At 47.8% G+C, this 66,444-nt stretch overlaps 2 protein-coding genes across 2 annotated transcripts; one reads left to right on the top strand and one right to left on the bottom strand.

Annotated features, from left to right (window-relative positions):
* The first annotated feature begins 7,359 nt into the window (after positions 1–7,359).
* Positions 7,360–26,569, top strand: Strip1 (striatin interacting protein 1). The gene is made up of 21 exons (XM_077109884.1): positions 7,360–7,546; positions 10,961–11,030; positions 11,765–11,839; positions 12,117–12,251; positions 12,353–12,473; positions 13,257–13,325; positions 14,323–14,429; positions 14,539–14,666; positions 16,164–16,346; positions 16,706–16,923; positions 17,933–17,998; positions 18,107–18,170; positions 19,391–19,462; positions 19,893–19,967; positions 20,158–20,255; positions 21,595–21,721; positions 21,954–22,054; positions 22,842–22,908; positions 23,382–23,486; positions 24,135–24,339; positions 25,644–26,569. The coding sequence occupies exons 1-21, from the start codon at positions 7,367–7,369 to the stop codon at positions 25,889–25,891; spliced, it is 2,514 nt and encodes an 837-aa protein (XP_076965999.1). The 5' UTR covers positions 7,360–7,366; the 3' UTR covers positions 25,892–26,569.
* A 5,775-nt stretch (positions 26,570–32,344) lies between these two features.
* Alx3 (ALX homeobox 3) lies at positions 32,345–42,011 on the bottom strand. The gene is made up of 4 exons (XM_077110115.1): positions 41,735–42,011; positions 35,987–36,303; positions 33,032–33,160; positions 32,345–32,653 (listed from the first exon to the last, which is right to left on the bottom strand). The coding sequence occupies exons 1-4, from the start codon at positions 42,009–42,011 to the stop codon at positions 32,345–32,347; spliced, it is 1,032 nt and encodes a 343-aa protein (XP_076966230.1).
* Positions 42,012–66,444: the final 24,433 nt, after the last annotated feature.

Genomic DNA, 66,444 nt, shown 5'->3' with positions numbered 1-66,444 from the left:
TAATAAAAACCTAGATCTGGTCATTTTTGTATTGGATTGCATGGGATTTACTGCTTTCATCTAAGAAGTCTTTTGACATTGGTCATTCTCCTGAGAATCTCATAGTTTGGAAGAAATGTTAATTTATAGTCCACCAGGCGATCAGCACACTGGTTTCATTAAAGAGGTTCGTGGCATAGAAGTTAACTAGTGAGATCAAAATAAAACACACAGACTCAATTACCTTTTTCTATGACCAGGTCCGAGACGGCTCTCACCTCTCTGGCTCTCACCTCGAACCACCCGGTGGGGGCAGCAAGGCTTACTCAGGGCTAGCAGGAGAGAGAGAGAGAGAGAGCACGCCAGGGAGAGGCCTTTTATTGGGGAACAAGAAATTCAGGGGAAAATTCCATCCAATGAAGGTCTAGGGGGGCAGCATTCCAAGGTCAGGGTCAGTGATTGGCCTCAGGGTCAGTGGTCAGTCACACCCCCACACGGACAGGCTCTCGCACCTGGAGAGGGTGGGGATAGCTGCGACACAGTTTGGCCAGAACACCTCACACCCAATCAGGGAGGTGCCCAATCACGTGCGAGAATGGCTTCCCACACTATAGTGTGTATTACTGGATATGAGAAGGCACAGTGGCAGAGGACAGAAAGACAAGAGGAAAGAGCAACCCAGGGGCTTTAGATTTATCCATTAATCTAAAGAAAGATTTTTTAAGCACCTAGTGTGTGGGACTCTAGGGGAAATTACACAAGAGTTGTATCACAGGGGCTTTCTGAGAATTGAGCCTGGGTTGTGGAGCAGCCAACATGAAGCACTGGAGAGACAAAGAGTATTTCAGAACATAGTAAAAGGTAACAGTAACAGGTAATAACTTAGTACTTCTAAAATTCTAATGGGCATCTCAGCTCGACATGTCTGATGGTTTTCCATTAACTTAGAATGATATTCAAACTACTTTCCATTCCCTTCAAGGCCTTACATGTTTCTGGCCCCAGAATTGCATGGCTCTTCTGAACTACTATTCTTCTAAGCTCACTCCGTTCCCCATTCTAACCTCAGGGCCTCTGCATATATCTGGTGACTTTCCAGATTCAATGTTCCCACCCTGAATCTTTGCAGAGCTCTCCTTTTCTTGTAAAACTCATACAAAAGCTCACCCTCAGGTCTGCCTTCCCTGGGCAGCCTACCTAATACATAGTCACATAGGCACACTGCCACCTGCCACCTTCTAATTCCTTACACTTCTTTTTTACTTCTTCTGATGAAGTCTCTCTTTTTTTGAAATTATTTTTATTAGTGTATTATAATCATTCCTAATTGTAGGCCAGGCTCGACCTTGGCTTCCCTTTTGGTCCTTGTTGAATCCAGTTTGAGCAACCTGCTAAATGTATAGAGAAAAACCCTTGGCATCTGACCACTGTTGATTTATTAGCACCCAGGCCTGCCCTCAGCAATAATCTTATCAAGTCAATTTAGCCAGAACCCCTTGTCCTTGATGTTTCGCCGTCATAATTTTCTATCCACCAACCTTCTCCCCACTCCATTATAAATGCCCATTTATCTTGGTTGGAATAGGAGTTGGGTCCAATCTACCTTTCTCACCACCAGACTCAGTTGCAGTGGTTCCTATACTGGTTGCCATGACCCCCGCTGCCCCCACCCCAAATAAAGTCTGCCTTATCATCTTTTTTTTTTAAAAGGCACCTTAAAAAAAAAGGCACCTTATTGCCTTTCTCCACATTATGGGGAGGCTGCCAGCTCCTCGCCAAGGGATCCTTCTTTCTACCCCGGAGGGTGTAAGCCACTGGAGAAAATAAGTCAGAAATAATTAGTGAAGAACAAAAGGCACAGAGTCAGAAAAATAGTTTTAAAGCAGAGCCCCTGATAGATCCAGCCCACACAGGAGCTGGACAATTAAAAAAAATGTCTCTTGTGGTTTGTTTAAGGGGGTACATCAAAGGCAGGGATAAGGTTTCAGGGGTGGAGTCTTGCTTCTTGATGTCTTGCAGTCAGCAGGTTGATTGGCATCTTGGTAGATCACACCCATTCCTAAGAGGTTGTGCTACTATAGCAGGTCACCCCATCTCCGGTGCTGTGTGGGGCCAGACAGAGCTGAGTAGAAATTCACATGTATTTGGGTGATCTTACCCTGTGGGACTGCCACAGGGTAAGATCACCTTTTCAGTAGGCTGCAATGCTGATGTAATCCACGCATAGCCCATGGATGGCTCTCCACACACATTTATTTTTATTGGTCCACCTTATTGCCTTAACAGCATTATGAGTAATTTTTTCTTGGATTGTGGCTCAGATAGGATCAGATTCATGATTGGACCCCTGGGCCCCTCACTCAGGACCCCAAGTGGGCACCACTGAAGCTTTTTGTTTTCATTCCTGATTGACCGGCCCTGGATTCAGTGGTGAGTCAGACTGGTCAACCATTGACCACCCCTCCCAACAAATCTTCACTGAAGCTAATAAGGAGAGGTTTTGATTCTTAAGATTCTGAGTATACTTTCTGAAGCTGGGATGGATGAATGTCAGGCTTCTTGTTGTTCAGAGGTACCGCCTAGGCTGGAGGGTCTTCCTGGCTCTCTTTCCTAATTTGTGTTCATTCCTGACTCCCTGAGGTCACCTTTTTTAGTTGTAGATGGACATAATATCTTTATTTTTATTTATTTATTTTTATGTGGTGCTGAGTATTGAACCCAGGGCCTCATGCATGTGAGGCAAACGCTCTACCACTGAGCTACAACCCCAGCCCTGGAAGTCCTTCTTACTAGCTCTATTGTGATGCCTTTATGTTCTCTTTATTTATCCTACACTGTCCACGGGAACTCATCGGTTCACTGAACAACCTTCTCAGATCCCTACTTCTTTGTTCCCTCTGTCCATCCCTGCCAGACTTTTTCCTTCCCACTCTAGTCCTCCAGTCACTTGAGCTTGAGACCCACCTGCTCTTAAGAGACTCTAGGATCCCAAAGTGGCCAAACAAGTAAAACAACTAATGGGAAACAGACTGAATATTTCATCCACTCAGATGGGCTTTGGAGACCTTCAGACAACTTCTGGATGACTCCTCAGTCCACTCCTCTCCTAATTAAGTCCAAAGTCTTGATGAGATGGGCTTTTTAAAATTTTGGTACCAGGTATAGAACTCTGGGACACTCAACCATTGAGCCATATCCCCAGCCCTATTTTTTTTTGTGTGTGTGTAGTTGTAAATGGACAGCATGCCCTTATTTTATTTGTGTATTTTTTTTTTTTTTTTTTTACGTGGTGCTCAGGGTGGAACCCGGTGCCTCCCACGTCCAAGGAAAGCGCTCTGCCACTGAGCTACAGCCGCAGCCCCTTTAGAGATAGGGTCTCACTGAGTTGTTAAGCACCTCGCTTCTGCTGAGGGTGGCTTTGAACTTGCGACCCTCCTGCCTTCACCTTCCAAGCATGCACCACCGAGCCCTGTAAGACTTCTATTTGCATCTGTCTATATGTTTATGTATGTCTATTTACACATGGTACATCTATGTGATTTTCTCCCACCTCCAGGTGATACTGCCAAAAGCAGCCTGTAAGAGGGTTCTATGTAACTGGTTAAAGAAAAATAAGCTCTTACATAAATCAATCATAAAACTCTCAGAAAAACAGGAACTGACCCAAATGCTTTTTCATTTCATATACTTTGAGTAATCTTTGGTAAATAAATGTATTGTTGGTTTAGTAAAAAAAATAAAGAGAATGAGTTTCCTCTCAGAGTTGTCAGCATTATATATAATGCAGACATATAACTTAGATCCTATCTAGTTTTACTAAGTCAAATACACTCATGTTATTTCTGTTACACAATTCATAAGAAAAGTAAGATGATTGCTGTTTAATGTCTCATGAAAATTTTATGAGTGATCCAAGCATAATTGTTTCGAATGAGTGAATTAAATAAATGTGAGATAAAAGCTTATAAGCAAACTTTTCAACAATGATTATGCTTTATGTCTATTTAAAAGTATTTTCAAAATTGCAATGGTGCACACCTGTAATCCCAGCACCTGGGAGCCTAAGGCAGGAGGATTGTGAATTCAAAGCTAGTCTCAGCAAAAGGAAGATTAGGCAACTCAGTGAGAACTTGTCTCTAAATAAAAAAGAAAATGGGGGACTGGGGTTGTGGCTCAGTTGTAGAGCGCTTGCCTAGCACATGTGAGGCACTGGGTTCAAACCTCAACACCACATTAAAAAATAAATAAAAATAATAATAAATAAAATAAAGGCATTGCTTCCATCTACAACAAAAAAATTAAAATAAAAAATAAAAAAAATAGGGCTGGCAATGTGGCTCAGTGGTCGAGTACCCCTTAGTTCAATCCCTGGTACCAAAAAAAGCATTTTATCAGCCCAACTCAAATCTCTTAGTAACTGAAAGCCTTAAAGTTATGCTAAATTAAATGATAAATATTTATTGAATAACTAGATCATTTCTAAGTAAGACAAAGTATTGAAACATTATTGCTGAACATACATTTGTCTACTTTTGGCTTCTTATTACACAGGAACTCAAAATATTTAGGTCTGTTAAACATTTCTGTGTCACATTAAAAATTGTACTAGAAGAAAGCCCACATTAAGAGAAATTATTAAATGGGTTGTGGTTCAGCGGTACAGCGCTCGCCTAGCATGTGCGAGGCCCTGGGTTCAATCCTAAGTATCACATAAAAATAAATAAATAAAATAAAGGTGTTATGTCCAATTACAACTAAAAAATAAATATTAAAAAAGAAATTACTAAATGGTATATTCATAAATTTTCTACAGAATGCTTGTGTGACAGTTCACAATTGCTTACTTTTCAGTTTTGATTGGAAATTTACAAACTAAAGAATAGAAATTCTAATTTATATATATATATATATGTATGTATATATATATATATATATATATATATATATATATATATATATAATTAAAATGACTAGAAATAATAAAAGAAACAACTTTGTACACAAAGTATGCACAGAAAATAACATGTATTTTTGGTAAGAACAGTTATAAGGTATCTTTGCTAAGGGAAAAAAAGTAATTCTGTAATTTAAAAAAAATGACAGGTTGTTTCAGAGTCAGAAAGTAAGATGAAGGATGAAAACTAAGATTATATAGAAAGTTGGGGAGGGAGAAAAAGGGAGAAAGAATTCTGTGTGGTTAAGCTGTCCAAAATTGAATGAATTTATTATAAGGGTTTTACAATGATTCTTAATATCAAAAATATATTGGTATAAAACTAGAATTTGGTCTTATCTATGTTAAAATTACAGTTTTCTTGCAGTATTGGTCTGGTCTTGAGAAGAGCTGGTAAAAGGTTTTTCTTTATCTTTTAAGGAATCTGACTAGAAAAGCAAGATTATATATTTCATCAACTTAAGTTTCTGGGCTTATTGCTATGACCCATTTTTTAATAAAGTCTGCCTTACCCATCTTTTTTTATTTTTTAGTTGTCAGTGGACCTTTATTTTATTTATTTGCAGTGCTGAGAATCAAACCCAGTGCTTCACACATGCTAGGCAAGCGATCTACCACTGAGTCACAACCCCAAGGCTTCGCACATGCTAGGCCATCTTTAACTAGTGTGATGAATATTTTTTCTTTAATATTTCTCAGTATTTTTGACTCAGGGTCTCACTAAATTGCTTAGGTCCTCACTAAGTTGCTAAGGCTGGCTTTAAGCTTGCAATCCTCTTACCTCAGCCTGCTGAACCACTGGGATTACAGAACAAGCATGAGCCACTGCACCTGGGCTTCACATTTTTAAATTAATTTAATATATCTTTTTTTTTGGTATCAGAGATTAAATCTAGGGAGGCTTAACCACTGAGCCACATCATCAGCCTATTTTATGTTATTTTAACACCAAATCTCCCTAAATTGCTGAGGGCCTCACTAAACTGGTGAGTCTGGCCTTGAATTTGTGCTGCCCTCCTGCCTCAGTCTCCTAGTAATTGGGATGACAGGTGTGCATCATTACACCTGGCTTAATGTATGTTTTTAATTGACACATAATTGCACATATTAATGAAGTAGAGTGTGGCATTTCAATACAAGTATACATTGTGTAATGATCATATCGGTGTAACTGGCATATTTAGCATCTCAAAGATTTATCTGCCCCCCCACCACATTAAGTCCAGTGGTCCTTTACCACTGAGCTGCAATCTCTAGCCCTTTTTATTTTCAGCAAGGTATGCAAAATTGCATGGGCTGACCTTTAATTTAAGATCATCCTGCCTCAATTTTCCAAACCTCTGAGATTACAAGCCTGGGCCAGCCTGCTCCGCTATTATTTCCTTAGCCACTTTGAAATAGTCATTAATTGTCAACCGTGGTTATCCTACTGTACATGAGTAGTTATTATTCACCTACACCCCTGTACCCAGTAACCATAGTCTCTGTTCCTTCTTTTTTTTTTTTTTTTTTAAAGAGAGTGAGAGAGGAGAGAGAGAATTTTTTGATATTTATTTTTTAGTTATCGGCGGACACAACATCTTTGTTTGTATGTGGTGCTGAGAATCGAACCCGGGCCGCACGCATGCCAGGCGAGCGCGCTACCGCTTGAGCCACATCCCCAGCCCCTCTGTTCCTTCTTATTATTTCCCTAATATATATAATTGTTTACTGTCCGGCCCACCAAGCACTGTAAAGTACCATCAGTGTAGAAACTTGACCAGTGTCCCATTCTATCCCACTTGCCGGAGCACAGGAGACATTTATTAAATGCTTACTGAATGCATGATTAGCAGAATGACTAGTTTTTTGTCAAAACTGTATTTATGGGGCTGGGGTTGTGGCTCAGTGGTAGAGCACTCGCCTTGCACATGTGAGACCCTGGGTTCGATCCTCAGCAACCACATAAAAATAAATAAGTGAAATAAAGGTATTGTGTCCAACTACAAGTAAAAAATATTTAAAAAAAAAAAAAAACAACTGTATTTATTCATTGTTTGCATTATCTCGCCCATGTGAATGTAAACTCCATGAAGGCTGGGATCCTATCCTTTTGTTCACTCCAGTATTTCCCATGTCTTCTACAAGGATATGACCCTGATAAGTGCAAAGTGATATTAGAGGGGCAACTAGATTTAAGGAACTAAAGGAGTTGTTATATATAAAATGGCAACTAAATGGAATTGGAAGAAAGGAGGGGAAAACTGAATATAACAAAAAAGGGAGCGCTTTCTGGCAGTTGGAATCTCGGGAAGTGTGTAGAAGCCAAGATGGCTTACAGAGCTTGCCGCCACACTCAATATGGCAACCAGAGAAATTTCCTGGAGGAAATAACGCGAGAATTGCATGACTGCAACTATCCGTGAATTGAGCTGGGGGTGTGGAGCAGCCAAGATGGAGCCGGCAGCCGGTGTTCCTGGCCCGCTGATTGTGAACAACAAGCAGCCCCAGCCACCGCCACCTCCGCCGCCCGCAACCGCGCAGCCTCCACCAGGGGCACCGCGGGCCGGCGGGGGCCTCCTGCCCGGGGGCAAAACCCGAGAGTTCAATCGCAACCAGCGCAAAGACTCGGAGGTCAGGAGCTTGGCGGGGGAGAGGCCAGCACTGAGTGGGCGGCGGCGGGGTCCCGGGCCGTTCCAGGGCCAAGCTGGTCTTGCCAGAGGGCTTGGAGGGTCGGGTCGGGGAGTTGTCACTTTATGGTGAAAGGAGTTTCAAAAGAGGCTGCAGCTCCCGGAGATGGAGGCGTGAAGGCGGGACCCCAGCCGCGATCTCCTCCACTGTGACTGAAGCCACTGGTCGCCCCTCTTGCTTGCCTGGGGCCTGGGGCCTGGGGCGTGGGCGGGGCCTCTGGTCCAGTCCCGTCCTAGGGTGAAGAGCCGCGGGTCTGCCGGTGCCCTGGAGGTCGGCAGCCTCTCCCCCAACCCCTAATTATCTTGGGCCTCTGTTCCTGGGCGTGCGGTGGATCGTGCGTATTGGCAGGAAAGAGACCATAAACAAGGGTTTAGAAATCGCTTAGAAGTCGAACAGGGCCCATTATCACTACTAGAGCTGCGTGGACAGCAGTTGGGAGAGTAGCAGGGGAAATAATCCCGCGTCCCTCCGACTTAACTAATGCAGGCTAAGGAAACGGGCAGACGGTGCCTAGTGTTAGATGTTACCAGTGCGACTGATGCTGAGCCGTTGAAGATCAGAAATACACATTTTAAAACATATGTTAGGGTGCAGAATTCCCTCTTCTAAGTGAGCCCTGCCTCCTCTTATTGAGACACCGCAGTCTGGAGCAGACTATTCACCTCGCCCTAAGTTAAAATTCCTCCCACTTCTTCCCTTTGCAGAATTCGTGAATGAAGACACACTTTGCAGAGTTTTAGGGCTTCTTAATCAGCCTGTTCCCAGAGTACTTACTATGTGGTCCTCTTCACCTGAGTCAACTCCTAGGCTGATCAACAGTCTGGCGTTATTTAATGAGAGGGAGTTCCTCATTGTCCAAGCATGATGTTCCAGCTCATACCAAAGAGTGAGGATACTGTCTTTAGACCTATATAATCAGTTTCTCTCAATCATCTGTTTTTTTGTTGTAAGCCCACTCCTCTAGTAAAATGTGAAAAATGGGCAAGCCCCAAATAACGGAACCTTGAGTTTTAAGTAAATAATTGAAGAAGCAAAGAAGCCAACCATTTATGAGTCTTTCCATGATGGGATGATGGGACATCAATGGTGTCTATTCAGCAGTTTTTCAAGAGTGGAGGATTAGGAAATTGGTGAGGGTGAATCCATCTTCTGATCATTAAGGGATATTTTTGTTGTTGTTTTGTTTTAGGGAGTTAATACCCCAGTCCTTTTTATGTTTTATTTTGAGACAGTGTCTTGCTAAGTTGCTGAAGTTCTTGCTAAGTTGTTGAAGCTGGCCTCAAACTTCTGATCCTCCTGCCTTACTCTTCAGAGTTGCTGGGATTACAGGCATGTGCCACCCCACCAATAGGAGTTATCTGTGGGTGTATGTGGAGCTGGGGATCAAACCCAGGGCCTAGTGATTACTGCTAAGCTACACCTACAACCCTCATTTTAAAAAATAGTTTTACATTTTCATAAGTGGCCATGAATGGTCAGATAAAAATATTCTTTATTGCAATTTATTTATTTAGTGGTGTAGGGGACTGAATTCAGGGCCTTGTTTATGCTAGGTAATTGTTCTGTCACTGACCTGCACTCCTAACCTCTATGATGCATTTTAATTTCTCTTTCTACCCTTTAATATCCACATAGATTCAACACATGGAAGGTCAGTCAAACAGACAGGGAGACCTATCTATTAAATTCATGACTTAGAGTTACTTATAATACACTCTTTCTCTTGTCAGTATTTTGGGAGCCTAATCATATTTGGAGGACAAGGAGGCTAACATTTGATGACCATTTATTTCGTGCCTCATAATTTAAAAAGAATATTTTTAGTTGTAGATGGACATAATAACTTTATTATTAGTAGTAGTATTAGTAGTAGTATTTTTAATTTGGTGCTGAGGATCAAACCCAGTGCCTCACACATGCTAGGCAAGCACTATACCACTGAGCCACAACCCCAGCTCTTGTGCTACATAATTTTAATCAGTCTGTAAAAACATTCAAAGTAGATTTTTATCATCCCCATTTCATAATGAAGAAACTGATGCTCAGTAACTTGTGAAAGTGTACCCTATTGTCTGTGAAAAAGAAGTAGAGGGACTGAGGTTGTGGCTCAGTGGTAGAGTGCTTGCCTTGCACATGTGAGGCACTGGTTCGATCCTCAGCATCACATAAAATAAATAAGTAAAACAAAGGTATTGTGTCTATTCAACTAAAAAAAAAATTAAAAAAAAAAAGAAGTAGAGTTCTTGCTTGTAAGTGGTCTTTGTCTTCCCAAGTAAATTTTTAAACTTTTTATTAAATTTTTAAATTTTTATTTGTTTTTGTGGTAGTGGGGATTGAACACAGGGCTTCCATATGCCAGGCAAGCACTCTACCACTGAGCAACATCCCTGCCCTTTTATTTTATTTTAATATAGGTATCACTAAGTTGCCCAGATTGGCCTAGAATTTGTGATCCTCCTGCCTCAGCCTCCTGAGTAGATGGGATTAACAGGTGTGCACCACTGCACCCAACTTCTTTCTTTTCCTTTTTTCTGCGGTGCTGGGGATTGAACCCAGGGCCTGTATACACTAAACAGTTGCTCTACCACTGAGTGACACCCCCCAGCCCCTGGAGTAAATCTTAATTAAACCTAAGAATTTTACCTGTCTCTTCCTCACTTCATTTTTCTTCTCAGTACAGAGCATCCAAGATGGCATGTTATTAGTGATCACCTGTCTCTAGCATTAAAAAATTGTTTTTGGCATATTCTCTCCTCTGTGTGGGAGAGAAACCAATGTGTTCCATTTTTGCCTTCCCTGTCACTTGCCACAGAAATCTGAGACATGGGCAGGAAAGCTGAGGGTTTCAGTACTCATTTTGTCCAGAACTGTTGATAACCTACTAGCCAGAAAGAAGTGAGGCTTCTGGATTTTTACCACTATATGGAGTGATCATTCCCTGCACAAAGTAGAAGCTTTATGTTTGTTCATTGAACATGTATGTATTTGAATGTAAACCATTCATTCTCTCATTTGTTCCGGCCAGGTACCTTGCTAGACAACTGTGGAATGATTTGGTGAATAAAATGGACAAAATTGCTATTCTCATGGAAAGGCAGACACTAAACAAATACATCAGTATATAATTATAAATTTTGATAAGGGCTCTGAAAACAAAGTATTAGTTGTTCTGAGAAGGTTTAACAGTGAGAATTGGGCTATCCCAGAGATAAAAAATAGTATGATAAACATAAAAAAAGTAGAGGTAGAGGCAGTGATATCCTATAATATAGCAGTGTCTCTTGAAGCATATTTGTTTTTCCTTTGGAAACCACTCAGGATAATCTTTCACGGAAAGCTCCCTCCTTTTATCAACAGGGTTATTCTGAGTCTCCAGATCTGGAGTTTGAATATGCTGACACAGACAAATGGGCTGCGGAGCTCTCAGGTAAAGCATTTTTTACCTGAAAAAGTGCTTCATGTTATTTGGGAGTAATTTTTTCTTATTTAGTCTGTAAGAAAATTAAGAATGAATATAATTTTGGAGTTCATTGTTTTACCTAGTTAGACCTCTCAATGGCATGTATAAAACAAGTATTAATTATTAGATTCAAGCCCTGCATATCTCATAACTTTGAATTGCCCTTTACTTTTATGAAGCATCTATTTGTTGTCAGCCCAGTCCCAGTGTGGGATCGTGATGCTCCTTGAACACATACCCTCGCCCTGATAGTGTTCTCTTAAAGCAATGGGTCATGAGGGATGCTGGTAAATGTGCTTGCATCTGTGCACATATGTTGCTCCATTGTTGCTCATGTGCAAAGTGATCGATGTGAGTTGCTTTTTCAGCCCCCATAATATAGATTCTACTCAGAATGTAGCACTTGGGAGACCTGTGTTTAGGGTGATGGTTAGCCGCTGGCGTGGTGGGATAGATACACATCAGACTGAAGTGCTCAGATTTATACTTCACTGACTTTCTGGTTGTAAGCTATGAGGCAGGTCACCATTCTGTGCATTGTGTACTTCAGACCACTAAGTCATAGAGAATATAGCCCAAGAGTCCCTGTGATTAAGGAACAGAGCTGGGATTGGAAACAAATGCCTTACCCCCCCTGCTTCATATGAGACTTGGTATGGAATGTAGTCGTGGAGCAGCTGATGATGATTTGTTCTTGACAGAGCTTTACAGCTACACAGAAGGGCCAGAATTCCTGATGAATCGGAAGTGCTTTGAGGAAGACTTCCGGATCCATGGTGAGACTTTTTGATTCCCTTCACCTTGCAACAGGAGAGCTGTAGGGTTTATCTTAGTCATATGACTGACCTTAAATCATCCTAGATGTAACATTTAGAGTGGGCCTTATGCACACTTTCTGAGAAATTCAAATTCATAGAGTAGCATTGTGACCATATTCCTTACATAGGGAGTATATTGGTCCTATAGTGATACCAATCCTGAGGAATAACACTGAATTCATTCCATTGTGAGGATTTTTCTGGGCTGAGATATAACTGATCTCTTGCCCTGCAGTGACAGACAAGAAGTGGACTGAGTTGGACACCAACCAGCACCGTACCCATGCCATGAGGCTCCTGGATGGCTTGGAAGTCACTGCCCGGGAGAAGAGACTCAAGGTGGCCCGAGCAATTCTCTATGTTGCCCAAGGTACTGTGTGGACTTCCTCAGGGACCCCTGGTACCTCTGCCAGTGATGTAGCTCAGTCAAATGTGTGGAGTTGCTTGGCAAGCTGTGCCCTGTGTTTTCAGGAACTTTTGGAGAGTGCGGCTCAGAAGCTGAGGTGCAGTTCTGGATGCGCTACAACATCTTTCTGCTCCTGGAGGTGGGCACGTTCAATGCCTTGGTGGAGCTCCTCAACATGGAAATAGAGTGAGCACCTCTGCTTGCAGGGCTTGAGTAGGGAAAGCAAAGAAGGGGAAGGGGGACAGAACTGGCAAACTGACTGACTTTGAGAAGGGTAAATGGGCTACCTGGGGCTGAGTGTCTGGTTCCAGGCTGTTTTGACTAGCAGGGGTTGAATAATGAGGAAGTTGCTCAACCACACCTTAAAGACTAATAAAGATTAATGACAGGTTCCTGCAGCTCCCTAACACTGGAGCTTCCTGCCCAGGCCTAATGCACCAGTCAGACAGCTTCTCATTTTGAACTCCTTTTTGAACTCTTTATTTTCCTTGGACTTTTCCTTTTGGTAGGAGGTCAGATACAAGTCTGACATGTGGGCTCAAGCCTACTTTAGCCTGTCCCTTGTCCACTGAGTAGGTCAACTGCTGTTCATTTAAGGGTAATGCCTTCAGTAATAATAATTAAGAACACTGAATGCTACACGTCCCAGGCATTGTTCAGGATGTCACATGTACTGATTCATGTTAATGACATGGCTACTATTATCACCCCCATGTTATAAATGAAGAAACTGAGGTACAGAGAAGTTGGATACCTTGGCTAAATGTACATAGTAAGTATTAGAGTCAGGATTCAAACCTTGGCTGTCTGGTCCAGGGCCTAAGTTCCTAACCATTGTTCTGTCACCTCTTATGCAGTCTAAGCACACACCATAATATTTGGTTCCCCCATGAGGCAGTTCATTCTTGTGGGGCATCACTTATCACTGCTTTGCTGGCAAAAGTGCTGATTCTTGTATCTCTCCTGCAGCAACAGTGCTGCGTGCAGCAGTGCGGTGAGGAAGCCTGCCATCTCCCTGGCTGACAGCACAGACCTGAGGTGAAGCAAGCAGCAAACCTGGGCACCTTGAGCTTTAGCCAGAGAATGAGCTCAGAGCAGAGTGTGGGAGGGTGTCTTTGGGTTTCCTGACTGTGGGTGCATTCCTTCTGCACACACTAATCTGCAGGTGTGATGGGCTCAGTGTGAGTAGTTAGTCCTGCTAAAGGCTTTACCTATGACGGAGTTCTAGAAAATAGAGGAAATCCATGGTCAAGATACTTAAGAGCCACAGTTAAGTCCAGCCCACACTACTAAGACTTTTTGTGGAGTATTTTACATTTGAATGAAACATAATGTTGCTCCCTGGCCTCCCACCTTCTCATGTGCACAGCTTGATTCCTATCTACACTCATTAGTTCTAGCCACTTCACAATGTTTCATGGCTTCACAGGAAGTAATAGCAACTGTTAAGGAATGAGATCACCTTTCTACATTTGAGGGTTGAAATCTGTCTCTTTTGGTGAATTTGGAAACTTTTCAGACTGGATATTTGTGGTGTTCCCCATGTATTAAGGTCCCTTGGTGTTACCTCCTGATTTCCACTTCATCATGGTAAACTCTTCTTGTTCTTGCTGTGCTCCTGTCCTGCTTTGACCCCCATAACTCACTCACACCTCCTTGGTTTTCCCATTCCAGGAAGCTTAGGTCAGTAAGTTCTTTTGGCCTTTTTTTCATACTCATTTATTCCACAATCACTTGGTAAGCACCTGCTTTGAGTAAGCACTTTTTTAGATATGAAATACAAGGCAGAGTAAGATCTGGTCCTAGCCAGAGCAATGAAACTTTGAAGGAAGCATGAGGAGGGAAATCCTTTAGCATTCTTTTGCTTGGTGGAAGACACAGCTTGTCACTTTTCTTAGTTTTCTTTGCATTACAGCCTTCCTCCACCAGCTAGCCTTTGTGCACAGATATTTTTGTGTTAGCTGGGATGTGAGGAAGCTAAGGGTGCCCCTTTGTCCCCTGTCCTACTCCGTTATGAGCTGGCTCTTGTGCTCAGGGTTCTGCTCAACATCATGTACCTGATTGTGGAGAATGTTCACCAGGAGTATGAGGGTGACAAGGCTGAGTGGAGGACAATGCGACAGACCTTCAGAGGCGAGCTGGGTAAGACCCTGGGGATCCTCTTAGAGGCCCTGCCTGGGAGCTGAGGCTAGAGGGCTTTGGGAGGGTTTTGTTGCTGCCTGTGGTTCTGATGCCCTTGGGTTACCTCCAGGCTCCCCGCTGTACAACAATGAGCCATTTGCCATCATGCTGTTTGGGATGGTGACCAAATTTTGCAGTGGCCATGCTCCCCACTTTCCCATGAAGAAAGTTCTCTTGCTACTCTGGAAGACAGTATTGGTGAGCACCTTCTTAGGGGGAACTCTCAGGTGCTGGGGATGGGACAGGAGGGATACCTTGTACAGTCGGCCATTCATTTCACATTCAAGGATTCAGCCAACTCGGATCCAGAATGTTTAGGGGGAAATGTATTTGTATTGAATATGTAAACTTTTTTCTTATCATTCCCTGAAATATACAGTATAACAACAGTTTATGTAGCATTTACTTTGTGTTAAATATTATAAGTGATCTAGACATGATTTAAAGTATGCAGGAGGATGTGCCTAAGTTATATGCAAGTATTCCACCATTTTATATAAGGGACTTAAGCATTTGCAGATTTTGGTAACCACCCCGGGGAGGGGTTTGGGAAGGGGTCCTGGAACCAGTCCCCCATGGATAATTAGAAATGACTACATTTGCTTTTGAATGCTGAATTATGTGAAAATGTAACCCCATTGGTGTTAAATTATAAAAAGCTCCTGAAAGGAGGTGACAAAAGAAATGTCTTTTGGCCCCCAACAGCCAAAACAGCTTTTGAGTCAAAATAGATTGGCTTCCTGATCCCTTAATGCTATTTTCTCAGTCATAGAATAGCTTCACCCCAGACATGGCACCTCTCAGAAATCACCTCCCACATCTGGAGTTTGGAAAGTGATTTGAGGCAGTTAAAGCTGGTCTAGTTGGGGGGGGGGGTCTTTCCTTTCTATCAGATGTCACTTAAGAGAAGCCAGGATGAGCCCTGAGCTAGCCTCTGTTTTCCTCAGGGTCTGGTATGAAACTGTCTAGCTGGGGAGAGCATGGAGCAGGGGCTGACTTGGGGGTATTGTCAGCAGCCACCTTGGCCAAACAGGAGCCCTTTCCTCCAGGAGTATGCTGCTCTCTCGAAGGCCTGTCCCTTTCTGCAGCCAGGGATTAGGGAGCTTCAGGCCCCTTAGAAGTCATCTACATGTTTTATCTTGGCCACACATCCTGCTGGTTCTTCACAAAGCCTCACTGAAGCCAAAGAAAAGCTGAGTTGCTCAGGGACAATGATACTAAGTAGCTTAAAATGGAGTTTGGGCTTTTAGGGAGATGTTTAGATGTTTTTGTCCCCCCCCACCCTCTTAATTTGAACAACCAACAGTATGTTTCTAGTTGGACTTTGACAACTGGCACACACAACTTTTAAGGCAAGCATCTGCTAGCTTTTCTAGAAACTGAAATACCAGTCTGCTGCTTTTTAGAACTGAAGAATATGTCACATGTAGAGAGTTGTCACATGTAGAGAGTTAAGTGTGTGCACTAGGTTCCATCAACTGGTATTTTACTCTTTCTTTGCTGTTTTTTTCTCCTCTCCCTTGCCAGAGTCACTGGATTCTCCTTTAGGGAGTAGCTTTAGTTCCTTGTTCAGAGGATGTGTGGGTCTCTGTAAAGACAGGTCATCATGATGTCACCTGTTTGAGTCTGACACCATGATCAGGGACCAACCTGATGGACATTATGACCCTGGCTTTGCATCCCTATCTGATGCAGTGCACACTGGGTGGCTTTGAGGAGCTGCAGAGCATGAAGGCTGAGAAGCGTACCCTCCTGGGACTACCTCCTTTGCCTGAGGACAGCATCAAAGTGATCCGCAACATGAGAGCTGCCTCCCCACCAGCATCTGCCTCAGACCTGATTGAGCAGCAGCAGAAACGGGGCCGTCGGGAGCACAAGGTAAGGTAACAGAAAGTCCTGGGACTCTGAGGGCTCTAGAGATGCACACAGGCAACAGCATTGTCCTTGGAGGAGTAGGTGCTGAGAATCTGCTCTGATCAACAAATGCTTCCACAACAGGGATGTTATCTTCATCCCAGACCCAGTGTACAGTGGTACTCAGGACATGGCAATTTTGAGGGGTTAGAGCAAAAAATGATTTGTCATTTGGTTCCAGTTTTGACTACTTCTCTGTGTTCTCCACTGTTCTCAACTCTCTGCCTGACACCTTTCTGTGTTCTAGCCACACTCCCTGCATTTCCTTTTTCCATCTTGTCAGTTGGCTCTGGATTCCTCACCTCCCTTCCCTTTGTTTTTAGGCTCTGATAAAACAGGACAATTTAGATGCCTTCAATGAGCGTGATCCTTACAAGGCTGATGACTCTCGAGAAGAAGAAGAAGAGAATGATGATGACAACAGTCTGGAGGGGGAGACATTCCCCCTTGAGCGTGATGAGGTGATGCCTCCCCCACTACAACACCCCCAGACTGACAGGCTTACCTGCCCAAAGGGGCTTCCATGGGCTCCCAAGGTCAGGTGAGTCTCAGACTTCCAGAACATACTTGGCTTCTGAAGCCAGAGCCCTCACACCCCCAGGCCAGCATCTGGCCTGAGTCCCTATGCATGGTCCTTTGTTGGGCTAGGCTGAAATTGGCTTTGGGACAAGGCTCTCTTAAAGTACCTTGTGTTGTCTTCGGGTCTTCTAAGGTTGACCTTGGTCTCTCACAAAGTGGCCCTTATATGGCTTCCAAGTTAGTAATCTGAGTTAGCATTTGGTCAGACTTGCTAGTGAAGAAGAATAGGGAAAAAAGTAAAAATTATTTGGGCAAATCGATTCCTGCCTATCCTGAAGTTGTAAGTATTTGTTCATTTGTTTTTTTCAGTGCTGGGGATAGAACTTGGGGGCCTTGTACATGCTAGACAGAAAAATAATAGATTCAGGAAGGGTTTCCTCAGAACCATAATTAAGATATTTGAGATATAAGGGGGTGAATTGACAAATGGGAGGATACCTGGAGATACAAAAATGGTATCTTTTTGATGGGAAGTAATTTAAGAAATAGAAGAGCATATGAAAAGATATAAAAATCACTTTATTAATCCAGATAAAACCTCAGTTTTCAGTATTCTGTGAAGTGAATGCGGAATAGGTCATCATAAAATGCAAGGTGTGCATTGTTTGAGACAGGAAACTGACCCACATGAAAAGTCAGTGGTTTATATGTCTGTGTTTAAGAATGTTAAATATTTAAGAAAGCCTATTGAAAAATTTAGTACTGTCTGAATAAAAGTATGCTTTGAAGTTTGATGTGTCTATCATCTTAATTTTATGAGTAAAATAGTTGCACATATTTGTAGCTTGTTAACAAAACTATCAAGAACAACAAAATAGCTGAAGAATTTCTGTTTTTCATCCTTTTTGAAAAGGAAAAATAATTGAGAGACTTTTCCTTCTCCTGGTTCACAATTTCTGGATATTCTATTTCTATTAACTGAGACACCTTAAAGTAGTGTTTGTTAAAACCTTTCTTGTTTCCTTTGGCAGAGAGAAGGACATTGAGATGTTCCTCGAGTCCAGCCGCAGCAAATTCATAGGTTACACTCTAGGCAGGTAAGTGCAATCTGAGTTTCTTTCAAAGTTCATTCTCCTGGCCTTTGGTGTGTGGGGACCGGGATGAATTGATGTCAAGGCTTATCACAGGCCTTCTTTATTCTCCAGCGACACCAATACAGTGGTGGGGCTGCCCAGGCCAATCCACGAAAGCATCAAGACTCTGAAACAGGTAAGTGGCTCTGGGTGAGCCTTTGGTCTGTTTGATCCCCAGTGAGTAAAGTGAGCCCAGCCTGAGGGAACAGCTTTTCAGGACTGTTGTCTGCCTGCCAACAAGAGCCAGAGCAGGGCAGCCTGGGAAGCAGCTCTTCATAGGTTTGATGGCTTGAAGCTAGATTTTTGTTTGGCACTGAGCCATTCATTAGAGAGTATTTTACCTGCCAGTCATTGGGGTTTTAAGGGGTCTAGCAAAACCCTTTTTCTTGCCCACATTTTCAGGTAGAGGAGTAGGCAGATAGAGGAATAGGCAGATGAAAATTGCAGAACCAGCTTTTTCTGCTCATGGAGCAATTGAGGAATGAGGCTTAAGAAAACTATATTTAGTTTCCTAATATCATACTTTCAGAATTAGGCAGGCTCACATACCCAGTCCCAGGCAGGGCTGGAAGGCCCTGCTGGGATTGGTGGAGGAGTAGGAAGGGGACAAGCTGTCAGTTCTCAGCAGGCAGCCCAGCAAATTCTAAAAAGAATGGAGAAAGGGGCTAGGCTAAGACTGTCCTGTTTCTGTCCCATAGTCCCCAATCACAGAGGAGAGCAGTGGGTAAGAAGAAGGGGCAGGGAAAGACCAGAGTGTTAAACCTTCCACATGGGAGGTGACATCCAATGTGGTGATGAGCTGTCTCCCCTAGTGTGCTCCCCTATATCTAGAGTGTTAACTGTATATTTTGGAAACATTTTTGAAATTTATAGCAACAAGTGGTGTCTGTGCAGCTAAGCTTTTTTTTTTTTTTTTCTTTTTTAATATTTTTAGTTGAAGATAGATACAATACCTTTGTTTATTTATCTTTACATGGTGCTGGTGATTGAACCCAATGCCTCACACATGCTAGGCAAATCCTCTACACCGAGATACAACCCCAGCCTCTGCAGCTAAGCTTTTTTAGTGTATACTTGTTTTTGCTTTTAATAGCTTTTTTTTATATCACTGTAGCTACCTGGAAGCCCTTTTCCCTCTTTTTTTTTCTCTAATCTACTGTGGGCTTTTTATCCTGGTTCTCACCTACAGAAATATTTTGGGTTTGAAATTTTAGTTGGGGGTCTTTGTGGTAACTTAGCCCCCTTCTAGAAGACCATGTGTGAAGAAAAATGTATGGATCTTTGCCAAGGAGTAGGGAGTGTGGTCAGAGCTCGAGGGCTGTTTTCCCCAGTGCCCCCTCTCCTGTCTCTATCCAGCACAAGTACACATCGATTGCAGAGGTCCAGGCGCAAATGGAGGAGGAGTACCTTCGCTCTCCTCTCTCAGGGGTGAGTTGCAGCCTTCTGCCCACAGGGTCCCCAGATGTCCGTAGGTCCTGTGTTGGGACTCAGCCCTGTGCCTGGTATATGTCTAACATAAGGGCATTGAGTGCAAGCTCTGAGCCAGGCACCTGATGCTGAGTACCAGCTCCACCAGTCAGTGGGTGGCAACTTGTGCATGTGCCTATCTCTCTCTCTGCTTTGTTTCCCTACCTGTAAATGGGAATACTATTCCCTTCTCCACAGGGTTATAATAAGGATTAAATGAGTTATTATTAAGTGAAGCATCTAGTGTACTGGCTGTGTGCATTTTGCTGTCATTATCACTAATGTCATTCTTTACGTTGATAACTTAAGAATTCTCTAGCCAGCTAGCAAGCTGGCTCAGGAGATTGTAGCCTGGACTGGAGTTTTGTGTTTGTACTCTTTGTGTTAAAAGGGAGAAGAGGAAGTTGAACAAGTCCCTGCAGAAACCCTCTACCAAGGATTGCTCCCCAGTCTGCCTCAGTATATGGTGAGTGCTGTGTGTGCAGGATCCCTCACAGTAGCCACCAGTAGGTACCTGCAGTGGGATCCCCTTCCCACTTCACTGGCCAGCCTTTCTTGAGGCTCCTGCCACCTGAGGACCTACAGGAACACTGCTTCTTTGGACTTTGTCCTGATCTTGGGCTCTCACATGTGTCTGAACAGTCTGTTCTTCCCAGATTGCTCTCCTGAAGATTCTGCTGGCTGCAGCTCCCACCTCAAAAGCCAAAACAGATTCAATCAACATCCTAGCAGATGTCCTACCTGAAGAAATGCCGTGAGTGTCATTCCTGTTAATGGAGCAGGTTGGGGGCAGAGGGCAGAAGGCAAATAGTTTTTAGGTTGGTTTCTGTTTTGGTCCTGACTTCCCTGCAGGTTAACTTGAGGGTATTTCTGACTCACTACTGACTTCAGTAGTTTCACTGGTTGGGGAGATGATTTTAGACCCATTGGCCTGGATTTTAGTGTAGACTCTGCTACTGAGTGAACTCCTGGGTGAACTGGAAAAGTCATTCCTCTTTTGTAAGTGGATAGGGTAGCTTATGACATTTTCCAGAGCTCTACCTCCAAAGCCATGTAATTGGGTTACCTGGAATGGTAGGGTCAGTTTCTGGGTAGTTTGCCAGTCACAGCTAAGTCTGTTCCTGTATGGAGTCTCCCATTGGCCAGTGAACTGGCAGAATCCTGGAAAATGTCTCATGAAATAGAGTGAAGCCCTAAGGGTTCCTCCTCCCTGGGCTGACCTCTTCTCTTTGTGAGTACAAACCAAGCTTGTGTTCCACATTAAGAAGGAGGGGGGCCCTCACCTAATCAGCCTGTCTGCCTGCCAGTGCTGCCAAGTTCTTAGCTCACCTTTCTGGTAGCTGTGGCCCTGGTGTCTGGCAGTAATGGTCAGGTGAGGGAGGAGGCAGGATTGGCAAATACAAAAGGGAGAATAACATAACACTAGGCCATCTTGATAGTCTTAGGAAAAAAGATTCCAGAGTTAAATATTGTATTTCTTCTTACAAAAGAAAAGTCCTGAATTAAGAAATTGATTTAACTTGGTGCTTCCTAAATTTATCTGACTTAAAAACTTTATTTACTTTATTCCATATTTTTTTTTTTACTTTTTTTCCCATTTACTTTTTTTTAAGAGAGAGAGAGAGAGAATTTTTTAATATTTACTTTTTCAGTTTTCAGCGGACACAATATCTTTATTTTTTATTTTATGTGGTGCTGAGGATTGAACCTAGCGCCCTGCACATGCCAGGCAAGCGCGTTACCGCTTGAGCCACATCCCCAGCCCTACTTTTTTTTTCTAATGCTACAGAACACACTTAGGAGGATTCAGGTGAATATAGCAGCTGAAGTTTAGGGGTGATCTTGAAAAGGGGAAATCTATGTTGGCAAAAACAGCAGAGAAATAGACTAAGAATGTATTTGGGGGCATCACAGAGAAGAAATAAACTGTGCAGAGTTATATTGCTTGGGAGGTGGTTGAAGCAGTAGATCTGACTTCTGAGATGACCATGGGGACCTTTGCCCAGAGGGCTCAGTAATCCATCTCCTCTGTGTGCACTTAGAAAAGAGGTGCAGTGCATGCTGGCAACTCATGTGCACACCTGTGTTTTCAGCACCACAGTGTTGCAAAGCATGAAGCTGGGGGTGGATGTGAATCGCCACAAAGAGGTCATCGTTAAGGCCATTTCTGCTTTGCTGCTGCTGCTGCTGAAGCACTTTAAGTTGAACCACATCTATCAGGTACGAGCAGGACCTTCTTTCCTGTCTGCTGGGCAGAAGCCTCAAGCAATATTGCTTCTCCAGACTGAAAAAGTGGGGTATTGGCCTTTGGACTCACTTGACCTCTACATGAATGTTTGAAGACACTGACCTCTAATCTAGACTTTGTATGACTGGAGGAAAGAGGGTAAGGTCTTGAGGGACATGCTTTTTTGTCTTTTTGTTTTGTTTTGTTTTTTTCTATTGGTTTCAGTTTGAATACATGGCCCAGCACTTGGTGTTTGCCAACTGTATCCCTTTGATCCTAAAATTCTTCAATCAAAACATCATGTCCTACATCACTGCCAAGAACAGGTGATGGGGACCAGGGACCAGGAAGGAGGGGGTATGGCCAGATGGCAAGGCTCCTAGCTTTTCTCTCCCACTGAGTCCATTCAGCTAATATTTTTCCAGTACCTCTGAGCCAGAACTCTGCCAGACACCAGGCATAATGATGAATAAGATAGGGCTCCTGCCTGAAGAAATGTCAGTGTGCCAAATCTGAGTCTAACTAATCTAGCGACAGATGACTTCAGTATGTGCATGAGCTGGGGGCTCTCACCTGGGCTCCAGTGGTACCTTCATTATCCCTTTAGCACCATTTTTTTTTTTTTTAAAGAGACCATCTGGGCCATCCTTCTCTTGAATATATAACTGTATAGCCCTGCCTGCTAACTCTTAACACACACAAATGCACTCACACTACCTAGTACTACCTGCACTTGAGAGTGCCTGCTTATCACCATAGGATGATTGCCGGCCAGGACACCATCTTGAGTGGGACTTAGCATAAATTATTTGCTTTGAGCTATATCTCCCCTCCAGCCCCCCAGATTTATTGCTATGGGAAAGGCTGCACTAGAGTCTCTATCCCTTATAAGATTACAAATCAGTGTCCACCCACCAGGGGCCCTTTCAAGTTCCCTTATAGCAGATATGTCCTTGTCTTACAGTGAGGGAAGTTGGGGTGGGACAAACAAGGTAGATCTCTCCTTCTGCTTTAACAAGCAAGGAGAAGAGCCAGGAACCATCTCAGTCATAGATGTTCCACCAGATCCAGGCCTGGTTCATGGTGGATGTGTGGGTTCTCTTGCCTCTGCAGCATTTCTGTCCTGGATTACCCTCACTGTGTGGTGAACGAGCTGCCAGAGCTGACTGCAGAGAGTCTGGTGAGTGGCTGGGCTCTCCCTAGCTTCCCCTTTGGCAAAGTTTGCCATCCCAACCCAAGGATAGAGGACCTTCCACCAGAGGTCACATCTGAGTGCCTGGCTTTTAAAGCACTAGAAGTGCACAGAGGGTGGAGGGAGGGACCTTCCAGAGTGGAAGGACTTGAATATATGGGATAATCAGTCAGGGAGCCGGTCTTCAGGGGTAGCTGGCCCAGAGCTTGCCTAGGAGAATTGCTTCCTTCAGCATTTATGGCCCATGTTTCCTGCAGAAGAAGTCTAGTAAGCTCACTACCCCCTTAATTCCCTGCCAACGTTTAGAGTGGTGTTCCCCTTGGGCTTCTTTGAGAGGAGGTAGTTCCTGGTAGAGGCATGGGCACCTAGTCTTTTGTGTCAGGTTTGTTGAGGACCTTTTGGAAACTGCTGAGAACCCTGCAGCTATGAGGGTTGTGATTGTTCCTGGGTTTAACCTATAGGAAGCAGGTGACAACAACCAATTTTGCTGGAGGAATCTCTTTTCTTGTATCAATCTGCTTCGGATCTTGAACAAGCTGACAAAATGGAAGCATTCAAGGACAATGGTGAGTCAGTGTGGTTGGCACATCTGAAATTGGGAATTCATAGAAGAGTGCCACACCTGTACCTTCCCCTCCCCTCTGGGAGCAAGGGATTTGAGGACAGGGCATGCTGCTGCAGCCTTGTCCTTCTCACTTAGCTTTGCTGCTGTAGCCACGTCCTTGCATATTAAAGGCTGGTTCCTGGTTTCTTCTTGACAAGTTGAACCAGAATAGGCTTCATTGTGCACTGTAAAAAAAAAAAAAAAAAAAAAAAAAAACCCACACTCAAAGAAAAGCTCTTTTTCCATCCTCTTAATCTTGATGGGTAACATGACCAGGATTTGGGGTCTTCCTTAACCCTGGGTCTCAGCATACCTTTGGAATGGGGAGGTCCATGAATTCTCTGAAATTATATGTAGGTACACATGGGGATGTTCTGGTAGGACTCCATAGCTTTCTTTAGATTCTGAAGTGACCCATAATTAGGGTGACCATCTGATTTGTCTGGAACTTTCCCAGTTTAGCACTCAATGTCTCATTTACCAGCAAACTCCTCAGTTCAAGGGAAACTGAGATGGTTCATCACTCTGTCTATATAACCCTGGAAGCAGCAAATGGTGGTGCTTGCATTTCTTCTGTCCTCAACTAAACTGCTCACTGTGCCCTACCCAGATGCTGGTGGTGTTCAAGTCAGCACCCATCTTGAAGCGGGCTCTGAAGGTGAAACAAGCCATGATGCAGCTGTATGTGCTGAAGTTGCTCAAGGTACAAACCAAGTACTTGGGGCGGCAGTGGCGCAAGAGCAACATGAAGACAATGTCTGCCATCTACCAGAAGGTGCGGCATCGGCTGAACGACGACTGGGCATATGGCAATGGTGAGATCACACATGAAGCAGGATTGGAATAGGTGTGGGGAAAGGTAACATAGCTCATTCCCTGCCTAGGGTACGTCAGAAACCTTTCTCTACCGAGCTTCCTAGAAAGGAACAGAAGAGAACAGGAAGCCCAGCTCCTGCTTTTTTGGCATCAGGATGGGAGCTCTGGGGAAGACTTGGAAAGCAACCCAAGTTAGGCATCTGTAGTCATCCTTTGTTTCTCTCTCTCTCTCCCCTTTAAGCCATTCCATTTCTAGAAATTGTCACTAAGGTTCTACCCCTTTATCATCCCCACTGCACCTGGACAACTAAACTCTTACAGCTTCTGACTGGCTCTCTGATCAGTTTCTTCCCCTCTATCTGCACTTCAGACTTAGTCCTAGTGATCTTTTCAACACACAGATTCTGTTCTCTCTCCTCCTGAGTAAAATCCTTTGTTAGCTTCCTATTTCCCTTAGAATTAGAGTTGAACTCTGAAGCAAAGCAGGTGAGACTCACTCATCTTCCTTCCCTCTCCCCCTCCCTAATCTGATCCAACTTCCTTTTCAACTTCATTACCTCCATCACACCCAGGGCTGTCAGTCCAGACTCCATCACACCCAGGGTTCCGAGTATAAGGAGTCCTTCAGGTATCCACCAGGGATTGGTTCTAAGACCACCTGTGGATATCAAAATCCAGATTCTCAAGTCCCTTCAGTTACAGGTTCAGCATCAATAGATATGGATGGAATCTGACTGTACTTGCTTCTGAAATATTTGCCATGTCATTTCCCACTTCTGACCCTCTGTATGTACTGTTCCATCTACTCAGTCCCCCCATGTACCCTTACTCTTCTGTGTCTGCTTATTACGATGATACAGTTCCTGGCATGTAGCACTGTAGCTATATGACTGTCAGTATGCCAGTCAATTTGTGTGGGCCCAGGGTGGCACCCAGCACCTGGTCAGGGAGTTGAGAGAGGATGAGAGGGAATCTCCAGGTTCCTGACTCTAACCAAAGAAAGCCAGGGAGAACCTCATCTTCAGAGAAGTGTGTTTCACATGTGGCTCTCCCTCTCTGGGTTTACATAATCTCTGTAATAAAAGCCTTTCTCAGATCTGGCTTTTCTCCTTAGACCTAACTCTCCTTTATATCTAGGAAAGAATTCTTATTCATCTTCCTGGGAATGGGCTTCAAGGTGTCGCGGTTCTAGTTAACAATCACCCCACTCAACCCTGGCCAGCCTAGCCTCTGAGCCTCAAGGAACCCATGAAGAACTGCTGTAGGGCTGGGCTCCTAATTGTGTTTTTTTGCTTTGTCCCAGATCTTGATGCTCGGCCTTGGGACTTCCAGGCAGAGGAGTGTGCCCTACGTGCCAATATTGAACGCTTTAATGCCCGGCGCTACGACCGAGCCCACAGCAACCCTGACTTCCTGCCAGTGGACAACTGCCTGCAGAGTGTTTTGGGCCAGCGGGTGGACCTTCCTGAGGACTTCCAGATGAACTATGACCTCTGGTTAGAAAGGGAGGTCTTCTCTAAGCCCATTTCCTGGGAAGAGCTGCTGCAGTGAGAAAACAAAGGGTGATCACACACCTGAGAGAGTGTCCTGGTCATTGCTGCAGTGCTCCCATCCACCTCCAGGTGGCAGCACAGCCCCACTGTGTCCTCAGCAGCGCTGGGCCTGTGGTTGGCCTCTGTTCTCCCAGCATCCTACTCCTGAGCAGTCATCTCTGCTTGGGATCCACTCTTCTTTTCCTCCCCTCAACTCCCACCCTGCTCTCTTGGACATGGTTGGTTGCAACTCATTTTGAGGTCGGTCCAAGGCTGGCAAAAGCTGGGAAGGGGTGGGTACCCCTTGTCATCACATCTGAGTTCGAGAGTCATGCTGACTCTTCATAAGACTGCAGCCTTGGCATGTCAGCTTTCCAAGGAAAAGGGTTTAATATTAGGGCCAAGAGCAGAAAGTTGATATCTTGGTTGTGCTCTGGAGGTTTCTGATGTCATTCCAGCCGCTGCCTCCGTTTCATCCAGGGGCAACAGCAGAGGCTACTATAGCTGCTGCACACCTTATTTTTTGGATGGGACTGAGGTAGAGAGAGAGGCTTCCCTTAACCAGAGGTGCCTGTTTCCTTCTGGGTTTGCAAGGGCCTGTAAATATCTCTATAAATCTGTGTGTATTCTCTTGTGTCATGTTGGGATTTTTAATGTATTTGTGTATTCTATTTACATTAAAAGGAAACAAAAACAATCCCCATGGCCTTATCTGCAGAAAATGTGGCCTCTAAAAATTTCCAGATCTCAAAAGTAGCTTTTTCTGCCAGCATTGATAGGTCACCCACTTGTCCTCTGTCAGGATTTCTGCCTTTCTCATTCATTTCTGCCTTTCTCATTCTCATTTCTGCCTTTCTGCAAATGTCCAAAATGTCATCTCCCCACATCAGTCTTGGATGGTTCCAACCCAGCTCCAGGGCTCCAGGTTATGGAGTTATGAGTGTTCCTGCACCCTGGGTTTGTTATGGTTTCGGTGGGAGCCCCAGTTTTCTTAGAATAACCCTCCCTGAGCTGGCCTCAACCAAACCAGTTTCAATGCTTGGTCATAGTGGAGGTCAGCTGCTCAGACCCTCACTGGGGCACATGATTGAGATTGAGAGGAAATTCAGGTGCTCAGAACCTGGGAAACAGACCATTAGGAGCCAGCTTCACAGTGGGAAAGAGTATTAGGGGAGTTTCCCATGGCCGAGGGAGAAGCAAGGAAAACCTTAAGGCAGGTAGGCGTCAGTTTGAGGCCTCCTGGATCTTACATTTGCTCTCAGATCCCTGATCAAGTCTGGCTCTCTCTCTCTCTACTTTCAGCCTCTACCTCAGTGGATATTACCATTTTCATTACTGGTGAAAGGACTGTTTCCTTTTCAAAATTGCTAGAAGGTTCTTTATCTTACCTCTAAGCAGTATGTATGAGACCTTAAATCTTCAAAGGGGTCTTGACTGATAAAGGAAGCATTTTGCAGAGAAAGTCCCCTTTGTTGGTACGTAGGTTTGGTGCTTGCTGAAACTCGGGATTGGCCTTGCTGTGCAGCATAATTAGGAGCACCAAACAGAAGCCATCAGTGCACTCAAGGGTCACAAAACCTTTGGGATGGGAAGTCTGTATGACTGAATGGCACTTTTTCCCAAAGGAACTTGCACAGGACAAAGGAGTTTGACACTGTTCTTGGGTGTGTGATGGATTTTTTTTTTTTTTTTTTTTTTTTGCCAGCACTGATAGGAAGTATGTATCTTGAGATTTCCATGTGGTAAAGATAGCTTCTTCACATTCTTACAGCATGCAACCAGGTCACTGAAATTGCGTGGCCTGAAGCTTTGGTCCCCTTCTCTGTTGACTTCCCAATCTCTCCTCTAACCTGCAGAAAAAAACACAGGACTGTCAAACCTGAGCAGGTGAATCCCTTCATCTGTTGGCCCAGACACTGGCCCAGGGAGGGCAAGGGGTTTTTCACAGCTGCAGAGTTTGCTAGTGGTAGGTTGAACCCAGGTCCTTGTGCAGAAATATCTTTTGGTCATTATATCACATCAGGATGATGAGATAGGTGGGGTACACAAAGCCCTTGATAAATGCTTAACATAGAATATTGTTTATTGCTAAGCCAGTTGGGGTCCAGAGCTCCTTTATCCACACAGGGTCACATTACTTGAGGCTTATATCCCTTTGAAGATGGGAACTGTCCCTCATTAATCATAAGAGTACCACTTACTGGAAGCCAAACAAGTGCCAGACACAATATCGTACATTTTTCTACTTTAGTTTTCAGCAAATGCTGAGTATTTACTATGCCAGCTACTGTTATAAACACTTTATGTAGAATATCCATTTCTCACAATAAGCCTGAAAGGGAAATACCATTGCAATCCCTGTTTTACATATGAGAGGACTGTGGCCCAGAGAGGGTAAAGAACTTGCCCAAGATCTTAAAAGGACTAGAGCTAGAACTTACACCCAGGCCCTTGCAATATACGTGTTCCACTTTATACTAATCATCCCCAGCATATTCCACCAGTGTGCCCATTTATTCACCTTAGTCAGTACTTAGTATTTGCTCTATCCTGGTCCCTGGCACAGAAGAGTCATGGCAGATGTCCTTGGCTTTAGGCCCTAACTAGGACACCCAGCCTTGGACTTAGTCTACCTTCTAGTTTACCCTGATGCCCTCAAGGTAACTTGGGGGTTGCTGCTACCTTTTTTCCCCCCTCTTTACCTTCTGAACCCTAACTTCTTTCTCTCATTCCCAGAGGCCTTCTGTGTCAGCGCCCCCTGCCATACCTACTGGGCTTATCTCCTTCAAGGCTGACTTCCTGTCTGTCATCTAATGAACTGACCATTCAGTTGCAGTGGCTGCTGTATTCATTTGGCACTTGTTGCAGTCAGCCTCAGGCAGTTGCTATAAAATAAGGGGTTTGTTCCCTTTGGGACTGAGATAGCCCTTTCAATCCAGCCTCTGACATTTACTTGCTGAGAGGCTTGAAGCTAATCAAGCTCTACGCTTCAGTTAGCTCAACTGTGAAACTGGGTTTCATAATAGCCCCGAGGTGAGGGCTGAATAAGAATGGGTAATGGAACCACATACCTGGCTGGCAAGGGACAACAATAATTGGTAGCAGTTGTTAGCATGGCTAATGGCCCTTGCACAACTAACCTATGAATTTGCATCCATTTCCTATGTTCCTTAGAAGATAAATCCCCTTCCAGGACCAGAACCAAATGTTGGAAGAGCAGAACCACATCTTAGGCCTACACTCTATCCTAGTTCGCTGCTCTGAATGGAAGAAGAGCCAGCCACAGCTGGCAACCCTACTGTCATACCTTGAAGTCCTGCTCTGAACTAGGCTTTGTGCCTAGGTACCCTGGATGTTCAGGTGAATAGGACACTGCAGACTCTTCCTTCTCTTATGGGACAGGTAGACATCTGAAGGTCCCTGTGGTCGTAGCCAGTATCCTCCCACTTGAGGAGAGACTGGGCCTTCAGTCTGAATGGAAAGGGAGTGGGTCTGGCCTTAGGCCTCAGGATCAAGGGCTCTAGGCACAGATTCCCAGAGTGGGAGGCTGAGGCAGAGGTAAGGTGTGTGCTCCCTTTGCTGGGGCAGGGAAATGTCTGCCCAGTTCTGGCCATTCTGGGGCTTTGTTCCTATCTGTGGCTATAGAGAGTTTGCACATAGGGGTTGTAATTCAGGTTGATGTGAAAGGGGCTGGGGGAAGTGGGGGGAGGATTGAATCCTCTTGAATTTCCCAGTGCCCTGTTGAAGCAGGAAGCCTGGACTGATGAGCTCCATGGCTAGAACCCTCTAGTCCTGACTTGGTCCGTGCCAGGACCAAGATTGAAAGTCTGAATCTTGAGGTGGACCTCACTGGGGCCGAGAAGAGCTTCAGCAAAGGGAGGTTGAGCCCAGCAGCTCTTCTAACATTGGGATTCCTGGTGGGGTCATTTCCCCTTCCTTGTCCTAGGAGTGAGTGGAGCCCCAGCCTGGCCTTGGGAAAATGCAGGGCCTACACTAAGGTCTCAGGTCACCTGTGGAGTGAGACTGGGGGCAGGGGCATCTGGAGGAACTGGGGCTGTGTCTGAGGGGTGTGGGGGAGGAGGGGGGCACAGCTAATGGGAAGCAGGTGGAAGGGCTGCCCCTGACCCAGCCAGGGGACAGGCGGCTGAGATGGCCCAGTCAGTGGGAGGACCCGTCAGCTCACAGATAATCCCATGGAACAGGCTCCGGGATACCCATTCATATTCATTATGTGTGAAGTGGGCGGTTGTAAAGTTAGATTTCTCTTCATTTAGCTGTCACTGGACAGAAAAATATGAGCTGTGGGCAGATGCCCCTGGATGGGAGCCAGTAGCTGGTCTATGGCCTCCCTGTGCCCTTCTCCAGCAGGTCTCCCCCCAACATGGGCCCTCTCCGGCCTTTGCCTCTGGCCTCTCCCTGCCTCTATACCACTCTTGCTGCCTGTATCTCAGGCTTGACTTTCCTTCTCCTGTCTTGTTTCCACTTCAGCTTCCTTTGCTTAAGTTTCAGATTCCTTCTTCCTCCCTCCTTCCATCTTTCTAAGTTGAGAAAGAAGGAATCATGTTTTTCTTAATCCTTGTCTCTGGCACATAGTTACAAACACAGAGTAGAACCTCAACAATTGTTTTAGAACAAACCAACTTCTTTACAGTTCTCGTTTTTGTGGAGCAAAAGCTCCAAACCTTTGCTGACCACTCTGTGGGTGAAGAAACTTCTAGTGCAGTGGTGTGGGCCCTGGAGTCAGAGGTGGAGGCTCAAGCCTCAGTTCTACTACTGACCAGTGGGTGAAGGTCTAAGAGGCTCATGGAGGTAGCTGGGGGACCTTTCCCTCCTGTCCTGACTCCACCCTTTCTGATCAGCCCCTCCAACTGTTGGTATCTGGACAGAGGAAAGAAGTCACCAGTAGCTAGGGAGAAGAGGGAAGACATTGGCTCTGGCTCCTCTGGGGATGTGTGGCTTCATCACAGTGACTTTCTTGGCTGGGAAATCCGATCTCATGGGGAGACTTGCTCCCTGTTTGGGAATAGGCACAGCACTCATGTGTCTGCGAGCTTGGGTTTCTCTGTGCCTGAAAGATGAGGCGTGGGGTGGGGGTCGCTGGGCTGTGTCTGAGGTGGAATTCTTCTGAGCAATGTGGTTGTGTTTACTGGGAGGGTAGGAGGGCCAGGTTTGCTTTTTTCCTGTCTTTCAGGCTTCAGAGATAAGGCAGAAAGTGGGGATGAAGGATAGAATGGGTAATACTCTGAAACCACAAGAAAGAGTTCTGGCTTTTGTCTCCGCCCCACAGCTCAGGCGTGCTTCTGGGGCATCTGGGAGAGGCAGTTGCCCCACCCCCAGCACTCAAGGGTCTCAGACCCCAGGAGCTCAGAGCCTATGGTGGGCACCCTGTTCTTTCATTCTCCCCTCCATTGTCAGTTCCAGCACAAACTCAACTTTTTGCTTCTTTCCAATGCCCAAGTTTCCTGCCTCCCAGCACCCACTGAAGCCACAAGAGACCCTGTGCGGGTAACAGGGCCTAGCATGCCATTCATCATTCCTGAGGGCTCTGCAGCAGGCCCACATTCCCCTGGGCTCCGGAATCCTTGGTGGCCCATCAGGATCCTAGACACGAACCAGTCTAAGAGCAAGTGAGTGCTAAGCCCTGGGGATACACAGTCCCCTCATATAAAAACACCACCATCTTTATCACAATGCCGGGCAACACTTGTTTTGTTTACAAAAGTATCTTTACAAAAATGGGGGTTAGAATCCCAGGGGCTCCGAGACTATAGAATTCTGTTTGAATCTGACCTACATCTAACACGGCTTCCATGGCCTCGCCTGGTCTGATCCCATGGAAGCGAATCCAAATATTTGGTGGTTTCTGGAGGAATTTCTGCCCTTTGGAGGAGATGACTGCATAGCATGTTGGGAGATCAGGCACAGGGCAGGAATAAGGGATGGCTGGAGCAGAGGAGACCACACCATGCATGCTGTCCTCCAAGCCAGACACTGGGTGCATGCCCCTTGGTAGTGGGAGAAGTGAGGCCAACCCTCGACTCTGGTTTCCTCTTTGTCATAAACCAAACTCTTTGGTTTCCCCTGTGTAACAAAGAGTTCCTCCCAGTTCAATTTGTCTTCTCCCCTTTTCCTGGGCTCCCTGAATGAAGAGTTGGGCCTTTTTAGCTGGAAAGGCAACAGCTGGACTTGGGCAGTCTGGAGTAGGCAGGGCAATGTCCCTCCCTCCAGTCCAGTTTGAATGAAAGGACTTTTGTAACAGGAAGGATCCTGTCTGCTTAGAAACCCCTTTCTCCTAAACAGTCCTAAAGGAAAGACCCTATTGCATGTTCCCTGCCAGGGCTGAGGGTCCCTGCTGCTCTCCGAGGCCCCTGGAGGCAGACGTGTGTGCTCTCTGGTGTCCAGGCAGGATGGGCCCAGAGCAGCTCAGAACATAAAGGGGGTGGGCAGCTCAGTTACATGTCCATGCCACTCATCACGTGGTCCAGTTCAGCAGGCTGGGCGGCTCCTTGGGCTTCACCCTGAGTGAGACGAGACTTGGAGACTTGTAGTCGCCATCCGGAGAGGGCTCAAAGCTGTGGCCCCCCAGGGCAGGAGGAAAGCTGTGGATGGAGTAGATGCCAGGGTGGGCTGCAGGGGAGGCTGGCACCCCCATGAAGCCAGCCACATTCCCATGGGAGTGGGAGTATGGGGACATGCATGGGGAGGGAATGCCCTCCGGAGAGACGAGGCAAGGGCCTCCTGGGCTCCCGGGCCCTGGATTGGGCCACAGGGAGCTCTGCAGCTGAAAAGAGAGGGAAAAGGAAGGCCATGAGCCAGCAGCCCTGGGGAGCTGCCAGCCTTCCCTAGTCATTCTCCCTTTGTCCTGAGGCCCCAGAATCTTCATAAGGATCATCCATTTGGCCTAGAGCTGCCACCTCTAACCACCACCCCCACTGGCATCCAGAGGCCCACCACTGCTTCTCAAAACAAAACTTCCTTCTATGATTCCTTGTGCTCTTCAGGTGTAACTCGGGGGGCAAAAGCTGATTTGCAGAGGAAGTTAAGGGGTTTGCTCAAGTCACACAGGGCCCTGATGCTATTCCAGGTCTCTGTGGGCCAGAGCTCATGTTCTCTTTGGTGACCCCACCAGGCCCTGACTTGAGGGGGGCTAGGGTCTCACCTGGGGGTGACTGTCAGTGCGGGGCAGCACAGAGATGTCATAGGCAGCTGTGAAGGGGTTCCGCCCCTCCTGCATCTTCCCATAACGCTCGCGCTTCCGCCACTTGGCTCTGCGATTCTGGAACCAGACCTGGGGATAGGTTGGGGAGGATTGAGGGAGTGTTATAGCAACCCTTAGGAGCCTGCTGGGGAGAGAGTTGATGGTTGTGTCCTGTAGAGTGGGAGCTGGCTCCAGGCTGGAGGATCTGGAACTGTGGGGGCTTGTGAGTCCACACTGTCTTCAGGGCCAGGGCCAAGCCCAGAGAGGTTTACTGGCCCCATAGGCCCTCAGCTAACATTCCCCATGCTGAATTACTCTTTGGTTCTCCAGCCGGGCTGTGTCTGGTCAGGGCACATGGGGGGTTTGTGGACCTCAGAGTCCCAGGGCACTTCCTAGTGTTCCAGTGCATGGGTTTTGGAGTTCTAGTCTCCCTGCCCATTTTCCTTTTCCATCAACCCACCTGGCAGCATCCAAGGAATCATAAAGACATTCTTGTTCAGGTCATGGTCTTGTTTAAACTCTCAGTGGCTTGCTAGAGAGTTTGGCTCAGACCTAGCGCTTTAACAAGACCCTTTAGGACTGGCCCCTGCCCACTCCACAGCCTCTAGTTCTGCCAGGCAAGAGCACTGAGTTCTTCTTACTTGTCTCCTTATTGGCCATAGCCCTCCTTCAAGACACTCAGAGATCTTGCTCCTTGCCAATTTGGCTAAAGTTTTGCCTACCTGGGTTACCTGCCTCTCCAGCACATACTCAGGCTAGGCACCTCTGTCTGCCCTTTCTCATCATGCTCTCCACATTCTGTGACCATAATCTTGGGAATCTCTCTCCCATTCATTTGTGAGCTCTCGGTAGGGGTGGCATATCTGTGTTGTGCACATCTATGTTTGAGATGAATTTGTTGTTGAGTCCCTATACTGTTGCATGTATTATTGTATGTATTTTTTACTTCTGTAATTTAACAGATATTTATGTGTCAAAGCTTGAGTTAGATGTTGATAATATCAAAACAAAACCAAACAAATAACTGTGTGTGTGTGTGTGTGCGCGCGCGCATGCACATGCGTGTGTGCATTTTAAGTAACCCAACTATCTGGGCTGGGATGAGAAATTCCCCAATCCTCACACTCCCCACCCTCCTCTCCATGGTCATTCTTCCTCATGAAAGCAGGCAGGGCCCTGATAGTTAAGAGACTGTCCATAGCTCTAATCCCCTCACTCCCAGGTTGCAGAGATTCCCAGAACAGGCCTGGCCCAGGTCAGAAAAGGCCAGTTGCCTGCCCATCTGCCTGGATTTCCTTTGTCTACCCTCCCTCCTCTGCAGGCGAATAAAGAAGGCTGGAGCTAGCCAATCTGTTAACTTTACTGGGAATTACTTCCCTTTCACCACCCATTTTCTCCTGAAATCTCCACTGTGGACCTCCACCTGTACTCTGGACCTGCCCTATGCATTGTCCAGATGTGGTCTTATTATTATTCCTCCCCATGGGATGGGATTTATGGGTGAGTGTCATGCTTCTCTCAGAGAAACATCTCTACTGGAGAGCTTTAATTGTTGGGGAAGCTTCTGGACTGGGTCTGGGAGCCTTATGGCTCCCCCTGCACCCTTCCAGGGTTGAAAGGCCTATAAGGGAGTGAGTGCAGTGTGTGTCATTCCTCCAAGCACCTCCATAGGGAACAGCTATTCAGAGTCTACCCCAAAGGCCTGCTTACATGCTCCAGAGATCCCTGTTCTGGATTTCCATAGCTTGTGTAATCTGAATTTGTTTTGAATGCGGGGACACTTTTCTTGATGACTCCATGCCCTGGAGAGCCTGAGGAGATGGTCCTGAAAGTCTGTGTTAGGTATCATCTGGGAGGAACAAGGAAGCAGAAGAACCCAGCAGAGAAGGAGAAACAGCCCAAGCCCCTGTTTTCCTGTGTTGGATCCAGCTTTGAGGTCTTCTCTGCTTAATGGCAGTTGGCCTCTATAGACTAGTCTGCCACACCCCATATATCCAAAGCTGGCCCCCAGAGAAGCATCTTTAAAGAATCTCTGGAAGGGCCTCTGCAAGGCATGATAACCATGAGCTTTGTCCCTGCCAAGTGCCTCCTGGTGAGGGAGGCAGACTCTTCCACTGGAGCAGTCACCTCAACTTTCCCTAGAACCCCACCCCACCTCCTGCTTGGCATGGGGGAGACTGCTATGAGTAAGTGGGTTCAAACAACAACTTCCTTCTGGGCCAGACTTGTGCTGTACCTTCTCTTCTCTCTTTCTCAGCATCTACCCATCCTCTCCACAGGCTGGGCTCCCTGTTAAGGGAAGCAGATCACAGCCCCATCCTGGAAGCCCTGGACCTGGTGTCCATGGGGAGAGTTTGTTGGGGTATGGAAGGATTCCCAGCTAGGGTCTCCTAGGAAGGGTCTGGGAGCTGGCTGAGGCTAAAGGTGACTGGCTCATAATGACCCTGACACCCCTATCAGGGATATTCCTGTTCTGGGCAGCCACCTTGGGAATCCTGATATGTGTTCTGCATTTCACTGCTTCTAAAATACTGCTCCATCTGTGATCCTCAAGGTTAAGTTGCTGCTAACATTCCCTTTTCCTGAAGTGGGATACTGAGAGTGAGATTCAATCACATGCCCTCAAATCACCTGAGCAGCTAGTAAATGGTAGAGTTAGGATTCCCATACAGCTTTTTCAGCTCCAAAAGGCCATTATTCCTTTACCCACATGTAAACCTTGACTTGGGCTGGAAGAACCTGTGACTGTAGGGAAGCTGGGCATGGAGGGTGAGCCCCAGTAGGCCAGACTCAGGCTGGCCTGGGTGGGGCAGTTCTGTGAGGTGCTATTGCTGCCTCTCCCAACCCTTCCACTGTCTGGCCCATGGTCCAAGTGGCCAAGGCAGCCAGGGAACCCAATGTCCATGGTGCCCTCACCTGAACCCGAGCCTCGGTCAGGTCTGTGCGCAGAGCCAGCTGCTCCCGGGCGTACACATCAGGGTAGTGGGTTTTCTGGAAGACCTTCTCCAACTCCTCGAGCTGGAATGTGCTGAAGGTTGTGCGGTTACGGCGCTTCTTGCTCTTGTTCTTGGCTAACTCCATGGAGTCAGGGAGTCCCGGGGAAAGAGGGACACGAAGACTGGCCAAGCAGGGGCCTGGGGAGCCTTGCAAGTTAGCGGGCCCGTCTCTGGGGCCCCCTTGGCAGTCCAAGGGCAGCTGGGGGAAGCTGGAGGCTTTGGAAGCTGTCTCCTCAGCTGCAATGGAAACACAGAAAGGAGGATGGAAACAGAACCAGGGGTTTTGTGGGTGGAATGGAGGGAGGGGAAGAACACTGACGCTCTAGTCTCCGCCTCCCCCTGCCTTTCCCTTCCCTGCCCTTCCTCCCAGCAGCCACCCTCCCTGGGAGCCTGGCATTCAGAGGCCTGCCTGCTGAGCCTCCAGCTGGGGAGGGGGCCCTAGGGAACCATGTGCTCTGTGGTCTGGGCGGATCTGCTGGGGCCAGAGGGGGGTTCATTTCGGGGAAGTGCTCTGTGGTGGTGCATCCCACAGGGTGTGGAGGTGCCAGGATTGGCGCCATAGTGGGGACCGCCACCCTGGCAGGGCCAAGAATGGAGGTGGGGGTGAGGACAGGGTGGTTGACATCTCCCATCCCTGCCAGGAAGGTCTCCCTTGTTCCTGACTCTGCAGGTCTTGGTTCCCACACCCTTATGCTCACGAGTCAGCTTCCAGGATCAGATGGCAGTGCGTGGAGATGCTCAGACCACCTTTAATTGGGCTGTCTGGGTCTCATTCTCTGAACCCCAAGTCTCAGGTCAACATCAAATCCCCCAGCTCTGCTATGTGAAGAACAAGATGGGACAAAGAAGCTTCCAGGGAAGTCGCCTCTTTCCCCTAAAGTTGTCTGGACAAGGACTTAAGCTCCAACAATGGGGAGATGGAGGCCAGATAGGCTATACTTGGAGAAGGGGAGATGGGGGACCAGTGCTGAAATGGGGCACAGGCCCCTTTCTCTGTCTCTCTCGTCATGCCTACTCCTCCCTCCTCAGGAGTTTCTGACTGCTCCCTATTTGCCTGTGATTAACAAACAGGGAGGGCTCGATTGCAGACTGGGCACAGTTCCCAGCAGCCCCACTCTGACGTGCTAACCCTCACTCAGGAAACTTGTCAGAGCCCCACCATGACTGACCAACAGGGCATGGTGAAAAATAGGTCACCCTGATCGCCCCCGTCCTCTCCCTCTGGCAAGGACCCCCAGCAGTGTCCCCATGAAATCCCTCCTCGACAGTCCACTGGGATGACAACCACGACGCCACAAAGACGCTCCACTGACTCATACCAACCCTTCCCTGGCCCAGGCCCATCTCCAGTGGGGGCCTGGCTCTCAGGAGGCCCAGTTAGCTGGCACCAAAATGTAAGTTTCTTCCTGAGGATTGGTGATGGGGTCACGGCTGCAGTTATGGGGGGATATAACCAGAGAGGCTTCTCAGGATCTGGGTCAAAGGAGTCCCCTATCTGCAAGGTGGAGCACAAGTTCCGGAAGGTCATCAGTGAATTCTCATGACCACCCAGGCTCTGTAATAAGCTCCCCATGTATGTCCTGGAGGCCTGGGACAGTCAGACAGTGCTTGGCCTCTGGTTATGCCCAGACTGCAGCGATAGCTCAGACACCAGTACTCCTTCACAACTCAGGTGTAACCCAGGGGAAGAAATGTTCCACTCTTGGAAAACATAGTTTGGCTCTAGGGGTGGTTTCATTTGGTAGAAGTTTAGGAAGGAGAACTCACAGAAGTTAAATCTAATAGTTGAAAATGGTCAAGGAAAGCAGGGAGACTAGAAAGGGGACACCCCTCATATGGTAGTTCCTCAAAATGACCTGAAAGGGAAAAGTCTTGGCTTCTTGGGTTCTCAGGGAGGCTATGTTTGACTCTAGGCAGGAAAGGAGTGACAGTAGGTCAGAGTAGGAGTTCTAAGAGGACTGGTAACACTGTGGAGAGCGCCGCAAAGTCCTGGGGTTTGCTCATCTGTCTCTTGCACCCTTGGTTGTCTATCTAATAGGACCTGCCCAGAGAAAATGGTCAGATCTGGGGTCCTGGGACTTGCTTTCCTGATCTTGAGCCACCCAGCTGTTAGGGTCAAGGGATGAAAGTGCAGGAGGATTTTTTTAGAACAGCTACTCCAAGAAAGAGCCCAAGCCAACTGGCCTCTCACACACCTCCCATTCCTGCCCAGTCTACAGCCCTCTCCAAGGACCAATGAACTACTCTCTTCTCACCTCCTTGATCTGCTGAGAGGATTCCAGGGAGAGCAAGTATCTCCCTTCTTTGGGACACAGGGTGGCTTCTCAGAGAACACTGAGCAGCCTCCTGAGGAACAAGGTCCAGGAGAGAACACATTAAAATAGGATAAATGGCCAGGCACATGCCTGTAATTCCAGCTATTGGGGAGGCCTAGGAAGGAGAATTGCAAGTTCGAGGCTAGTCTGGGTGACTGAGGGAGACCTTGTCTCTATTAATAAATAAGGCTGGGAATGTAGTTCAGTATTAGAGCACCCTGGATCCAATCCCCAGTACAGAAAGAAAGAAAGAGAGAGAGAGAAAAACAGAAAGAAATGGAAGGCAGCAGTCATGAAAAGGCCACCCAGGAATGAAAGCCAGCAATTTGAGTCTAAACTTTTCAGGGAAGGCTGCTCTGTTAAGGGGACATATCTGAGGTGTGTGTAGGAGACACTGCACCTGGTCCAGACAGTGGATGGCAGAGAGAGAGTACTCATATTGGATGGACACTGGGAGCCTGAGGCTCAATACCCACAGTGTCCTCTGCCTCCACAACCTCAGAACCACACACAATTTGTCCAGAGTGAAAGCCAGGAGCAAGGATGAATTGGGGAACATACCAACCAAAGTTCTCTGTCCCTAACCCTGGACCTGGACCTCACACCTGCCACACACCACAGCCCACTAGGTGCTCCCTTCAAGGCCCCCCCCCCCCCAAACTGCACCTCTCTAGGCTGCCTACTGATAGCCCCGGTGCAGTTGGATGACATAGGCGGCAGCCCGGCAGCAGCGGCAGGACCAAACACCTCTTGCTGAACCTTTGCTCTGCAGTGCGCTGTTTCCTGTCGCCTTGCTGGAGTCTAGGCGATTGGGAAGTTTTCTGAGACCTGGGTACCCGTGTAACTCTGGCGGATACTGGAGTGGACATAAACGCAGGACCCCTGAAGGGGCTTTGGTACTCTCCCTAGAGAGGTCCTCTGCCTTGGCTTAGAAGCCTCAGCCTGGGACCAAGGATTGGAGACGTTCCTTCACGTCCAAGACCGGCCTCAGGAACTCAGCCTAGATGGGGTGGGTTTTGGGGGCAAAAGTCCAGCAGGAGTCTTTGCCTGAGGGGGAATTCCGAGGTCAGGAAACCAGGCCTGGGGACAGATTAGCGAGGAACAAGAAGAAACTGCTGATCACTTTCCCAGTCCTCGGAACACCCAGGAGCGGAAAGCGCTAGGGTGATACCGCTAGGACACAGCCAGGGTCCAGAGCAGAGCTGGGAGTTCTCTGAAAAGGGCAGCCTGAGACCGTCACGGCGAGGGTGCAAGGCAACGGCTCTGCTCAGTGCGCAAGGCTCCCAAGAGCGCAAATGGGTGGCCTCGGCAAAGATCGCACCGCAGATGGGGCACAGCTGCTGCGCTCACTGGTCTGAACTGGAAACGCTCCGAGCCCAGTATTTTAAAAGCAAGGAAATAAGGCAGTATCCCCCTTCGCCCGCCAGTTCGCACTAAGTAGGCTGCGTGGCCTGAGTCCCTTTGGCTATCCCTTCCCAGCAACCGCGCCAAGGTCCTCTCTGCTGCAGCGCCGTCAGAGAGCTTGACCAAGCAAGACTCCTGGGTAGGTGAGCAGCGGCCAGGGTCTCCTCCCAGGCTCCTCTCTCACCACCGTGCCTTCTTTTCGTTTGGCCTGCCCTCCGCTCATCTTGAATTGTTAGTTTTCTATCCCACTTGTTCCCATTTTGTTAGGCTCTATGCTTTCTGGATGTCTCCTTTCTTTCGTTTTATCTGTTCTCCCTCTCTCCGTCTTTTCCCTCTTTCTCATTTACCCGCTTGGTTCGATCTTCGCTTGCTTCTTTTTTCGTTCGTTCGTTCGTTCATTTATTCCTTTCGGTTCTTCTGCCCAGTTCGCAGTCAACGGTTTCTCTCTCCTCGCCGCCCTCTTCCGTTGTTTTGTTCAGTTCTCCCCTCCTCCTCCTTTTTTAGTTGTTTACACTATGGGGCTTTCTCCGCAATTCGTTCGTTGTCAACGCATCCTAGCCGTCGGATGATCCCAGGCTGCTGGGTTCCTCCCAGCAGTTTATTCCGCCCTAGCGTTCCCTGCAGTGAGCTCAGCTCCGGGGCTGTCTAGGCACCCGGACGGTCTCGGCAGGATGCAGCGCAAACAGCGCGACGCGGGCGAGAGAGTGGTTCCTGCTGGATGCGGGCGCGCTGAGCCAGGCCGGGTACCTGTCCCTGGCGGTGCTCTCGACACTGCGCGGCCGCCGCCGTCTGGCAGGGATCAGAGGAGCCAGGCCAACTGCTTCTCATTAAGTCCCAACTGTGGTTTTTATCAGTAGAACCTCTTTCAAAGTGCACAGACACGAAGCTCCGCGGACTCGCTCATTTCCTCCACTGACCCCCACACACCTCCCCGCCCTCCCCTACACACTCCTACCGCCCAGGCTGGACTAAGGCCCGAATTGTCCAGCCACTCGGTAGAGGGCCTGGAAGCGCCAGCACGGCAGGGCGGTTGCGGCATGGGCGGATCTCTGAGGATCCAGCTCTGGGCCTCAGCTGCGGGATGTGGCAGCAAAGATGAGGTGGGCGTGAGCGCAGAGTCCCGCAGGTCAGCGGGTGTAGTGGGCGGCAGCGGGGCGGCGGACCAGTTCAGATACGTTCCTGGATGGTGGTCCGGCCCAGTGGGCCTTAGCCCAGGAGCCCGAGGAGCCCAGGGTTTAGGCCCGCCCAGGGCTGTTCCCGACGGCCCAACGGTGAGGATCCTGTGCGGGGACGCCAAGGTGAGAAGACCATCACCGTGCAAAACGATGGGAGGCCAGGTTAGTCTGAGAAATAAGGACTTAATTATTCTGTCTTGAGATGGTGCCCGCACTGTGGGACCAGCTATGGCCACTCCACCGAACGCCGAATTCATAGGCAGCGCCCTTCCTGCTGAGGCTGGACCGGGGGAGAGAAGGCCAGCAAGGTCAGGCCAAAATCCTCGGCTGAGACCCGCTTGGCCACTCCAGGTCGAGGCCCAGCCTCTGCGTCCTCAACGGGAGCCAGACACAAAGCCAGCGTCGGGGCTCGGGGTGGTTCCCGGACCCTCGGCCCAGCCCTCGCTTCTGGGTCGGTGGCAGTTCCAGCACAACTTTCCTTCCTGCCATCGGGCCCGACTCGGCCCCGGGATGTCGCCGCTCCACTCTCCTTGACCTTCTGCCTCCCATTCCCGCCGCCGGGGCCACCGGGGACCTGGCCTTCCACACTGCACTGGTCTTTGCCTAGCCCGGGCCAGGGGCAATCTGGCTTCCGAGGGAGCCGTGGCCAAAGGCGAAAGGGGCAAAAAGTTGAGAAATAAGCAAGCGGGAAGGAGAAGCGGGGAGGCCCAGGCGGGCCAGGGTAGGTAAGGAGAGAGGGTCGGGCTGCGCGCTACCCGCCGCGCCGCGCGTTACCTTCCGCTGGGCCCTCGTAGAAGTGGCCGCCGTTGGGCGCCGGGCCGGGCCCGAGGTCCTGCAGGTACTTGGCGGGCGGCTTGGCTGGCTCTGGGAGGTAGGGCTCCAGGGGCCCGCAGGCCGGAAAGCGGGTCAGCCGCGGGCCGCAGGGCGGCGCGGGCTGCAGGTGAGGCGCAACGGCTGGAGTCCCCTGGGGACCTGGAGAATCGTCCCCTGCGGTCCCGTAGGGGCCGTGTGCGGGCCCCACGCCGAAAGGCATGCAGCGCTCAGGGTCCATGCCGGTTCGGGGCTCACAGGCCGCCGGGGCTCGCGCTACCCGCGCGGCCTGTGAGCTCCCGCCAAGGGGGAGGGACCTGGGCTCGGGGGCGCGGAGCCCCCGGGAGCGGCGCGCGCCGCGGGGGGCGAGGGGGGGTACAGAGGAGGGGGCCGCTCCTCTGACTTAATGCTGGAACTATCCACGTCACGTGCGGCACCGCGCGGTTTAACCCCTCGGAGCCCGGGAACCCCCCTGATTCACCCCAAGCCCAGTGTCCCAAGCAGTTGGAGGAGAGAAGGAAGGCTTCCTTTCGAGGTCAGAATCCTTTATGTCTACCTCTCTGGGTGAGTCCCTTGCTCAGAGCTACACCCTTGGTCCTGATATTCCCCCTATCTTGTTCTTGTTCCCGAAGGGATGGAGGACTGAAGGGGCTCTTGTTCGCGAAGGGATGGAGGACTGTAGGGGCAGACCTGGATCCCAATAAACTCCCTTAGGCCTAGGCTCCTGACACATGCCTGGGAGGAGAGAGAGCCTGGTGCAGGGGTGAGCTACCCCTTTACCTAGCCCTTTTTTACTGGGAGCTGGATAAAGGTCCCTCCCAGAGCAGCATATTTCCCTTAGGGACCTCTTAGGGACAGGAGTCATTGGGGTCATTGTGTGGAAAGAGCTGTAAATTGTGAGTGGGGCCTGGGGAGCGTGGGCCTGCATACTGTCACTAATCAGCTGTGCAGCTGTGAACCAGTCTCCATGTCCATGTCCGACTGTAGAAATGGACAGAATAAGCCCTAGAATCTTTCTATATATTCCTGGTGAGTTTCAGAGCAGAGGGCTGGAGAAGACAGAGAGGCTCCCAGGTGCAGCTCAGGATTGAACAGGGTCTGGCAGAGGCAGCTTTTGGAGCAGGTGGAGGAACTGAAGAACTGCTGTTCCCCTCAGCAATAGGCAGAGTGAGTGACTTTCAGAGTGTCTGGGAACTCACTGGAAAAGGGCTATCAGCAGCTCAGACCCCAGGGCTCTGACATCTAGGCCTGTCATCATGGAGGGGTCAGGGTAGAAACCCATCTCCTGAGATTTGGGTACTCCAGTCAAAATGAAGCATTGGATTAGGGCAGTAACTTGACTTTTTTCCTTCTCTAACAGTCCCTCCCACTGAGGTGCACTTTGCCGCTGACCTACACCTCCAACCCTTAATTTATTTTATTTTTTTGAGACAAGGTCTCACTAAGTTACCCAGGAAACTGGAGGAAACTTGAACATATGATCCTCCTGCCTCAGCCTCCTGAGTCACTGGGCTTGTGGAATATACCACCATGCTCCAACAGAGTTTAGCATTTCTGAAAAGAGAAATGACCTCTACCCTATCTAAGATTTGGGAAGAAATACCAAAAGGCCTTAGGACCTATATCACTGCCCATGGATTGAGGAACCCTAGGTCTGGGTTAAATCATTTATATTTTCAGTGCCCCAGAGACTAGTGAGAGAGGGATGGGGAGTTAGACATCATTTGTATTTCATTTGAATTCTCAATTTTTAAAGGAATCCAAGAGGCCTGGTGTGAACACCTCCCTCTTCCGTTGGAGGCTTAGAGGGGGTTTCTTGGCTGTCCTCAGCCAGAGTTGGGCTGTAAATCAAGGCCAAACAGGAACCAGAAGCCTTGCATCTCACAAGGAGTCATTAAGCCATTATTAAACATACCATAACTTCTCTGAAGCCTTATTGGTTTAAACACCACATTGGAGGCATTATGGCCATTAGGGCCCCTAATCACAGACTGCAGACTGGGCAGAGAAATGGGAGCACCTGGGGCTAGTATTTCCCAGCCTACAGGAAGGCTGAGCTCAAAGTTAGTTTTTCCTCTAGCCTTACCAGGGGGATCCATTCTCCAGAGTCCAGTGGACCCCAGCTTTGGCAACTAACTTTCATTCATAATAAATAAGGTTTTTCAATAATTGTTAATTGGATGTTACTGACTTTCGGAGGAGAATGTGTAATTCACAACACCTATTCAATAAAGCTATCAAACAGCTAATTAAGAGGATGCAAGTATGAGATGGAAAGATGTCACCAACACATCAAAACAAGTCAGTCTGGATTAGATAGCATATTTTTCCTCAAATGATAATCTTTCTGAATCTTTTCTTTAATCAAAAAATGGGCCATACGTGTGGACATGAGGTATTTGAGAAGCACTCATGTTTTGATGTCCTGTGTTAAGAGATGATGACAATGATGATTTAAACGGGAGCCAGATATCTGGATTCCATCACTGAATTGGTGGAAAGTCCTGACTCCAGACTGATTGGTCCTGAGGCTGCAGCTGAGCAGAGAGATTCAACTCTGCTGTCCCAGGGACCCACACCCCTTTCCAAGCCTGGAAGTTCTTCCCGGCATGCCCTCACTCTTGGAACAGAAGTAATTTCCACTTGGAGGTGTGACCAATTTAAATAAGGAGACAGGATGGCCCAAGTCTGGTGAGTTTGTGGAGTTGCCCCTCCTATGAGGGTTCTCCCAGGATCAGGCAAGTGGAGACTCTCCAGCTCTCCTTTTCAACATGGGTGCAAACTTGTATCTTCATCTGTCTCTGGTCTGGGGGAGTTTGATGGAACAGGTGCATAGAAAACACAAAAGTAGAACCTCCAAGTTATTAAACGTTCCTCCTTAGGCAGGTTGTGAGATCATGGGGTATGCAGAGATTCTTATTTCATAAGTAGGTATACTTACGTAGTACTTATACTGTGTCAGGCATTATTTCATGTATTCTGCATACAGTTGACTTATTTAACCTTCACAACAACCCACAAAGTAGGCACAAATATTATCCTTGTTTTGCAGAGAAAGAACCTGAGGTCGCAGTAGGGAGCCATATATTCAGGATGGACAAAGCCAGTTTTTTTTGGGGGGGGTGGGGGAGGGAGTGCCAGGAATTGAACTCAGGGGCCCTTGAACACAGAGGCACATTCCCAACTCTATATCATATTTTATTTAGAGACAGGGTCTCACTGAGTTGCTTAGCACCTCACTTTTGCTGAGGCTGGCTTTAAACTTGTGATCCTCTTGCCTCAGCCTCCTGAGCCACTGGGATTACAGGTGAGTGCCACTGTACCCAGCCAAAGCCAGTGTGTACACTCAACTCCATGGTCCCCCCAATTCTACATGACTCTCTCAAGCTCTCCTGCAGCCAACATAACAAAGTTAGAATCATTCATTGTGCACCCTTGTTAACCCAATGGGAAGGCTGGACTTCTCAAAAGGTAGGTTGAGGCCTGAATAGCTGCAGACAGAGTTGGTTTGAGTCAAGTTGCCCTGAGTGGTTTTGCAACCAACACAGATGTGGAGCAGAGTTTTAAGAAAATTTGTGAGTTTACCATTCATGCTATTTAATAACCAGTTCAATTGTAGCATTTGTCACTGCTGTTATCCACAGGGTAATAGATGAGCTGATAGATGATCCAGATAATTCTAGGTCCAGTAATAAGAAAAACTAATTTTTTTCCTCTGATGGGAAACATTACTTTTTAGATGGAAATAATACTTATTGACTGATGTATAATTCCTTCACTTAATAGGTGGACCTGCTGGTGACAAGCATTTGGTACCAGAATACAGCAGAGAGCAAGACAGATGTGATCCCTGCCTGCATGGTGCTTACACTTTCTGAAATGCAAATGTCTCATCTACATTGAAGCAAACTGTTGCTTGGAGGTGGATTAGGATGAAATCTATCTTGAGAGTAGAGTTCCTGGCCCCTGGCTCAAGTATAAGGTCAGTTCTTTAATTAAGGATCATAAGTTCCAGCTACTTCTTTCCCTTTCATTTTCTACTTCCCTCAGAGTTCACCACATGAAGGACAATGCCCTCCTTCTTCTCCCAGTGGATATCCAGGGAGGCTGGAATACTGGGAGAAATGTAAGCTCAGGTCTGAGATTTGCTTCACATATGCAGAACTTCTAGACAGGAAAAACTCAGTTGCTTTTTTTTTTTTTTTTTTTTCTTTTTCTCCAAAGGAAAGACAGTCAGCATTACCCTTATCCTGTTTAGACACCAAAATCCTAAATTGATCCCTATGAAAATTCTGGGTTTGGGAGCCCAAGTAGATTGTTTCTCATTAGTGACATTCTTCCTGGAAGGTCAAGCTAAGGAATGGTAAATAAACCTTCAGATCCGGTATTTCCTCCTCATCCATGATATTTTTAAAAGAGGTTTGTGCTGTGGATACCTAGGATCCTTGCCTGGGATTCTAACAATCCAGGCTGAAGTCTGTGCTTTGGGGTGAAATTGCTGGGAGGTTGGAGAGCTAGTTTTCCTCTTCGTTGGTTTGCTTTATTTTCAGTGGGAAAGCCACTTAGCCTGCCTGTGCCTCAGTTTCTCCACTAAGAAACTAGGAGGAATGATTCTGTAGTGTGGTTTACTAGATTGAATGATTGAGTGTTTATACAGATGTTTCTTGAGCCTGAATCCTCACTTGTTTGGGATGGAATGGGAGGAGGGGAGCAGAGAGTTGGAGCTATGTCTGTGATGTGGCAGTGTCCAGAGGGCCTGATTGTCCTATTATCTGACTTACTGCCTTTGAGTAAAGGTAAATGGATTCTGTGGCAAATGCCTGCATGGATCATGGAGTCATTTTGCAGAGGAGTTTTTGATGAACTTATTCTTGGTGTAAAACAGAAAGGGCAGGTTTAGACTTCTGGGCAGTTGAACACTTTGGTTAATTAATTTGATGAATTTATGTGCTCATCAAGCCATTGTTGAATACCTGCCATGTGCCAGACAGCCGGACTGCGTGGAGGACAGAGCAGAGATAGGACGGCTTACTCTCAGGGCTTTTCCAGACTAGCAGGAGAGAGACACAAAGCAATAGGCATTTACACTATAGAGCACAGTTGTGCTGAGGTGAGAGGGCACAGAGGGCCATGCAGGCCACAAGAAGGATGTCTATCCTAGCCATAGGGACAGCTGGTCACGGGGGTGCTCCAAGGTTGAATCCAGAAAGTTGAATGGGAGTTACCCAGGGAAAGAGGGCATCCTGGAGAGAACATCCCACAAATGAGAGAGAGGAAGCTAAGTTGGGGGAAATAAGATTTGTTGAATATTGCTGATCCTGGGGAAGAAGAGTTTGGGTTGGGGTAAGAGAAGGAGAGAAAAGATAGGGGCATTATACAGGAATCTAGAGACACTCCAGGAGTGGCAAGAATGGCTCCAGAAGCATCAGTCCAGTTCCTAGTGTCTGATGAACACAGCCTCAAGCAGTGTGTTCAGTAAGTGGGTGTTAGGGAGGAGAAAGCCCCAGGTCCTGGGAAGTGCCCCTACTCCAAGGGCGGGAACCCAGGACCTATACCCAGCAGTCAATAACAACAAGGAGGAGAATAGAAAATACAATCACTCATTGTCTGGGAGCCCTGAGGTGGGGAGTTGAGTGGAGGGGACAGACTGTGTGACTCTGATTGGGTGAGGCAGTCTGTGAGCCTTTTGGAGCCACATTTTGCCTCTTACAGAGAGTCCTGGCCAGGGCACCCCTTGAACTCATTTCAGCAGTAAATCCATTGGTTCCAGAGTGCAGATTCCAGATTTGTTATTTTACAGGGCTAATAAGTATGTAATTATCAGATTTGGGGCCCTTCAAAAGAAATGCAAACATATACCACTGAATACCCTGAGAAATGTGAATGGACTCACCCCAGAGTTCTAGAGGGAGCTCCTCATCATGTCATAGATATATCCACTCCACACCATGGTCTGTTCCTGAGCAGAGGATAACAGAGGGGAGGTTGGACCTGAACTTTACAAGGAACCAGGAGGAGGGGCAGAGGATAGATGGGCTTCTGCACATCCCCCTCTGGAGTCTCCAGGGAAGGAAGGGTAGTGGGTGGGTAATATTAATAGCATTCACTATTACAGAATACCTGCCCTGTGCCAGGCAAACACCATCTTGTTTAATCTTTACAATGTTATAAAGTTGGTGTTAACGTTCCCATCTCACATATGGAGAAACTGATGTGTATTAGTTATCAAATGCTGCATAACAAGTCACCCCCAAACCTAGCAACTTAATATAACAGTCAGTGATTGTGGGTCAGGGATGGATTCAGCAGTAGTTTGGCTGAGTGGTTCTGGCTTGAGGTCTCTCAGGACCTCAGCCCAGATGTTGGCCTGGAGCTACAGTATTCTGAAGGATTAAATGAGGCTAGGGGACTTGTTTCCAAGTGGCTTGTGCACATGGCTGGCAAGTTAGTGTTGGTGTTGGTGTTGGTTGTTGGAAAGAGGCCTCCATTCTGTTCCATGTGAGTCTCTCCCCCATGGGTTATTGAATGTCCTCACAACCAGGTAGCTGGCTTCCCCCACAGTGAATGGCCTAAGAGACATGAGTGGAAGCTTTAGTGTGGGTTATGAGCTGGCCTGGGAACTTACACACTGCCGCTTTGGGCCAGAGTCTACTGGTCACACAGATTTGTCCTAATTTAGTGTAGGCAAGGGTTTCACAAGACAAGGCTCCTTAGAGTTCATTTTGGAGGCTGGCTGCTGTAGACTGGCTCAGAAAATGGCCCATATCCCACCACTGTGCGTGCTGCAGGGATTCACACCCAAGTTGCTACCTCCTCGGGTAAGGCTCTAGTGGCAAATGTGAGCCAGAGCAACGGCTGTACTGATGGGTTCAGAGGACCTGAAGGGGCCTAATGGGGTGCCTGGCAAGCAAGTGTCAAAGCCCAATAGGCAATGACAGTCACATTACCTCTCCTGAGGAAGACTGGGAAGACCCTAGAATGGGGACAAGGTGTGCCTTGGTTTTCTTTACCATGGGTGCTTAGCCATCATAGCAGCCAAACTCTGAGGGGCTCCCTCAGTATTGGCAGCTGATGTCAAGGCGCCATGGTTTTTTAGTGTGCGTGAGTGGCGGGAGGAAGCAGCCTCATCCCTTCTCTGTGCTTTGCAGAGGTGTGAAACTGTGTTTGAATTCCCTAAACGCAGTGCTGTCAGCTGAGCTCAGGACGCCCAGGTAGGTGCGTGGTAGCTTTACACCATCTGATGCCTGGGTCATCCCAGATAGACCAGGGCTCTCCTTCCCTTCCACAGCATTTAATGGGGCTGAGATCCTGCTCAGCAGAACGAAGGGGCTAAACGTGCTCCCCAAGTCAAAGTCTGGATGGATCTTTCTTATTAGATTTGCTTTTATTCTAGGGAAACAAGATTCAGCTCTATGAACAATTACCTACAAATACAAGATGCTTGGTAAAATGTGAGCTGCCTGCCCTTGCTGAGAAATGGGAGGAGGCTGGTGTCCTCCTGGGTTATTTCCAGGAGAAGGTGGAAACCCCACCCCCACTCCACCCCACGGTTATAAGACCTCAGCACCAATCCCTGAACTGTGACCAAGGCAAAGCTTCCCCACTCCCAGGATCCTCAGAGGTCTTGGAATTGCAGAAAACACAAAGAGCCATAGAAATGCAGGCAGACTGGGATGAGAGCAGTTGCTGGCCCCATGTGACATGAACAAGGCATGGGCACACAGGAAGTTGCTTGCAGAGGGTTCTGTGAGGTGTGGTAGAGACGACAATTTGACAGACTGGGCAGGCTAAGAATGTAGCAGGTGTGAAGAATGGAGCCTGCCTTCCTTTAAGCAGTGGGGAGGCATTGAGGAGTATTGAAAAGCTAGGAGCAGGACCCGGCCCCATCTAAGGGCTCCTATGACTACTGTTGTTGCTATTTAGCAGGAAGACAAGAGGTGTGCTTTGGGGAAATAATGTTGGTAGCTTGGCCAGAATAATAATTATGATGATACCTAACATTTACTGAGCACTTTCTATGGACCAACCCCTTTAAGTACATTATCTTATTTAATTCTAACCTCCTTCGAACAGAGATATTAGTATCTGTATTTTACAGATGAGAAAGTGCAGAACAGAGAGAGTAACTTGCCCAAGGTAGCCTTAAGGCATGGGAGAAGGGGACCTACTCAGGAGGTAGGAGATGGACATGAGGTAACAAAGGCCTGCATTGGGGTGTGGCTGAGGGAATGGAGAGGGATGGCTGGGGGAAGAGGAGTTAGTAAGAAGAAATGACCCGACATATTGCCTGATAGGGATGAGGTGGGGAGATGATGTGGGATCAGCAGCCCAGAGAGGGAGTGCCACAGAGGCCTGCTCTCTGGCATTATTTGGAGGGATCGTTGGCTCTCTGGAAACAGGAGACCAGAGTGTTTCTTCAGGGGACATTTTGAACCTCTGAGCCAGATTTTCATGTAGGAAGTCGTCCTTAAGCCCCCAGCGTACATTGGCATCTGCAAAGCCCTGGGCTACTCTCTGGACTTCGGGGATCTCTGTAAGTGGGTAGGGTGAGAGAAGAGGGCTTGGGAATCCTGTGACCAGTGCCATTCAGGTGATTGTGCTGGGTGTGCTAGGTGCTGAGTGATACTGGAGCTGGCTGCAGTCTCTCTCATCCCTCAGAGAGTGTGGGATACTCAAGACTCTGCTGAAAGGCCTAAGGTGGGGGCAGAGGTAGAGGGCCCAGCCCCTGGAGTTGGCATGATTCCTACAAAGCAAGCAGAATGCTGGGGGCAGTAGACAAAGGGAAGGCCAGGCCTTTGTGGCTGTTTTGGGTGTCCCCGTGGTACTTATGAAATACCCAGTCCCTTTATAGTGGTGCAAAGGGCCTGAGCCTGCCCTGCAGGGGAGGAGACTTTCTCCAAAAAGGCCCCAAAGTTTTGGACTGAAATGACAGTGATGATTTTAGAAGCAGCTCCTGCCTTTGGCTGGGCACTATGCCAGGAGGTTTGGGATGGGGGTGTAGAGGGAAGCCAGCCTGCCGTGGAACGTGGAGCTCTGCTGGTGGGGTGTGAACATAACACACGCATGTGTGGAGGACGGGTCTGTATCTCTCTAAGAGAAGTCTCAGAACCCTGCCCCTGCATCAGGGGCCCCTTGTAGTGAGAGGTAGGCAAGCCCTGGATTTCACAGGGTCCTCACAGGGGAGAGTATCTATAGCCACAGACGGACCCTGGGACGTCTGGGCGAAAGCAGATCTGTAGGCACATTCACACCAGATCTATTGGACAAAGAGACCGGATATTTTGCTGTTTGATAAACTTCATAAAACAGTGGAACTGAGTGAATTTGCTGCTGCCTGAGTGGAAGTATCCTAAGAACCCATGCCAAGAAGATAAATAAGACTGTGGCTCCAGGAGAGGAGCTGAAACAAATGTGCAGTGAGAGGTACATCAAAGTAAAACTAGTTCTCCTGACTGGGGGCTCCGTGTGTGGCGAAGTGTGTGTGCATAAGAGCATGTGTGCACACATGTGCGTGCGTGTGTGTGTGTATGTGTGTGTGTTGGGGCAAGTGTTTGGCAGACACTAGGCCACATTGAGGGGCCCAGAGATATACCCTGGGCTCCTGCCAGCCCCTCTGAAGGCAACCATCTACAAAACAGGCTTAGCTAGGATTAGGCCCAGCTCTGCTCGGCACAAAAGAAAACCAGTATTTGCCACTGTTGGAAGATTCAGGTCCTATAATCAGCCAGCTGAGGGGGAATTCAAACTGGAATATCTGCACTCAGAGATCAGTGGGGCAGGGTGACCAGTTCCTGTTGTCCAGCTGAAAGAATTATTCTGCATTGATGACAGGGGTTCAAGCTTGGGTGTAAAACACCAAAACTCTCCTATTTGACTTCAAACACTCCAGAGGGTGCTGGGGAGACAAGAGGAGCTTAGGATAGAGCAGAAGATTAGATAAGGATGGGCACTTAGACCTCATCTAGCCCAGAGTCTTTCAAAGTATGATCCTCAGGCCAGCTGCAGCCGCATCCGGAAACTTATTAGAAAGGCAGATTGTTGGGCCCCACCCTTGATTTCCTAAATCAGAAACCCTTGGGGTGGGGCCCAGTGGGGCCCCACCCATCTTTGTTTTGTCAAGTTTTTTCTTGATGATTCTCACGCACTCTAAAGTTTTGAGAATGGCTGCTATTCTGCTGTATTCTTTAGAAATGAGGGATCGGAAGCCTGGAGAGAGGACTTTTGTCAAGAGCACACAACAAATGAGGACACAGCCCTTTCCTCCTCATACATATGGACTCACCTATTTATTTTGCAAATTATGTGAGGGGGGATTTCAATCTTTTTTTTCCTCCTTAGAGGCAATTGTTATTTTTATATTTTTCATTTGTTAATAAGCTGTTCAGATCTGTAGTGTGGCTGGGGCCCAAGATGTGGAATTATTTGCTATAAAGTTCAGGCTCTGGGAAGTAGACTTGGGGGCTTCAAGGTTCCTTTGCATTTCAGCCCCAACCGCAGACAGACAGGCCAAATTCCCCCAGCTGGCCCCTCAGTCACCGGTACCATCCTATCCTCCCTTTCTGTCCTGGATACTTCTCAGTTACTGCACCACGGGCCGGGCCGGGCCGCCTGGTCTTGCTTGCTTTGTGCGGATGTTTTGGTCAGTAATCCCTCCCTCAATTTGCTGGGCCAAGAGAGGGTGGACATGTCGGAGTCAGTTTCACCCACTGGTCTTCACTGTCTTCCTAAGACCTGCCTCTCCTCCCGGCTCTCACAGTGGGCCCAGCATGTTTCCAATATTGCATCAGTGTTTCCCCAACAGAGTAACTCTTTAATGGGGCAGATTTGTTCTCTGTACGGGAAACATGTGGTCCCTCCTCAGGCGCTGTGAGGGTGAGTTGCCCTCCGCTTTGGCCATCTGGTCACCTCTTGGGACTCTCCTTGCTGAGCTCAGAAGGGCAGTGTCCTAGATCGGGTGATGTGAGGAGAAGTGAGGGGCCCTCTGAGATTTTTCGGTGAGTAACTCCTCTAAAAGACCAGAACCACGATACATAGCGTGTTTATATCCATCCAAATTCCCAGGAAAGTTACATGAAAATTCCCTTTAGTCTAATTTCTAAGCAAACAGGGAAGGAACCAGTTTGTTTTGTTTGGTGTAAACTGCACCTTATTGAAGGCTTTCAAATGTGGGTGGGAAGAGAGAAATCCATTTCTTTCCTCCTCCAAAGGCCTATTAGGGGATGGAAGAAAGAAGCCCAGAGTTGCCAGGGTGAGCCTTCCCTGGCCCCAAACCTTCCTTCGCCCTCCTGGGAATTTGATTTTTCTTTTCTTGAGCCCTGAACTATCTGAAGTCATCCTTCCTCAACTCAAGGAGCTGTGATGACCACTTGGGATGATTTGCTGGGTCCATCAACATCCTTCTTGCCTTCCCTGCACAGTCAGGGCATCTATAACCTGTAGTTAAATCATTAATGTCAATTAAAGTTTATTTCACTTTGAGCATTTCACAAAGTCCTAGAGATCATTGGAGTTTCCCTGGAGCATTGCAAAACCAAGTTTGGAAATCGCAGATGAGTAGAACGTTGGCCAGTGGATAAAAGACAAAGGAGAAGCAGAAAGAGGGAGAGACAGCTTTCAGGGGTTTTTCCCCCCCTTTCTGTGTTTTCCAGACAGAGCTCCAGGGCTCTGGCTGGTTTAACAGTAATCAATCAATTGTTGATTTCACTCTCATGTACAGAGAACAGGGACAGTGAGATCTAGACAAGGCAAGACAGAAAGAAACAAGGAGAAAGTGTCTGGGCCTTCCCAACCAGCCAAGGGCAGTATCACCCCAGGAAGACGCTGTTTCTGAACCCCCTTTCCCCTTTCTACCAACACAGTAGGGTATTTGAGGGAAACCCCTCTAAGAGTTCGAAGTCTGATATTTTGATTCTGGTCCCTAAAAACTTGCCTCCTGCCCGCAAGATTTATTTTATTAAGTGGTCCACACCTGAAAGTAATTGAGTCTCGGCGTGGGTGCGGGGGCTGCAGAGGGAGGGAGGGCCGAAGCGCGGCGGCGGCAGCGGCTCCCAGCTCCTCTCCGGCTCCGCGCCCAGAGCCTCCAGGCGCCCGGGTCTCGCTCGGCGCCGCAACCTGGCATCGGCCTCCGGCGCCAACTTTGCAGAGAGAGGCCGGGGCGCGTGCGGGGAAAGGAGAGGTATGTGGGGCGCCAGGAGTTGAATGTGGACGTGGGGAAGGGGCTGTGTCCAGCGTCGATCTCGCACCCTCGCGCCGCGGTGCGGTGTGATCCCTCTGCCCGGGTCCTTCCCGCGCGCCCTCGCCAGCCCAGAGGGATGGATCGTCACGCAGGCTCAGGAGTGCCTCTCTAAAATGGGAATGAGAGAGAGAGAGAGATTGAAATAGATAAAAAGCATTCAAAGTTCAATGTCAACTTCTAGTCTCTATAAAATCAGATCAAAGGGAACAGGCGCTTGGTTTTTTCTCCCCCGACCTCCAGGAGCCTCGGGGCGCGCTCTTCTCTCAAGCCGGGGCTGGGGACTCAGCACCGCAGCCCGGGGCCCGAGTCGGGCCGGGCGCACGGGAGCGGAACCCGCGCAGTACTGGTGAACTTGGGGCTTGGTAGGTGGCTCGCAGCCGACCGGGTGCCATCGCATGACCAGGCCTGCGGGGACCTCAGCCGGAGACGGCTGGTGATGAAACGTGCGAGCCCGGAGCGTAGCATGCGGGGCCCGCGACAAACAAACGGTCCCACCCGCAGCCCCCGGCAGACCGGTGGGTGCCGGCTGTATTGATCCCACGGCTGCCACTCTCGGCGGGCACTTGTCCATGCCACAAGCAGTGGTGAACCGTCCGACAGTCCGGCAGGCAGCGAAGTGTAGCAGCCTGTCTGTGGCCCGCACCGGGTGGTGGCCTGGGCTCCTCTGCCTTCCTAGGGCTCTTGCGGCGCGCGGGCTGTGCGTGTGCTTTCGTTTTCTCTTCTCCTTTCTCAATTCTAATTTTCGATAAATATGTGTGTGTGTTTCCCTTTGTCTTTCCGAGGCGCTTCTTTTAGAATGAATGACAAAATAGAGATTTCCTCCGAAACGCCAAGGGGTTGAGAGCCAATTTAGCCCTTTTTAAAATTACAAACCTTCAGTCTAACAAAGTCTTCATGGTTTTGGCCGCGAGAAATGTGAAGCAAGGTAAGCCTTCCCATGGAAGAATAAATATGAAGAGTTTTATTAGTAGCAAAATTATAGTTTCTTTCTCTCACTCCACATAAAAAAGAATTGTAAATTGTGGACATTCTCTGCCTGTATCAGTTTTATGTACTGTAGCATTCCACCCCGACTGACATAAATTTCCATGTCTGCAGAGCCTGCTCCTAGGTAAAACCACATGTCTATTTTGTGTGCCCGTGCAAGCTGGTACGTTATATTGCTGCGATGGACAACTCTTGATGATGGTCACTGGGAGAAGGATCCCTAGATGGGCATGTGTGGAGGGGTCATTTTTATTTGGACATCTGGGAGAGTTACATTGGTAAATAAACCAGAGAGAACCCTCACCTCCTACATAGTCTGAAGTCACAGGAAATTCACAAGCAGGAAAAGGGGTAAAAAAAAAAAAAAAAAAGAGAGGCCAAGGGAAAAAAGGTTAGAGAGAAAGAAAATTTTAGAGACAGAGTGCTGAAAGATACAAAAAGATGGATATTCACGCACACTAAAGATTCTGGGAGGGAAAGAGTCTGAGAGAAAAAGGAGAGAGATGTAACACTTAGAGAAAGAAATAAAGAGAGATGGAAGAAGAGGTATGTAAAGATGGAGAAAGAGTAGGCACAAAAAGATGTAGAAGAGAAGCATCAAAAGGTTGAAGACAAAGGGCACATGCCCAAAAGCAATGGTGTGGGGTGGGGAGGAGATAGAAGCCTTGCAAGTTGGGAGCCTCCCCAGGGCCAGGCATCTCCCCAAGGCCTGGCTTCTCAGGTTTCCCCAAGTAAGGGAAATCCAGGCAAGTCTGTTTGCTCCATACCCGGATCTGATGATGCTGTTGATTTGGTTTTTAAACAGTGGGTTTGCAGTCTTCTGGGCTGGGGCAGGGGTCTGCTAGCCATCCTTAAACCTGCAGAATGGATTGAATTTCGGCCACTTTGATGGTCCTGTAATCGTCTCCCAGTTTTCCAATTTCCAGAACCTCCCCGCCCTTGGCCGGGGGGTTGAAAGGGGACTTTAAAGATGCCTTTGATAATGTCTCACAGTTACATATTTCCATAACAGTTTTCTTTAACAGATCTTTATGTTTGATGCAGCCCCAGATGTTCTGGGGGGCGGGGGAGAAAAAGGGAACCAGTCCCCCCTGTCCCAGCGTGCCAGGCACTGGAAACAGGCATGGGGAGGCAGACTTGTGTGCTGCAGGACTGTACCTTTCTCTAGTGTTTTTCTGCTCTTGCTGTCCCTACCACCAGCTCTTTCTTAGCCATACTTTCTGACCCTTTCTCAGAGTCAGGGAATCTATCCTCTGCATGCAGCTCTGGCATCACTGGGCCCTAGATGCCCTTTCCCCACCAAAACTCTTCTATTCTCCATCCCCTTCTGTGCTCTCTTGGGGATAGTTTGTGAAGTCGATAAACTTAATGTCATAGGAGGTCAAACTAGTTCCAGGTACTCATCCTGGAGAATATGAACAGGACCTTCTGGAGACAGTGTCCTTAGAAGCATCAGGAGACCTTCCCTTCTTCCTCCAATACTCATTCATTGAATGTTACCATGGAAGGCATGCCGAGGTCAAGCATGTCATGCCCTTACCCTGGATGAGTGCACTGTCTACACTTTTGGGGAAGTGAGGCAGGTATGCAAGCAACTTAGGGAAAAGGCTGAATAAATGTGAAGATGGAGGAGAGTTGCATCAGAAAGTGGTTACAGGTTCAAAGAAAGCACTGGGCAAGCTTCATGGTGACAAGTCCCTGGTGACATTGGTGATTGATCCCTTCCCTCTTTGGGCAGAGGAAGAAGGAGCTTGTTTTGGGTACTGGAGGACTTGCAGGGTCAGACTGGAGGGTGATGGGGAACATCAGGCACTGTGGTAGACTGACAGGAGATGGGGGGCATTTGGGGACATAGGCACTTTGTGGTGCCCCCTCCACAGAGCAGAGATGGGTGGTTATTGGAACATGTTTCTCTCATTTAATACATTTAATTTAACATCTGTTGAAATAGCACCAGATTGGACATGCACCGATCACTGGGGCATAGGAATAGAGAAGACAAGTCTGTGCCCAATGGGTGCTGCTGGTGTAGGGCATGTTCTACAGAATTCCAAGTGCTACTCAGGCTTACGGGGGAAGAAGACAAGCAGGCAGCAGCCAGACCCTTCAGCCACAGGAATCCCACTGTGTATGTACCGGGGTTCCAGGTAAATTTCCTTTGGAAGAAAAGGGAGCCCCTGCTGCTTAAAAATAAAGAAAATATTTTGTTCATAGGAGTTTGACTTATGAAAAATAGGTAAGTGAATAATTAAATAAATGAAAGTGTGAAGGTGTCCTGGGAACAGAAGGGGATCAAGAAGAGGGGATTACGATTATGATTTAATCTTGACACCTGAGTTTCAATTAAAATAAAAAATAAAACCTCCAAGGTTTCTTTTGTGCTTCCCCTGGCTGTCTGTGGCTGTGCATAGAGTACACATCAGGACCCGTGCTGCTGTATTCTCTGGCATGGTCTTCCCACATCCTGCTCTTTTCTTCCTCTTCCCAGCTGGTTGGGAGTGGCTGGGTTCCAGCTGCTCCCAGAAAACTCAGGGGTCCCATCCTAATGATACTCTAAGACCAGACCCCAGAATTGGGGTGTCCAGCGGGCTGAACTCAGTCACCATCCGGACCTCCACATTCTTACTTTCCTTACATCCCCAGTGTGTTGCAATATGATAAAACGCCACAAGGGGGCAGGACAGAAACATGGGGCTCCTGCCTGGGAGGGCCAGGCTTCATCTGACCTTGGCCACAAGCCATACTGAGTCCACTGGAAACACTTCCTTGCAGGGCACAGTTCTTACCCACTGGAGGATTATAGTCCCTGGTGACATTGGTGATCAGTCTTCTCTTTCTTTGGGCAGAGGAGTTTGTTGCAGATGTAGCAGGAACCCCAACCTCTTTCGGCACCTGCCTACCCTGCACCAGCAGCTTGACCTCTACCACTGGCTCCTCCAGTTGCAGGAGTGGAGGCTTGGCCCTGCCTCCCCAGGATGCCCCCAGTCACATATTATGTGATCCTTGTAGGTGAGATCCCTGAGGGGACAGGATTCTGGAGCCTGAGGCCAAGGTGTATTGGTCAGGGGAAGACAAGTCAGCTCCTGTCTCCCCTCAACCCACCCATCGCAGCAGCCACCTTTCCCAATGTAGACTGGAGTCTGCCTACATGTCTGCCTTGGGTCCCCTTCCTGTTCTCCTGCTAAGAAGGGCGAGGGGGATGAAAGAGGACAGGTCAGTCTTATTGTGCTGGAACAGGGAGAATGTCACTCCAAATCCAGATGTGCCCCTGGGGTTTAGGTGTGTGCTTGTGGTGGGGGCTGGGCGGGGGCTTCATGCATCCACAGATTGCTGGGTCATCTCCTCAAGCTGTCCTCAATACCTTACTCCCCAGCCCAAATCACGTGTTAAGCACCTCCCTGCTCAGGGTCCTTGCTAGGCACACAAAGTTAAGAGAGGCAGAGCAGTGACTTAGACACAGTCCCCGCCCTTGGGGAAGGGCTTCCAGAAACAAACCCCAGAAACAAACAGCTGGGCTGTTTTGGGCAGGTGGCAGTGGAGTAAGGATTCTACCTGGGCTTTGCAGGATGCGTATTCTCCAAGCTCTGGGATGGCGGGAGGCATGTTTGTCTTTTCCCTGGTGAATTTCCGTTGCCTGAAAAGCCTGTCACAAAGTAAGCATTGCATTAATATTGGGTGAAGCGTGAAGGGAGGGGAGAAGTAAGAAGGCATTCATACAAGGGGTAAGTGGGCTGTGGGGATGGGAGTTTGACAGTTGCTTCTTGGGTAACCAGCCATCCTAGTTTTGAAATTGAGTTGTGATCTGGGAAGGCCCAAAGTCTAAGCAAAACTGAATGGTAGGTCACTGGAGCGGCTCCTCCCCTTGGAAAAGGGCCGTATATTGGGCTGTCCCAGGACCTTCCCTGTCTGGCCCTCCCTCTCTCCCCTCTTTCTTTCTTCCCTGTGTAGCAGGGTCTCCTCTCAGGTCTCCTGGGCCTAGCACTGCCCCAGCCGTGACCCCCCAGCCTGACCTCTGGGGCTGCCCACTTCCCTTTCACTCCGACACTCCTGATAAGGAGACTAGAAACAGGTTTGCCCTTTCACCTCTGCATATCTCTCTGTAGGAGCCTGAGGGTCCCCACATCCTGGGTCACATCCTGCAAGGTCCTGAGCCTCCCTCAGGTTGCCTGTCAGCAGCCCACAGTTTTAGGTGGGAGAGAAGTGTGGGGACAAGGGACAATAAAGACCACCAGCCCTTGGGAGTTGGGTCTCTTCTATCCTGGCTGAGGAGGGCCCAAGAGCCCACTGCCAGGATGTAAGAGCTAGCGGGACAGGATGGCTGAGTTGACTGACCCCTCCCTGGGATTTTGACTGACATTCTTGATGGAATTGGCCGGATGTTTCTCCTTCACAAGAGACACAGCCTCAGGCAAGACAGCTGTGCCTTCCTCAGCCTGCTGCAGCTGGAGGTGCTGGGAACCCAGAACCCACACTTCCTACTTTGGGGATAACATTGTTGGGCCAAATGGTCTCAAGCGAAGGGGTGGGGGGGGCTTTTAAGGAGTCCCCAAAAGGGTCAGCATGACTTGCATGGATGATCTTCTGCCCTCTGCCCTCCGGACCTCTACTGTTTGCTTGGGTCTATGGATCCCACACAGGTGCTGTCATCTGACACTGGCAGGCAGGGTTGTGTGGACCACCTATTACTCAGAGACCACTCAGGGTCTATCCAGGTGCTGTTGGAGGCACCGAGTCATGCCAAAACCCACTTCCATTTTAAGTCTGGGGACATAATTCTCCAAAGCTTCCCTCCCCATGAAACAGAAGTGTGATCAGATGCAGTTTTTATTCAGAAGGATTTGTTGTAATCTTTGCTGATTTGGAAGGCATTTCATGAATCCATGGCAATTTGGGATATGTCATTGGTAACAGCTTCAGTGTTTGTTTGTTTTTTTTTTTTTTTCCTTGAGATGGTAAGAATTGAACTGAGAATTTTGAATTTTCTCCTTCGGTAAAATCCTGTCACAGCAATTATCAAGTGGCAGAGGGGACGTTACCCATCTGTGGCCTGCAGGGGGCGGTGCAGGGGAAGGAGGATTTTCTCACCCTTATACCTTGGTGGTTCTGGTGTTTATGAGCTTCAGGTGTGAAGATGGGGCTCAGGGCTCATTTTTTGTTACTACACCCTTTAGAATCATGTTTTTCAGACTTTACTCTCTTGAGTAGAGCTCACATCTGAGTGTCGTTTGTACTATTAATATTTTTCTTTACTGTAGACACACACAAATACCTCCTCCTCCCACCTGCCCCCCTCCCCCCGTAGTACTGAGAATTGAACCCAAGGCCTCACATATGCTAGGCAAACACTCCACCACAGAACTAAAACCCCAGCCCTTTTTAGTTTGAGACAGGCTCAGGCTTCAAAGTTGCCCAGGCTGGCCTTGAACTTGTGATCCTTCTGCCTCAGCCTCCTAAATAGATGAGATTACAGGCATCTGCCATGGCACCTGGCTCCTAAACATCTTTTGAAAGAAAAATTTACATCCTTACCATAAATGTAACACTAGTAGCACTTGCCATAAACAGAGAGCAGCTATAAAAATAAATAAAATGAAAAGGTAGCAATGTTACTACATTGTAGCTAGGGTTGCCTGTAGAAGCCTCTGAATCCCAGGGCTGGTTGTTTTTTTTTTTTTTTTTCTTCTCTGAAAGAGGAATGTTGGCAAGTGTTAGGGGTATTCTCCTTCCCTATTTGCCCTATCTTTAGGGATCAGATACAGCTGTTGCATGAAGGGCACATTGTAATCTGGTAGGAAAGAGAACTGGAGAGGAATGACTTCCTTGCTCTGCAGTCAGGCTGCCATCTAAGGTTATGACAGGTTCTCCCCAGAAACCCTGAGTGGTTTCCTGGGCCTGTCCAGGTCTCTTCTCCTGGTCACTGGCCTGGAGGTTCCCTCTCAGCTGGTTCCTGACCATGCCTTCTCCAAATGATCTGCCATCAGACACCTGCTCTGCTGCGGCTGTAGTCTTCAGCACATGGGGAGAAACTGAGGGAGTTCCTGGACATGTGAGCAGCTGGTCTCAGACGTGGCCAGAATATTTCAGCCTCAACGAGACGATACTAGTAGGATTGTTTCCACTCTCCTCTATGGAGCTACAGGGACTTTCCCTCCATGAAGCTTGAGCATAAACATGATGTACAAGCTGTATTCCCATTGTCTGTCCACTCCCCTGTGTTCTGGACTATGTGTCCAGCTGTTCCTTGTCCTGTCCCCTTGCAGGCCTTATGGGCGTCTGAAGTTCCATATGTCCAAACAAAGCAGAAGTCTTAACTCCACTACCAACCTGTTCTCCTACGTCCCCCACGTTGGTCCACAGGGCCTCTTTCTCTTCCTCACACTCCAGATCCAGTCTGGATGTGTCCTGGTGACTCCACCTTCCAAACATATCCAGAGTCCAGTGACTTCTGCCACCATCTGGGCGTGTGACCCACCAACTCTTGCCTGGACTAACACAGTGCCTTCAAGCTGGCCTCTCCTCATTTTTCACCCACTAAAGCAAGAGTGACTTTTTGATATTTGATCCTATCACCCTTTGGCTTAAAATCCTCCCCTGACTTCCCATGACATGTCTGCCTGATCTTCCTTACCTTCTTCCCTCTACCTGGGGCAGTGCGTGTTCCCACCTTGAGGGTCTATTTCCATTGGCCTGACACTACATTGCCTCCCCAGGGCCTTTGCTCCTGTGGTCCTCTGCTTGGAGCACACTCCATCTTGTCCAGCAGCTCCTTGGCGGGGGTGGGAGGTGTCCAGACCACCCTGCCATGGCCTTCCCCCACCATTCTCTAGCCCCCTACCCTGCTTTATTTTCCCTTTTAGGTCTTATCACTATTGACATTGTTTATCTGAGAAAATGGTTATTTTCTTCATTGCTTTGGAAGGATAATTTCACCAGATACAGAATTCTAGATTGCTGGAGTTTCTTCTTTCAAACACTTCACATGTTCACTCTCATCTTCTCTGCGTGGCATCTGAAGTGAAGGCTGAGGTTATTTTTTTTTTCTTCTTGTTCCTCTGTAGATAAAGTGTCCCCTCTCTGTTCTGGCTTCTTTCAAGATTTGTTCTTTGTCTCCATTTTCTGCAGTTTAAATATGATATGCCTAAGTATTTGGGATTCATCCTGCTTGGTGTACTTTGTTGACATTCTATATTCATTTGTTTATTTGTCTACTGACTATTTCCCACATGAGAAGATATATTCATGAGGACGCGAATGCATTTTATCTAGTTCCCACTGTCAGGAACAGCCTTGGAAGTAGCGGCATTCAATAAATATTTGCTGAAGGATAAATGAATAATCAAATAGAGAGCTGCTGAATGGTAAGTTTATATAAGAAAGAAATCTCGTACAATGTAATTCATACCGTAAATTATTTTGTGTTTCATTTTCTGTATTTGAAGTTATTTGATCTATTTTTATATGTCAGTATAAAGTTGTCAGCTGGACTTGGTTGGAATAATATTAGCAGCAATGACTAACCACCTACTGAGTAATTACTACAGCTACTCACTGTTTGATGGGTTTCACATGTGCTAACTCATTTACTCCTAAAACAAAAACAAAACAAAACAACAACAAATCCCAACTCTTTGAAGCAAATACAATTATTGCCCTTATTTTAGAGATGAGAAAACTGAAGCCCAGAGAAGATAAGTCACTTGTTCAGAGTCACAAAGATACCAAGAAGTAGAACTAGAATCTGAATCCATGAATCGAAGTCTCTGGCGCCATGAGCTTAACCTCTGATTACTGCCTTGATTTACCTTTCAGTTGAGGTGTAAACAAAGTGTGCTAACCCCAAGTGCACAGCTCAAGACACTTGGAGTGTATCACCCCTTCCAGGCCTGCCCTAGAACCTGACCTGTGTGCCCCAGGCCTCTGGGTCTTTTTCAGTTTCCTGAAAAGCAGCCCTTGATCTGGGTAGGACCAGCTTTTATTTTATTCTCTTTCTTTTTAAAAGTGCTAAAGTATCTTTCTTTTTTTTTCTGTTCTTTAATGCTTTTGCTTGAGCAAATGAAAAACAAAATTAAATAAAGTTTTAGGGTCTGTTAATACCAAATTTGAAAAGCAACAAGTTAGAGCCCCTACCCTGACCCTGTTTGGCTCTGAGGGGTCTTCCAGAGTCTCCTACATGGAGAGAGAGGTGGAATATTTGGAAACAATCCTGTGTGCTTATCACGGCACTTCCTGTGACGGGTATTTAACATACCTGCTGATTGATATTGGGAAGGACCATCTTTGATGTTATCCTTTTTTTAAAAAGAGTTTCTTGGGCTGGGGATGTGGCTCAGTGGTAGCGTGCTCGCCTGGCATGCATGAGGCACTGGGTTCGATCCACAGCACCACATAAAAATAAAATAAAGATATTGTGTCCACCTTAAAAATAATAATAATTATTATTATTATTAAAAAGTTTCTTTTTAAAGATGTTTGTTTTTTAAGAAAAATGCTAATATATCTTTGGTCGGTGGTTGATCCTCTGCAGTAGAAGGTGCATCCTGCCCTTAAGAGGTTCCTGGACACTGGCTTTCTCTACTGATTGCTGCTGAGGTCAGATGCCCAGGCTGCCATTCTGTGCACAGCTGTCCAGCACCTTCTGGGGCCTGAGACTGGCTTTTCACTGTCCCCACTTAGAGGGGAGAGAAACCCACAGAACTTTCTTTGCCCTTGAAAGCCCAGAGTGCTCTATAAGCTTGGCCATTCCATCCCAGCCTCCCAAACACACATGCACACACTCACACTCTTCCTCATGGACAACTGGGAGGGGCCACTAATAGTTGGAACAGAAGCATCTTAAATTCCAGGCTGAGGACCCTTCCCCACCTCCTGCCACTTGCCTCTAAGCTTCCTCCCCAATTTCTCTTCAAAATGTGCAGAAACAAGGTATATGGATAAGTGCAGCAGAGAAGAAGGCAGGAGGGGAATGAGGGGGAGCAGGTAGAGTACAGACACAGGGTAAGGACCTGGGGGGGCAGAGCTGGCTGGGGAAGACACCATCCTTTCCACAGTTAAAGCTTTGAGGAGTCCCTCAAAGGCCCTGGCCTGGCAAAGGTAGGGTAGCCTGACTCTAATCCAGAGGGTGCTGAGGAGCAACTTTGTATAATTTGGGGAAGGAATATCAAGGGGGTCCTGTGACTCTTTGACAGTGCTGCCCTTTCACCTGTACCCACTCCATGCAGCCAAGGTGACCCCCAACTCCAAGGTTCTTCAGCCTCCTGAGGAGAGGCCAGGAGGGCTGGCGCTGGATGGAGACGGAGGGGCCAGCCCTGCATGGCCATCATTCCTTTCTGATCTCCAGCCATCTCCCCTGCTCCAGTCCTGTCTAGCGCCAACTTGGAACTTCACAAACAGACTCCAGGATCTCCAGCCTCCCTGTTCCCCTGGTGTCAGCAGCAATTTCCTGGCAGGCCTGGTGACAGGAGCCTGAGCCTGCCCAGGGGAAACCCAATGCCCTGGTGTCAACTGTGAGTGTCCCTTGGTGTCTGGGGAATGGGGCTGAGACTGTGCAGAGCTGAGCAGCCTGAGGGGGTGGGAAGACTGCCACCATCCTCCTCCATCTCTCCCCAGTTCCTTCCACACCCAGTTGAGGCTGCTGGGCCTACTCTTCCTATACCCGAGAACCTTAGTAAATACCTCTTTTCCACTTTGTAACTGGACCAAGGCTGGACAAAGTCACCTGCACCTGGGGACAGTGCCTGGGGAGCAGTGGCCTGCTCTGGAACAGGCAAACCCCCTCCTGCTACCTATGGTGTGAGGATGCTGCACTGGGGAGGGGCAGAAGGGCCTCTTACACTTCCTTCCCTCCCTTCCCACCTGGCTCCAACATTCAGACAAACATCTTCACCACAGGCCCCATTGATGGCTGACTGCTATCCCTCTACCTCTGGTTTAACTTGCTGCTGGGTTTGGGCTGGGTGCTCACCTTCTCAGTTGGCCAGAATGCTCCCTGCGGGTCTCCTCTTTTGTCCATAAGCCTCCGGGGTTGGCAGGGCCTCACCTGTGGTCTGCCACAACTTCTTTCCTGTTGCATTAGAATATGCCTCTGTATCACAAGCTGTGCTAAATGCTGCATACAGTCTCTGCTCTCGGAGGTCCTCAGTGTGGTGGGGAGTCAGTCTGGAGAACATACGCAGTAGACTAGTGTGGAGGCCATGATGGAGAAAAAGCAGACCTTGAGGTCATCCATTGACCCTGTAAAAAAATGGTCCCAAAGCTTGGGAGATTTGACAATAGTACAAATAAGCGTGTACAAAACTAAATATTGGGGGCAGGAAAGATGGTGGGATGAGACGGACATCATTACCTTAGGTACATGTGTGATCGCGCATGTGGTGTGACATTGTGTATAACCAGAGAAATGAAAAGTTGTGCTGTAATTGTGTATAATGAGTCAAAATGCATTCTGCTGTCATATATACCTAATTAGAATGAATGAATGAGTAAATAAATAAACCAAATATATTAATTGTTTAATTGCCTCTTAACAGACTTGGGCACAGTAGATAAATATGAATACATATAGTCTAAATTTAAAAGTTGTAGCACTAACATAGTCACCATTTTCCTAATGCATGTGTCTCCTACCCTTGGTGTCGAGCAGGGGCTGGGTCCAGGTTTGCTGCATTGAATCAGATTGACTCACAGGGGTGAGATGACTCAAGATTGGAGGAGGCATTCTGAGAAACAAGACTGGTCCCCGCCTGGAGGGGTTGTGAGATGTATCTGGAGGCTTAGGACTGTGGGCAAATGGCTGTTTGTTGGTTTCAGCCTATGTCCTGGTTAACATTCAGGTTGGCTGTTTTCACATGGCAGGTGGACCCTTTGCTCGGGCTGGGATTGTGGCTCAGCGCTCGCCTGGCACGGGCGGGACCCTAGTTCGATCCTCAGCACCACATAAAAATAAAGGCATTGTGTTAAAAAAATGTTTAAAAAAAAGGAAGAAAAAGAAGTCTTTGGCCTGGGGCAGAGCTATGTGCTGGTGCTAGAGCCTGGTTTCTTTTCCTTGCACAGGCGCCCTTCCTCAGCTGCGGATTGCTGCTGCTGCTGGGATTCCTCCCAGGGGTTGCTGCTAGTCCTGTCTCGTCCTTTTGCCGAAGAGGAAACTGAAGCTGAGCAATATGCTCAGGCCTGCCCAGTCATGAGGTTCTTGACCCCAGCTCTCCCAGGACAAGTCTCTGCTGACCCCAACTATAGTAAGTCCCGTGACAAGTATTTATTAAGTAATTGCAGCATGTGAAACTCTGGACTATGCCTCAGTCCAGGTAAGAATGCCCCTACGTAAAATAACATAGCTATTTCCAAACGTGTGGATTTTGTGAACCAATTAACAATTTTAATTGAAGGATGGGCCTAGGTTTGGCAATTTTTTATTATGCCGAGGATAGACTTCCTAGTTGGTACCCCTTCCTTCATC

This window comes from Callospermophilus lateralis, chromosome 7 (genome assembly GCF_048772815.1).
Source record: "Callospermophilus lateralis isolate mCalLat2 chromosome 7, mCalLat2.hap1, whole genome shotgun sequence".
NCBI lineage: Eukaryota > Metazoa > Chordata > Mammalia > Rodentia > Sciuridae > Callospermophilus > Callospermophilus lateralis.
This window is presented reverse-complemented; position numbering and strand designations above follow the sequence as displayed.

Bases quoted from the DNA above. Each gene is read 5' to 3' on its own strand.
- Alx3 (XM_077110115.1), bottom strand. From the start codon at position 42,011: ATGGACCCTGAGCGCTGCATGCCTTTCGGCGTGGGGCCCGCACACGGC. The intron at 36,304-41,734 runs GTAACGCGCGGC...TTTCCATTGCAG, and splicing joins CTACGAGGGCCCAGCGGAAG to CTGAGGAGACAGCTTCCAAA. The intron at 32,654-33,031 runs GTGAGACCCTAG...CTCTCTTTTCAG, and splicing joins GCACTGACAGTCACCCCCAG to CTGCAGAGCTCCCTGTGGCC.
- Strip1 (XM_077109884.1), top strand. From the start codon at position 7,367: ATGGAGCCGGCAGCCGGTGTTCCTGGCCCGCTGATTGTGAACAACAAG. The intron at 18,171-19,390 runs GTAAGTGGCTCT...GTCTCTATCCAG, and splicing joins GCATCAAGACTCTGAAACAG to CACAAGTACACATCGATTGC. The intron at 19,968-20,157 runs GTGAGTGCTGTG...TGTTCTTCCCAG, and splicing joins CCAGTCTGCCTCAGTATATG to ATTGCTCTCCTGAAGATTCT.